Source organism: Microtus oregoni, unplaced genomic scaffold, assembly GCF_018167655.1.
Source record: "Microtus oregoni isolate MIOR12 unplaced genomic scaffold, Mior012 000004F_ref0000308, whole genome shotgun sequence".
In the NCBI taxonomy this organism is placed as follows: domain Eukaryota; kingdom Metazoa; phylum Chordata; class Mammalia; order Rodentia; family Cricetidae; genus Microtus; species Microtus oregoni.
The window spans coordinates 22,561,636-22,622,583 of NW_024543063.1; the positions used below are offsets into that span (position 1 = coordinate 22,561,636).

The window sequence follows — 60,948 nt, forward strand, 5'->3', positions numbered from 1 at the left end:
TTATACTGTGTATGTGTATTTTTGATTTTGATTAAGGTATCATGCTTGTCAAGCTCATTTTAAAATGTAATGTATAATTAAGAAATACAGGTTAATAGATGATCATCTATAATAGTCAAACTTGTAGTCATGTTAGTCAGATTTTCTAGATGTATAGAGATATATTTCAGATAAATAGGCATTATTCAAACCTTTCAAAAACTACAGAATATGGCATTTAAAATGTTCAAGAACTTAAGACTTTTCATGATGGTGAGACACATCTGCTCCTGGGAGCACCAAGCTACTTCAAAAGGATAATGGGCATAAAGAGCCTCCTTATGGAGTTGGTTAGCCTTTTGGGCAAGAAACTGCTCTTGCCTGGACTGCTTCATGGTATGCTGTAAAAACTGGACATGCAGAACCCACAGAGAAATGACTTCTGAACTTGCCTAAAGGTGAGATGATCCTTTGGGGTTCCTGCTTCATGAAAGAGTCTGCGAGACATTCTGCAGGACACAGAAGAAAGTGACTGACAAACTGCCAATATAGGTGGGACTGTCTTTGAAATTTCCTGTTTCATGGAAAAGTCTGCTGGATACTATGGGCCTTTAGGCTGAAGATGAATGCCCCAACAGTACAGAAGAACTTTGGTTGACTGTCCAGGCAGAAATATGTCTCTGTCAATTCTAGAGTTTTGGAAATTGCTTATAATGTACTTCCTGTTAACTTAGGTAATACATCCTTCTGGAGTCTTCGATGGAGTTGAAGAATTTATAGTTATAGCTTTCCTTAGTTATGATAAAAGATAAAGTAAACAGAAATATTGTAACTGTAGTTCTTGCTTGATACCTGTTTTGTTTTATCTAGTTCTGCTATGTTAAAGTTAAAGCCTTCTTTTTTCTTTAAACAGAAAAGGGGAAATGGTGTAGGAGGTCCTTTGGTCTATGTGCTACTTTCATTGGTTAATAAAGGAACTACTTTGGGCCTATAGCAGAGCTGTAGGGGAACAGAGATTGGCAGGGAAAACTAAACGAAATGCTGGGAGGAGGAAGGCACAGAGAGACGCTATGAGCCACTGTTAGAGTCAGACATGCTGGAACTTTGCTGATAGGCCACAACCTCGTGGTGATATAAAGATTAATGGAAATGGGTTAATTAAGATGTAAGAGTTAGCCAATGAGAAGCTAGAGCTAATGGGCCAAGCAGTGATTTAATTAATATAGTTTCTGTGTGCTTATTTTGGAGCTAAACTAGCCAGTTGGCTAGGACGAATAAGCAGGCCCTCCTCCTACATGGGATGAAGCCAACTTGATCATGGTGGATGATTTTTCTGAAATGTTCTTGGATTCGATTTGTCAGTATTTTATTGAGTATTTTTACAGCAATGCTCATAAGGGAGATTAGTCTGTAATTATCTTTCTTAGTAATGTCTTTATGTGGTTTGGGTAACAGGGTAATTGTAGCTTTATAAAGTTGGTTGGATGTTCCTTCTGTTTCTATTTTGTGGAACAATTTGAGGAATTGGTATTAGTTCTTTGAAAATCTTGTAGAATTCTGAGCTGAAACCATCTGGTCCTGAGGTTTTTTTGGTTGGGAGACTTGTGATGACTGTTTCTACTTCTTTAGCAGTTATAGGTCTATTTAATTTGCTTATCTGGTCTTGATTTAATTTTGGTAAGTGATAATTATCCAGAAAATTGTCCATTTCCTTTAAGTTTTCCAATTTTGTGGAGTATAGGTTTTTCAAAATATGACCTAATGATTCTCTGGATTTCCTCTGTGTCTATTGTTATGTCCCCCTTTTCATTCTGATTTTATTAATTTGGTTATTCTCTCTCTCTGCATTTTGGTTAGTTTGTATAAAGGTTTGTCTATTTTGTTGATTTTCTCGAAGTACCAACTCATTGTCTCATTGATTCTGTGAATTGTTTTCTTGGTTCCTCTTTTGTTGATTTCAGGTCTCAATTTGATTATTTCCTATTGTCTATTCCTCCTGGGTGAGTTTGCTCCTTTATGTTGAGAGTTTTCAGGTGTTCTATTAACTCATTAGAGTGGGATTTTTCCAACTTTTTTATGTACACATTTAGTGCTATGAACTTTCCTCTTAATACTGTTTTCATTGTGTCCCATACATAAATTTGGATATGCTGTGTAATCATTTTCATTGAATTTTAGGAAGTCTTTATTTTCTTCCTTTAGTTCTTCCTTGACCCATTGATGATTCAGGTGAGCACTGTTTAATTTCCATGTGTTTGTGGGCTTTCTGTAATTAGTGTTGCTGATGAATTCTAATTTTGTGTCATGGATATCTGATAAGATACATGGAGTTATTTTAATTTTTTTATCTGTTGAAGTTTGTTTTGTTACCTAGTATGTGGTCAATTTTTGAGAAGTTTTCATAAGGTGCTGAGAAGAAAGTATATTCTATTATGTTAGGATGGATTATTCTGTAGATGTCTGTTAAGTCTATTTGATTCATAACATCTCTTAGTTCCCTTATTTCTCTGTTATGTTTCTGTCTGGCAGACCTGTGCAGTGGTGAGAGTGGGGTGGTGAAGTCTCCCACTATTAGTGTGTGGGATTTAATGTGTGATTTAAGCGTTAGTAGTGTTTCTTTTACATATGAGGGTGCCCTTGTATTAGGGCATAGACATCTAATTCAGTATTGAGATTTCCTCCTAATGAATTTTTCCTGTGACAAATGCAAAATATCCTTCTTTATCTCTTTTGTTTGATTTTAGTTTGAAGCCTACTTTTTTAGTTATTAGGATAGCTACACCTGCTTGTTTCTTAGATCTATTTCATTGGAACATTTTTTCTCAACCCTTTACTCTGAAGCGATATCTGTCTTTGAGGTTGAGGTGTGTTTCTTATATGCAGCAGAAGATGGATTCTGTTTTTGTATCCAATCTGTTAGCCTGTGTCTTTTTATAGGTAAGTTTAGTCTATAAATATTAAAGGATATTAATGACCAATGATTGCTAGTTTCTGTTATTTTAGTTTTCGTTGTTGGTAACGTTATTGTGTGTGTTTGGGATTTTCTGCTGTGAGATTACCTATTGTCTGTGTTTTGTGCATGTAGCTAACTTCCCTAAGTTGGAGTTTTCCTTCTAATACTTTGTGTAGGGCTGGATTTGTGGCTAGGTATTGGTTAAATCTGGTTCTGTCATGGAATATCTTGTTTTGTCTGTCTATGGTGATTGAAGTTTTGGTGGGTCTAGTAGTCTGGGCTGCCATCCATGGTCTCCTAGTGTCTGTATAACGCTTGTCCAAGACCTTCTGTCTTTCATTGCTTCCATTGAGAAGTCAGGTGTAATTCTGATAGGTCTATCTTTATATCTTCACCTTTTTTTGTAGCTCTTAATATTCTTTCTTTATTCTGTATGTTTAGTATTTTTATTATTATGTGGTGAGGGGACTTTTTTTTTTATCCAATCTGTTTGGTGTTGTGTAAGCTTCTTATATTTTTTTTTCCTGTAAGCTTCTTGTATCTTTATATGCATTTGCTTCTTTAGGTTGGGAAAGTTTTCTTCTATGATTTGTTGGCTATAATCTTTTGAGTTGGATTTCTTCACCTTATTTTATCCCTATTATTCATGGTGTCCAATATTTCCTGGATATTTTGTGTTAAGTTTTTGTTAGATTTAATGTTTTCTTTGATTGATGAGTCTTATTTTCCCCTATTGTGTTTTCAGTACTTGAGATTCTCTCTTCCATCTCTTGTATGTTTCTGCTTGCATTTGTGGTTCCTGAATATTTTCTCATATTTTCCATTTCCAGAATTCCCTCGGTTTGTGTTTTCTTTATTGTCTCTATTTTGGTTTTCAAGTCTTAAACCCTTTTTTCCATCTATTTGATAGCTTTTTCTTGGTTTTCTTTAAGGAATTTGTTGATTTTTTTTCCAATTTTTGTTTGTCTTTTTCCCCATTTCTTTGAAGGAATTTTTGTTTCCACTTAAACAGCCTCAAACATTCTCCTAAAGTTATTTTTTAGGTCATTTTCTTCTTCTTTATCTATATTTAGGTGTTCAAGTTTTGCTGTTGTAGAACCAGTAGTTTTTGTAGGTGTTATGTTTCTCTGTGTGGTGTTAGGTGTGTTCTTACCTCATCTACCCATCTTCTCCTCTTATTGGTGTAGTCAGTGCTGTGTCTCTGGTGATCCATCTTCCAGGTGCCAGTGGCTTTAATGTTCAGATGTTTGCTTCTCGTGGTGCAGTCAGGGCCATGGTTCCAGTCACCCAATGTCACTCAGTGTTCCCACTTGGAGGTTGCTTGGCACTCCCGGGATTAGCTCTACAATCATGGAGGTCATTTGGGCCTGCTCCTATGGAGGTTGCTTGCTTGAGGCTGTTCCTGCTGAGGCCCCTGACTTGCACCTGGCCCTGCAGAGGTCTTTAGCTCAGGCCTGCTTTCTCAGCAGTGACTCCCTTGTACCCAATCTTGTGGAGGTCACTGCCTTGTGCCTGCTCTGGTGGAGGTCACTGGCACAGGTCTGCTCCTGTGAAGGTCGCTGCCTCGGGCCTTTGTTTTTCATTTTCTGTTCTCTAATTATCTTTCTAATTTGTCATCTTTTTTCTTTGTTCGCTTTTGGTCTTTCACGCCTCATTCTCCATTAATCTCATTGCCATTACCCATTAATATATGGATAACATTAACACATTTGTTGAACAAAATCTATTGTGTAGATAAAAAACATTTCTAAGATCATCATTTCCATATTCTTGGTTGCAGAGAAAATATAACTTTAGTAAGTGTGAAAATGTATTAAGTGTCACACATGACTTTCTTTTGGATTCCTGACTGACATATTTCAATAAAAGAAAGAATAAGTTCTTTGTGTCTTCCAAATCAATTCTCAAAGGAAGAACATTCTCCCTCCACCATGGGCATGCTAAGTACTCAGATGTTTATGCTAGCATCTGGATCACTTGGTGCATGTTTCGTGACTGGATAATCAACAGCCCTCTTGTTCTGCCCAGGGTGCTCAGGTGTGAGACCTTTCTGAAGCAACAGTCTTGGCAGTATGGTTCCCTTCACTTCATTGTTTCAAAAGAGGTACTTTCCATGGGTAAACAAATTATTTTATTTCTTTTCCCTGTCTAGAAGTTAAAATCCTGGGTTAGTTTTAAAAGCGAGCATTCAAATGGTTTATTCAGAGACTGGAGGGTATGTAACGGCAGCTTTCAGGAACTTTAACATGTGGAAAGTACTGAAAGGGGTCACTGTGGGAAATTTTGGTGTATTAAATAGCACTTCCTGCTCCCAGTGGGAAAGATAGCAAGACAGTAGCTGATACGGGGGTGTACAGGATGTATTTCTGTCCCATATCCCTGAAAGTCATGAGCCAGTTCAGTTTTACTGTGACGTTGAGAGGCTTTGTCTAAGTAACTCACATCTAGAAAAGAAATCAGACTCCAGCTGGACTATGATTTTCCCCGGCTTCATGCCAGGGAGATAATATCGCAAATTCTCTCATCCTTCCTGTAACACAACACGGTTTCTACTCTAGTTACTGCTACACAAGGCACGACCAGCTGTCACACAGTCAAATTCATCTGTCCGTTGTTGAGTGGATGGGTCCTCTGTGCTTTGTGCCTGACACTATGCCAGGTGGGTTACATGTTGTTTTCTTTAACTCTTCCGGGCATAGGTCTTCACTTATTTTCCCATACAGGATAGTAAAGCTTGGAGCTCTTTTATAAAGTTCATAAGTAGCCCACATTGTTATAGAACTCAGTAACCAAAGAAGGGTTCAAATTTCCATTTTTTCTGACCTTTTTCTTATCTTTCTGGAAATTCAGTTTGAAAAAAAATAGCCCAAATATAGGCTTGAACAGTCTGCCTTTTCTTTGGTACAGCTCACAGGCAGCTTGTGTGGTCTGGTCCCAGTGGAAACGTGAGCAAGGGTAACGAGGGAATCTAGTCTGGATTTTTGATTTTAGCTTTCAGTAAAGGCCAGAGACAGAGTGGTTGATAGGGACTTCACAGAGCCAATGGCTATGTCTTGCTTCCCACCACACCATCAGTTACTAGACATCCAGATTCACTCTTCTTCCCACTGTAGATTTCAAACCACAGCATGAGGAGTGAAAAACCCTCTCATGATTGTGATGAAACCACCTCTCATGAAACACACAATGTTTTTCCCAATCAGAGACCCCAGCTGTGATCAGAGACAGCTCTAGTCTCTGGGCATCATGCTTTCTTCTTATCACGGCTGTTACTTTAGCTTGTGGATAACATCATGAACTCACGTGCCATCAAGAACTCCCCATGTAAGAGAGGGTAAAACGATGGAAGGAATAAATTGACATACAAGGAAATACATTAACTATAACAACGAACAATGTTCCCTTGCAACTAGTATGTATTCTTTGGATGTTTCTCATTCCACTGCCAATTCTACATCAGCTATCTGTCTACTGGGTTAGGGTCTATAGCCATGAGACAATTCAAATCTTAGTTAGTGGAGGGTATGAAGCTTAGCAAGAACTTTGCTGCACTAATACCCCATGGCTTTGTTGTAAGAGGAGCGGCGGGGCTGCGTCCCACCACCCGGCTAGCTTTACACCCGAAATAATTACACGGAAACTATATTCTTTTGAACACTGCCTGGCCTATTAGTTCCAGCCTCTTATTGGCTAGCTCTTACATATTTATCTAACCCATTTCTAATATTCTGTGTAGCACTACGAGCTGGATTATCAGGAAAGATCTTAACCTACGTCTGTCTGGAGAGGGAGAATTATGGCGACTCCTGATTTGGCTTTCTTTCTCCCATGGCTTCCTCCATCTCTTCCTGAAGAGCCGACTTATACATGGTTGTCCCAAATTCAAAATAGAGTTGATAGGGAAGAGATTGTCAGGTTCCTGCACCATGGGTCTCTTTTTATATTGATTCTTGATAATATTCATAGATCTTAGGCTATAGCTCAGTGGTATAATGTTTATTTGGGGGTATATGAGGTTATGAGGCCCACTCCTAATAAATAGACTGGAAAGACACCCCTCCACACACAAAAAAATTCTCATGGGACAGAGCCCTGGGACTGTAACTTTATAACCATCTACTCACCACTTGTGGGGACGTATTTAAAACATATTTGATTATATTTCCTATTGCAACCAATTGACCTCCCCATTGGGGGGAAAAGTTGTACATGGAAGAAAGGATGTTAGTGTCTCCAGATGGGTGTACCAGAGGTTTAAGTTTAACTGTGTTCACTCAGTGACTTGAGCACCAGCGTTGTCTTTGATCAGATTGTCACATGCTGCTTCCATCTAGATCGCCAAGGGCAGAGATATGCCTGAGTCATTGGTTGAACAGTGTCATAATTAATATAGTTTCTGTGTGATTGATTATTCGGGACTGAGCAGCCAGGAAATGAATAAATAGTCTCTGCCTACAAAATGGAGCCCAACATGGGGCTCAAATCCCTGACCCTGAGACTAAGAGTCTCACTCTCTACCTACTAATCCAGTATGGAATGTGCCTCTTTCTAGTGCTTTCCTTTTCAGAGGGCATAGGTGTCACTTCCTGCTGGGGGTCAAGTCATATATCCCAGCCAGGCTGTGAGGATGCATGCGCTCTGCACCAGGCCCTAGGCCATCTATGGTGGGAATGAAATAGGCCCCAGTGAGCCAACCCACAGAATGACTGTGTAAGTGTCATAGAAATGGAAGGTCTTGCAGGGTGATTAAATATGCAACAACAGAGACAGAGGAGTCCAGGAAGATGCTAAAGAGAGCTGGTGGGACATGTTATGAGTGTAGAGTTAGAGACAGAGACTAAATCTGAGAGGAAGGGAGATCAGAAAGAAACGGGACACAAGTGGAATCGGGGAAAGAGAGACAACACAGGAAACATCTGGAATCCTGGCTTTGACAGAGTCGAAGGATGTGCTCAGCCTATCTCCCACACCTAATCGGGACTAATACTATTCTATACGACTGCACAGTCCACGGGACATAAGGCTTGGTCTAAAACGTGACAGCTGCAGCAGCAAGGAGCACAGAGCCAGGTCCTAAAATGTCATCACTCTTTGTAAGTATTCCCATGGGAAACAAATGGAGGCTGATTTTCCCCATTTCTCATTGAAAATACTGCTTTTGAGTCACCAAGCATTTGGTTCAATTCCTGTACATCATTAAGATCCTGGCTGAGATATTACTGTCTTGGATTTTGTCATAAATCAGTGTAAGTACTACAGGAATCATGTGGCGTTGTATCTCTTTGAAATAAAGATTGTTGTCCCATTGTATAGGTGAAAACCTGGGGTCCTTAGAAATTCATTTTAAAAAATTGTGTTTGCATCTTCCTGTATTTATAACTTTTAAGTAGTTCTTTAATTTTGCCAACTTTCCTGCTTGTCTTTTAGTCTATTTTTTTAATTTAAAAAATGAAAAATCTTTTTGCTTATAATTTTGTTTCTTTTTTATTCATTTTTAGTGAGTTCTACATTTTTCTCCGCTCCCCTCCCCTTTAACCCTCTCCCAAGGTTGTTTTGGTTTCTTGAGACAAGGTTTCTCTGTAGTTTTGGAGCCTGTCCTGGAACCAGCTCTTGTAGACCAGGCTGGCCTTGAACTCACAGACATCTGCCTGCCTCTGCCTCCAACTGCTGGGATTAAAGGCATGGACTACCACTGCCTACCTCAATAACTTTGTATTGTTAGAATATTTGTCTTTTATGGGGATACTTAAACCATCACTTTTTTATATCTGTATTAATGCAACTATCACCATTTAATCATATTTTCAAGAATAGTGATAATTTTTGTCTTGCCCAAACATATTAAAATATGGCTAAGAACACAATAGTAATAGTTAAGGAAAGTTAAATGCAGTAGAAAATGACAGTTAAAACTAGTTCACAAATTTAAAAACTCTTTTAAATATACTTTAATTTTAATTGATACCTAACTATTGTAGATTTTTGTGGACTACAGTGACATTTCAACCTTATATGCAGCATGGCTTATTTAAGTTGAAATTTTTAAAAATGGACAGGGATACCTTCAGAGTAATTAACTATAGTAAATAAATGCATAATTTTTAAAATATATTCTTTTCTCATACAAGATATCCTGACCACAGTTTCCCCTTTCTCCACTCCCAGTCCCCTCGTCCATCCCAGATCCACTCCACCTTCGTTTCCCTTCAGAAAAGAGCAGGCCGCCCAGGGCTATCAAACGAACACGGCATAATAAGATGCCAGAAGACTAGGTACAAACTCTCTATCAGGGTGGAGCAAGGCACCCCGATAGGAGGAAAATGGTTCCAAGATCAGGTGAAGCAGTCAGAGACACCCCACTCCTACTGTTAGGAGTTCCACAAAAATACCAAGCTAAACAACTACAACATATACGCAGGAAAGGGAAGTAGTGTCACGTTTTTATACTGCTTTGTTATATCCACGGAGTTACCTTTAAAGATAGGATTCATGAAGTTAAAAGGAATGGGTTTGCTCCACTAAGTACCTAATGTTACCCTTAGGTCTGATCTACCCAAGGATTTCCTAAGGAAAGCAGCAGCATAAAAATAGAACCATGTACGCTGCTGCCCCCTACTGTCATGAAACTATTTATCACACGCAGAACTTTCCCGGGATAGAAAGATTCCCTCAATAATTTATTTTGAATGGACTTTAGATGTACTCTGCATGCCAAAACATAAATGAGAGTTAAAGAATTCGGCTATAGGGGGGATGGCTGAAGTAAGACTTTCTAGAATAATGTTCTAAATGTCTAGAACTTTGGTACAGTGTGCTTCTTGTACGTCATCGACTCTTACAGTCCCACGAAGTTGGAAGGATTATTATGGTCACTTTAAGTAAATGTGTTAACACACGACAGAATTGAAACTCAGATACCAAATTCCTCCGATTCGTAATTGTGCTGTCTGGCGTGACGTGCGTGCTGCATCCCGAAGGAGGATGCTTCCTAATAGCAGAGGTCTGGCTCTCGGCAGTTCTAGCCCAGTCCCAGGCCACAGCATTTCCCACGCGTGCCCTTTCCTGAAAACCAGGTTGAAAGAATGCAGAGATGCGTTTCTCACTTACAAGGAAGTGGTACCCTAACGAATGCACCCACCGAGCCCTGCAGCTTAACAATATAGTGTCCTGTTGAGTTCTGGTGCTTGCTCTGTGTGGTTCATTGATTCCAGCAGAGAAAGCCTTCAATATTAAAATGCAAGTCTATGGTTTCTACTTAGTATGTATTGCTTCTGCACCATCCAAAGCCAAACAATTGAAAAATTTTAAGTCGATCTATCCTAAGTGAGAGACCACTGCACACTAGAGTGGTGTGGTATATGGCCCAAATAAGGCAATATGCAGGGGCCTCATTGCTAGCAGTGTTTGCCTAGGAAGAACTCCTAAGGACCAGTACCTCAGCTCCCTGCTAGACATATTTGCCTGGGAGCTCAGATTAGCTTAGAGAACCCTGCCAGGGAGGATGGACAGGGTAACAGTGGGCCGCTGCCCTTGCTGATCTCCCTGCTCTGCAGATCTCCCTTTTGGTCTCACCCTGGAGGCCCTGGAAATGTGAAGGCTTACCCTTACCACAAGGGGGCATCATTCACAACCATAGCAAAGGCTCTTTCCCCCAACAAGACAAAGGGCACCCAAGAACTGGTTCCTATCCTCTTCCAATCATACCATCGCCAGTAGCCCACTAGCATGCTTAGATGCTGATCAATTATCCGGCTGTGGCAGAGGAAGGGAGGAAGACACCTTGTCCCAGTTACATGTAGGAAGGCAAGACTACAGAACTTGGATGAAATTTTGGGATTCCAGATGGGGAAAGAAAGAATAACATGTAAAGTCTCTAAGGTGATAGTAGACTTCCCATAGTCCCACAAAGAAACGGCCGCGTCCAGCCAACACGGGCCAACATTGGACAGAAGTGGCGACCTGTCACAGGCTCAAGTGGGGTTCCTATTTTTTTCTATTGAGCTGGAAACGATGAATTTGAAAGCCCACTGGACATTGGAGTGCAGTGTGAGATGACTACACATTGAGGAACTACATGAAGGATCACACGGTGAGGTTCCAGTCCACAGTGTGAATATTTGGCTGATGGCGTAGACAACAGAAAAAGTTGGTGGAGGGAGGCAAACCGTTTCATCTGGACCATCTGTAAGTTCACCCAGTTAAATGAGGAGTTCCTCTAACCACCTGGCAATAATGTGCGTGGATTTGCTAAGACTGACCACAGGGCCTGGTCACTCCACAGGGTAGAATAGAAAGAAGTGGAGGAATGCCGGTAAGTACCACGAGTGACTCCCGGTACAACATGTGGTCAACCCTGCCCATACATGGCCTACCAAAAAGATTTATGACCAGTAGTTCAGGTCCTATTTAGTGTTCCTTGATGTCCTGGTGCAAAAGCCCTTGGCAACCTTTTGGGGCTGGATTTCTATGCTGAAGTTGAAACCTGGAGTATGTTTTTATAAATCTTTTGGATCTTCTAGTGCCCAAAAAACTTGAATTCAAAGTAGGAGAACAATTAAGGCAAGAAAAGAAGGAAGTCATCATTGTGACCAGAGTTGTGATAAGTGTTCATTAGATGAGCTAGATGACAGAATTCAGTCCCATTAGCAGGAGATAGCAGGAATCATGGTGTGTGCATGTGTACACACACACACACACACACACACACACACACACACACACACGGGGTAGGGGCAAACAAAAGAATGCAATAATATTGGTTGGAAGAAAGAAAATAAAGAAATTTAAATGTAATAGAGCTTTCAGTATGAAGTGACTGAGGCATCATGGGTCATACCTGAAAGCATCCAGCTGTGATTATCTACTTGAGCGCTTGGGAAGGGCATGGCAGAGCAGGGATGTTGTGGAGTATGTGATGTGCAAACCACAACCACAGTCCTCTGGGAATGAAATTGAACAGAGCATGTCAAGAAGATGACGCTAGTCTGGTAATGCTTTAAGCAGCTGGAGTAGGAGGAGGCTGATCAGGGGTCAGGAATGAGGAGGATAGAATCCCAGGGCAGGAACCAGCAGGCTGTGGGATGTGGCTGCTGAGTGGAATGGAAGAAAGTCATTCAGAGTTGAGCAACCAAAAGTGAGCAGGGTCAAGGATCTGCCTTGTTGAGGTCAGGGTGAGGGGCCAGGCTCTGGAATTGTGAGTTTCTAACGAGCAACCAACATTCAGATTTTTTTTCTTGATCTCTTATGAAACACGCCAATACATTGAGAACACAGAATCATAGGACTGCGAAGGGAATTTCATCTGGTTCTGTCTCTGAGCCAATTTGGCACTGAGTTCTCTAACTTGGCAGCGGGTCCCAGCACGCCAGCTAGAACATTTCTGGTGCTGGAAATCCTCTGAGCTTCAGAGATGGTCCAAACTAGTCAGCTTACCATCATTGTAACAATAACCCGAGATAAAGCAAGCAACATTTTATTAGTTCTTTGAGAATTTTGATCATAGTTACTCATCTCCCCCAGCTCGTTCCCAGATTCACCCCCTCCCTATCCACATAACTTTGTACCCTCTTTTTTTTTTTTCATCCACCATTTCCAGTTTGTCTGCCTATGTGTTATTCTTGGATGTGCAGACTTCCCCTGGAGCGTGTTGACTTACTAAGGGCAGCACTCTTAAAGAAAACTGATTTTCCCTTTGCCAGAAGCTGTCTATTGCAAATGGTTCCTTGACTAGAATGGGGCTTCTCCTCTGCCCCCCCCCCCTTCTCCATGAGATTTGGTCTGGCTTGAGCTTGTATGGGGCTTGCACATGCTGTCACATACCTCTGAGTTCTGAAGTGTTCATTTCTACATTGTCAGCGGAAGGCACTATTTTCTTGTATTTACCCACTGTTTCTGGGTCTCAAAATCTCTCTGCCCCATCCTCTGCAATGATCCCATGAGCCCTGAGAGGAAGGGCTGTGATATAGGTATCCCTTTTAGGGAGGTGTGTTCTGAAGTCGCTTATTCTCTTCACCTTGGACAATTTTGATTTTCTATGTTACTAACCATGCACTACAAATGGAAGCTTCTCTGGTGAGGGCAAAGAGATACATTAATGTGTGGGTATAATTAATTGTAAGTCATTAGGAGTCCATTTAAATCTATATCTACTAATCAGAAGAATAGGAGTAGATTCTTCCACAGGGCCTATGCCATGTGGTGTAGTCACAGGGTCTGGGCCTGGTGATTGCTGAATCTAGGCTGTTGTTGCCTAGCCTGACATCTCTCTGTCTGCTTTTCTGTGCCTCAATCACTTCTAGGGGGTACCCTTTCCCCTACTTTTACCTTCCTTGTGTCCTTTTTTCTCTCACAGTTGTGTTCACTGAACTTCGTCAATTACTGGGATATCTGGAGCAAAGTAATGTAAAGAATTCCAATTTCCTACCATATATTGTTTTGACCTCATTCATATTTGAGAATATGAATATAAATTCCCTGTCTGCGGTGGTTTGAAGAAGAGAAACTCTATTGCCTATGGCATTTGAATGCTTGGTTCCTAGTTCGTGGTTCTGTTTGGCAAGGCTTTGGAGGAAATGTGGCACTGGGGGCTGGGTTTGAGAGTTTAAAGAATCCTGAAATTTCTAGTCTCTCTCTGTCTCTCTCTGTCCCTCTCTGTCCCTCTCTTTCTCTCTCTGTCTCTCTCTGTCTCTCTCTGTCCCTCTCTGTCTCTCTCTTTCTTTCTCTGTCTCTCTGTCTCTCTCTGTCTCTCTCTGTCCCTCTTTGTCCCTCTCTGTCTCTCTCTTTCTCTCTCTGTCTCTCTCTTTCTCTTTCTCTCTCTGTCTCTCCCTTTCTCTCTCTGTCTCTCTCTGTCCCTCTCTGTCCCTCTCTGTCTCTCTCTGTCTCTCTCTGTCTCCCTCTGTCTCTCTGTCTCTCTCTGTCTCTCTCTGTCTCCCTCTGTCTCTCTCTCTCTCTCTCTGTCTCTCTCTGTCTCTCTCTGTCCCTCTCTGTCCCTCTCTGTCTCTCTGTCTCTCTCTGTCCCTCTCTCTCTCTGTCTCTCTCTGTCTCTCTCTGTCCCTCTCTGTCCCTCTCTGTCTCTCTCTTTCTCTCTCTGTCTCTCTCTGTCTCTCTCTTTCTCTCTCTGTTTCTCTCTGTCCCTCTCTGTCCCTCTCTGTCTCTCTCTGTCTCTCTCTGTCTCCCTCTGTCTCTCTCTCTCTCTCTGTCTCTCTCTGTCTCTCTCTGTCCCTCTCTGTCCCTCTCTGTCTCTCTCTGTCTCTCTCTGTCCCTCTCTCTCTCTCTGTCTCTCTCTGTCTCTCTCTGTCCCTCTCTGTCTCTCTCTCTCTCTTTCCATGCTTGTGATTTAAAGCGTGAGCTCCCAGCTTGCTGCTCCAGCTACCATACCTGCCTAGTGCCACACTTTGCTTGCCATGACAGGATGAACTCCTTCTGGAATTATAAGCTTAAATTCTCTACCTTCTATAAGCTGCCTTGGTCACAGCAACAGAAACGTAAGCAACTAACACACTGACAATCAGAGAAACCCGCTATGACATAGTGCACAAGGGATCTGATCCTGGAAAACAGGGCCCAGCTTGAATCACTCAGTTTTGACCACATTGGGAAAACTTATTAAAACCAGTACTGTAGGTCTCATATTTTATAACTGTCATCAGAAAATATGTTTCAATTGGGGTTGTAGAGTTTCCTTGCTGATTTTCTTCTGCTTCAGCAAGTCTAGAGAGATATGAAATGAACCTGGAACAAACAGTTCTGAGGGATTCCATGATAATGTTGTTGCTTCCATTCCCTGGACCACATTGTGACACCCGAAGGCCCCAGTAACGTCACTTGACTAGCTGGGTTGGTTTAGAGAAATGAAATTAAGGCCCCTACATGTGTAACTTTTGACTACTCAAGGTTGATCCTCACAAGATCCTCTCAGTTCAAGCTGCTGCGTTCGAGTGTTATTGACCAGATGGACTGAGCTCAGGGTGACAGTCTACTTGATTGTCTCTCTCATGGGTTTTAGGTTGTTAACAGCCCACTATATCCTTAGTAAGAGCGTCACCCTCAGGACTCAAGAAGTTCCCCAAACCCTATTTCTTATACCATTCCGTTTGTGTAGGAATTTGAACATATTAAATTTGGGGGGAATGGAAGGAGGGGCATGGAAGTGATTGTCGGTCCACTGCAGGAAAGCGACCCAGAATCAAATACTACATTTGTGTAAGTACCTGTGAATATCAACTGGTCATCCAGTGAGGAACTGTGCAAAACCACTGAGGGCTCCATTCATGAAGGGCAGTAATGTAGCTCTGTGAGGAAGTTATGCTAAGCCTCACACTGTGGTGGGATCCATCACCTGGGCAATGTGTCAATGTGTGCATTTCTTCTTCTTCTTCTTCTTCTTCTTCTTCTTCTTCTTCTTCTTCTTTTTCTTCTTCTTCTTCTTCTTCTTCCTCCTCTTCCTCTTCCTCTTCTTCTTCTTCTTCTTCTTCTTCTTCTTCTTCTTCTTCTTTCTCCTTTTTTTCTTTTGTGAATTGTTCACAACACTTGAATGGGAGGTGAAAGAACTCCACTCACAGGCTGAGAGGATAGTGCTGTGGTTTCTGGCAATGAATAAGCAATGAGTCAACTTTAACTTCAAGCGATGCCAAAGCCAAGAGAGATTTTAGTCTACTCAACCCTCCCCTTGTTCATTTCTGGATCATCTTTCTGTTTGTACACAGTTCTATTGTTTTCTAGGAAAATTGCTTGGGTATTTGGCCAAGGTTCTGGGCTGTTCAATTAGGACCCTAGTGTCCTTCTGGGTCTAAGAGGCCCTTGAAGGAACTACTAGGCCCTTGGAAACTGAATGAAAGTCAGTGTACACACTTCTGAAAAATTGTTCTCACACAAAGACCAACACAAGGCCTCCTACCCTCCTGAGAGGTATTCACTCGTGGGAGACTGTGATTCAACCCTAAGGGAGGTGACTGGTAACTCTTATTTTATCATTAGATTGGGCATTGATAGAGTCATAGCTTAATTGTCTATTGGGAATTAGTGGCATCTTAAGAAATCTTAGAAGAAGTACAGCATTTAGGGGTTCCCTTTATTAGTCTCTTCCCCTCCCCTGGCTTGCTTCCTGGCTACCATGAGGTGAGTAGCCTCCCTCAGCACATGCCATGATTTTCCAAGGTTAGACCCCAAAGTGACAGAGCCAACCATACACCCAAACCCCAAAAGTGAAAATTCCAAACCAGCCCTTCAGCGTTTGGGTTGAGTTGTTTCAGGTGTCTTCTTAGGCAGAAAGCTGCCTAAGAGAGAATGCGTGAAACTTCCTCTTGGCTTGGGTCAAGTATGCATTTCAGGCAGGGCTTTCAGAACTGGGTTCTCTTTGGTGCACTGTAATAGCAAGCACACAATGTTAATGTGTCAGTTGGTGACAGCAACTTTGATGACATGATTGAGACGCTGTCCACCAGCTTTTTTCACAATGAAGTTGCTTTTCCAAAAGCCATGTTTGCAAATGGCTGGTGCAGACGGAGTAACCTTTGTGAACACAGTCTACCACAGACTTCGGTTTTAGAAAGGGAAATTTTCATAGCGTTCTTCTCATCCCCTCTTCAGGCTTCAGGCTTGTAATGATTAGTAGATCTGTTGAGCAAAAAGAGACAGAGGGTCACATATGCGTCTCCTTGTCAATTGTGGGACACTTCCAGCTGAAGCTGCGTGACTCACTTCTACCAGGTTACTTCTATGTATCAGCAAACAGCTTTCCAGTCTTCTGAGAAAGTGAGAACGTAAACTTGGTTGGTTTGTCTTTTTAAAATCCTCAAGAGTTATTGAACAACAATAACAAAGAAAGGAAGGGAAAGCGTCGGTTTAGAGGCTTTGGCAGGCAATAGAATACTAATCCAATAGTTCCTTTAAATTGCGTAATTTTATTTGCTTTTTATTGGAAACTGATGAACATTTTCTTTTCCACAATAGCATTTTTTTTCCTTTCACTTGAAAAGAAGCTAAAATTAAACGAGTCGATTCAGGAAAAATTTAAACAGTTAAAGGACATGGGACGGACTAGCGTCTCCCCTGGGAACACTGGTTGCTCGCTCCTCTGACTGCCAGCTGCCTGCTGAGCGTACCCAGCTCCGGACCTGCTGCGGTTGGGCTCGCCAAAGTCCACAAAGAAACACTTGGCGCACGCGCCTCAGCGACCTTCTGCTGTTTGTCCGTTTCCATGGCTACGAAGCCCATCAGCGTGGAAGCCTAAGAAAATGAAGCTCAAGAGCCTCTTGCTTCGGTATTACCCACCAGGTACGGAGTTCCCACCTGCGGGCTCTGGGTTCCCAGCCTGGGATAGTCTAGGACAAAGAAGGGGACAGGAACCTGGGGAGGAACGTCGCGCCCCCTTGCTGTGTTGAGTGGGACAGGAAGCCAGAGCTCTCCTGTCTGGGCCCCCTACCCTTTCACAAACTGACTGTTGTTCCCTCAAATCCTTTAAGTGACTCTTTGAGGAAGTCTTTAAACTTCTAAAAGTTTTCTGGTAACTCACAAGTCGGAGTTGGGTGGGACTGGAAGAGAAATGAATAGTGACGTCCTGGGATAGTGTTTTCTGGAACTTTCTGTCATTTTAAACTCTTAATGACCAAGTCTAAGTGAAGGAAGCTTGAAAAAAAAAATGCACAGCCAGCCAAATACATTCCCCTTGCCACACACTCCAGTCTGCTGCATTGAGAAACCACGCCCTGAACCTGTAACTTACATTCTTTGTGCCCCTTGCCACAGGAGTTTAAACAAGGTCAGAGCTCTTGATTCTGATGAAGTGATTATGAAATAAGCCCACATAATGCTGCTGTCTTAGAGTCATGCGGTACAGACTGGGGAAGGGGCATGATAACCATCAGAGAGTAAATGAAATACAACTTGGTGTGGACAAAAGAGAAGGAAGCCAGGCATGATGGCTCAGGCCTTTAATTCCAAGCCTTGGGAGGCAGAAACAGGTGTGTCACTGTGAGTTCGAGGCCAGCCTGGTCTACAAAACAAGTTCCAGAACAGCTAGGGTCCTTACACAGAGAAACCCTGACTCAAAAATCAAAACAAAACAAAACAAAGCATCTCCCCCCCCAAAGCAATGACAACAACAACAACAAAAAAAAAATAGGAGGAAAACTCCCAAATTTTATCTAGGAACTCAATTAATAAAAGAGTCAGGGAGAAGGCTCAGTGTGGGTCAAGATACTTGTGGCTAAGCTGATGGTGTGAGTTCAGTCTAAAGAGGTGGAAGGGGGACCTGCCTCCCCGAAGTTCTCTCGTGACCTCTGCATGTATACGGTGGAATATGTGCTCACCTGTAACATAAATAATAAGTGTAGCTGAAATAGCAAATAAAATGAAATATGTTAAAGAAAGCTCTCAAAACTTGGTTCGGAACTCCTGCTCAATGCCACATTTGGGTAAAGAGCCTGCAGAAATTTCAGAGGCGAGTTAACTCACTTTGTAACAGTTTAACAGAGACAGTTTTATGGAAGTGGACTTCAAGAATTTCAAGACATAATGTAATGGTCTGTTCTGTCACCTGGGTATCCTGTTCCTTTAAGGGACAAAGCCCCACCCACTCCCCCACTCCAACCCCCAGTCCCAGTGGTGGGGTGGGGATGGGGGGATAGGGATGGGGGGGGATGGGGGTGGGAGGAGGACAGCAAGAGGGTTTTCCTAGGCAATGCAGCAACATTTTAGTTCATAATTCTATCCAATATATCTAACAGACAAGGATATCAGTATTCCTCTTTGATGCCATCCTGATTTTGTTGTTTTTGCAGGTTGTTCCCTGCCAGCAGGTATCATTGCCTATCTCTCTCTCTTTTTTTCTTGCCCAGTGGTTCTTTTCTTTTCCTGCAGAAGCCACATGGCCGTCCTCTATTTTCCTTGCTTCCTCTTACTGCTCCTTTCTGCTCACTCTTTTCCATTTGTCCACAAATTGTATCACCTCTACTTCCAAAATGTTGTGAATGCGTTAGCTCACCCCTCTTTGCGTCGCCCAGTGTTCTTGGCTCAGCATCCCTTCCCTCTACCAACCCGATTCAGGCATCTGCCATCCCTTGTTGGGCTGGCAGTGTCTTGTCAACCGGCTTCCTGTTTTTCACTCTCGCCTCCTGTTTGCTGGTAGAATCTAAACCAATCGTCTCCAATCGTCTTCTCTCGTGCTCCTGTTAGGCGTAGAATCAAATACGCAGTCTGGAAGAATTGGCTCAGCCTCTTCTGTCAGCTTCTAGAACCTTACTCTCTGTCCTCTCTATACTTTAGAACTTTGAAGCAATCTTCCAAAACTTACAAGAAGGCCCTGTTGCTCACCATCCCCTCCCTGGACAAAGTTCCTCTAGACCTCACAAGAGCTAAGCTCTTTCCTTTACTTCCCTTCAGTTAATGTCACTGACCCAACAAGACCTTCCTTTTCCATGTCAAAGGTACCTTTTACTTACTTCCTCTACATCATTTTTATTCTTGTTTTATTTCTCATCAAATGAGACTGCTGGTCGGTTGACACAAGCTAGAGGCATCTGGGAAGAGGGAACTTCAGTTGAATAACTGATCCCACCATATTGGCCTAGAAGCAGTCTATGAAGCTTTTTCTAGTTAATTAGGGGTGGTGCCCTCCCTGGGCAGGTGATCCTGGGTTGTATAAGAAAGCAGGCTGAGTAAGCCATGGGAAGCAAGCCAGTAGGCTGTGTTCCTCTATGGTTCTTGCCTCTGTTCTTGCCCTGACTTCCCTCATTGATAGACTTTAATGGGGATGTGTAAGTCAAATAAATTCTCTCCGCCTCTGGAGTTGCTTCTGGTCGTACTGTTCTGCACAGCAGCAGGAATCAAACTAGAACAGAGTCTGATAAACGTTGGCCCCCTTGAACCCTTCTCTGTGGAGCTCAGGTTATGGACGTGGGCTGCGATGCCTGTACAGTCCATTATCAGCACGTGAGGTATTTTCTGTGGGACAAGTTGATTGGCTATGTCAAGTTGTCAGTCAGTAGCACTGAGTTCACACTTCAGGTGACTCCCCAGTTGCCGGCATGGCTGTCCTCTCCCTTCGGTATAAGCCTATTTTGAGCCACATGTTCTCCAAACTCCCTCTTTTCTCTCTTTAGTTCATTTCTTGTTTTCACTGTTACTACACTCTGAAACCTGTCTTTTTCAGGATTCTACTGACCTCTGTGTATCTGAATCCACTGCTTATGTCACACTCCTGAGCAGCCAGCAACAATGACCTCACATGGCTACTCCATCTGGCTTCTAAGACGAATTCTCTGCCTTTCTTTCATCTCACTACTGCTCCTTTCTCTGTCCTGCTGGCTCCTCTGCCGTCCTAGTTTGGAATGCCCCAGACCTCTGACCTCAAACTTCTCTCATCTATCCGCACTCATTTGAGGGGCAAGTTCAACTATTCCCAAGGCTGAGGAAACTACCCTGAGTAGTCCAGAGCAAGCTGTCTGACATCTTCACCGACGCATCCAATGTACACCTCAGATGGGCTAAGTTTCCCGTGGTCTTTCCCATCTCAGCTGTAGCTTTGGGTCTATATTAGCTCGTGACAAAGATTGGTCTCACTCGTAATTCTCGCTTCATACCTTGTCCAATGAGTAATTCTATCAGTTTCCTCTTTCTTTTTTCTTTTTGGTTTTTCAAGACAGGGTTTCTCTGTGTATCTCTGGCTATCCTGAAACTCATTCTGTAGACTAGGCCAGCCTGGAACTCACAGAGATCTGCCTGCCATTACCTCCCTGAGTGCTGGGATAAAAGGTGTGCTTCACCACTGCCCTGCTCCAGTTTACTCTTTCCTCTTCATCCATTCATCCACCAATCCATCAATCTCTGTCTGTCTATCTATCTATCTATCTATCTATCTATCTATCTTTCTATCATCTTTCTGATACAACATTATATTAATATTATACCAATATTACCAGACATCAGAAGCCTCATTCCACCATCACATCCATTTTCTCTATGACTATAACCTCTCCCTTGCCCCATGTCGACAGAACAACCCAATGGCTCGGCTGACGTGTCCATTTGAGGAAGTGCCTCTGCTTCCCAAGCTCGCCACACTTTAGTTCATTTTAAATCTCAGAGCCAAATGGCCATGCTGTCCAGCCTCCTGCAGGACCGCACCCTTCTGCCTCTCTGACCCTGATCTTTTCTCAATCTGCCTTTGGCAGCAACACTCTTTTCCTTATGCTTTGGCCCAGCTGGGTGTGGTCCTACTCAGAGTCCACAAGGCTAATCCTACTTCTAACTGGAATAGTTTTTCTGTGTTCATTTGCATAGCAGGTGTTCCCAGACTGCTAGCAGTTCCTCAAAGGTGTATCAAATAGGTGGCTTCTCTTTCTAAAATTTCCGTCCCTCTCAAGGTAGTGCCAAGATAACTTTCCTGATTTCATTCCCCACCCCACCTTGGGGTTGTGTCGATCTGACTCACTGTCCCCTGACTAATTTTTCTTGCTTGATTTTCCTCACAAGATAAGAGTTCTATGTGGTACATTGTGTGGTTGTTTATCACCTATTTTCAGCAGGTGCATAGAGCTTGGTGGATATTTTACCATCCACTGACATGTGTTGAATAAGCGAGCTTGATGAGACAATGTGCAAGGATGATTCTGGAACTTCAGCTGAAACAAGAATAGATCAGAGAAACCCTGTCTCTGCTTGATCCAACTCTGACAGCCAGTATGCTGACAGGAGTCTCATACTTCAGACAGGCTGCAGACTCTGGCTTGCCACTCTTGACTTAATGATTATTTTTATAGTGAGGCCTTATTACTTACTACAGTTAGACATTTGATTTCTAAATTCCAGTCCTCGGGGTGCTATTTAATATGCAAGTTTCCCAGACACTACTGAATAGCAAGTGGGTGTTTTACTAACATTATCATATGGGAAAAAATGCTTGACATGGAATGTTTCCTGTACTCTATATTGGGTCTATATAGAAATAATTTTGTTTTCTCTTCTAAGGCTTTCTTTTTAATCCTCCCACTTAATGTCTGAAACATTCTTCTGTTTCATCTACTAAGTCAATCCTGTCCCTAAATACCTGGTAACTAAACGCACATAGCAGGATGTGGCTGACCCTACCTAGATCATTCATTTCCTTTCTATGTTGGGTGCGTTCATAGTTTATTAACTGAAAGGTCTTGACTTTTTGAAGCATGGGTGGTGCTGACTGAGCTTTCCCACCAGGTCAGTTATGACAGCCTTTGTCACTTTTGTTGTTTTGGGTTCAGTTCCTTGCTCTTTGGTTAGGAAATAAATACACATCAATTAAGCTGGCTAAGATTCCCAGCACATCAAAAGTTTCTACTGTTCAGAGTAAAGAATACTAATATTTCTTGATAGAGGTTTCTTTCCATAATGTTTTCACAATTAGGCCTATTGCATAGTAACTGATGGCCAATAGAAGGTGAGGAATGTTGAAAGGCAGAAACACATCACGGGGGTGTGATTGACACTGTTAGCACCTTTGTCTGTTGGTTTATATTTGCTGTAGCTCATGCCACAACCTTGGGCTCCAGTTGCAGCCCGGTAGCTGTGGTTCTCAACCTTCCAAATGCTGCGACTTTAACACAATTCCTCACGTTGTGGTAACCCCCAAGCATAAAATTATTTTTGCTGTTTGCTGCTAGAGGACATTCTGCTCCGCAGCACAGTGGGCTCGTACTTCAGCGGCTATTGGCTGAAGGAGCAGAAGGTTCTCCCGCAGCACCTCCCCCTTTTGTCCTACAGCAGCTGTTACTTCATGACTGTAATTTTGCTACTGAAGCATGATTAATAAAAATTCAGGGTCAGAAATTGGGGTTCAACCTAAAGATCTGAAAAGTAAAACAACCAGCCACTGGCTCTTACCTCGACCTCAGTTTGAAATGGCGATCCTTCCTCCAGGAATCTCAGAAGGTGACTGTGCCTGAGAGCTGTCTCACCCCATCTTATATTTCTCTTTAGGGCTGTGATTAAAGACATGCACCACTGGGATTAAAGGCATGCAACACCCAGTGTCTATGGCAACTAGGGTGACTACTGGGGTTAAAGGTGTGTGTTAACATAATCTAGTCTGTAAGGCTGATCAGTGGGACTATTTTACTCTCATATCTTCAGGCAGTCTTTATTTATTAAATATATATTTGAAATGCCACTACATGCTACTGTTATGAATCATAATGTAGATATCTGATATGCAGGATATCTGATACGCAACCTCTGTGTAAAGGTTGCTTGAACCCCCAAAGTGTTGTGGCCTATTAGCAATCCTAGAAAACAGTTTTGAGTGCTTGCTTTCCTCAATAACACTACACAAGTCCATTTATCTATGTTGTAAAATCCTGCAGTTAAAGAAAAGGAAAGTCATTTTAATGATAGCACTGCCTCACATATAGGTCAGCTTTATATAGTTTAAAATATGGAATCTTATTTATTTTTTTAAAGATTTATTTATTATGTATTCAACATTCTGTCTCCATGTATGCCCATATGCCAGAAGAGGGCGCCAGATCTCATTACAGATGGTTGTGAGCCATCATGTGGTTGCTGGGAATTGAACTCACGACCTCTGGAAGAGCAGTCAAGTGCTCTTAACCACTGAGCCATCTCTCCAGCCCCTGGAATCTTATTTGGGTCAGTTAGTCTGGTGGGGGGCCCCCATTCCTTAAGAGTTTATGTTCCATCAGTATTAACCCCTACCATTTCTCTTCTCCTTTCACCTCTTATTAAAGTTTTATTATAGTTTTAAAAATATTTAATTAGGCATAAATCTTATGGAAAAATTAAAGAAATTAAAGAAAAGAACTAAGATTGCCCATGTCTTCACACAGTTGTGTGAGCATGGCATGTTACTAGCACCCCCAATCTTCGGTACTCTATGAAAATCATATTGTTAATTTTCTTTTATTAGTGAGGCAGAGACTCTTTAATTTTGTATATGTACTCATCATTGCCTGCCCCCACCCCAAGTTAGCCCCTCATGTCTTTTGTTCAGTTTTCTTTTCTAAAATCAGGGTTACAGTTCTTCACATTGAACTTCCTGAGTTGAGATGTTTTCACTGATCATAGTTTGTTTTTAATGTCATCAACTCTTTACTGTGTAGGAGCTTAAAATTAGCAGCAGGAGGCTTTTTAAAACACCATCCTTAGCTGTTAAAAGGCTGATTGCTGACCCTGAACTATAAATATGTTCTAGTACTCAAACTACTTCATGTTTTATTGCAAATATTATCTTTAATCTGCTTGTATGTTTTTGTATGTGTGGAAGATACGTTAATTTTTAAAACCAACTGATTTTATGCATCATTCCTTGCTAAATAGTTCATTATTTGCCCATTAATTCCATATGCTCCCTTAACCTTGCTTTGAAATGTCAATGTGTAGATAATTCTGTCGCAATGATTTATTTTGTATCAGAACTATACTTTATTGTCTTATACTTATTGGTGTGCATAGTAGAACAAACAATATTTCAAGTTCCAAATATGAAGTTTTTATGGTATCAATTTCACACATTTATTTGACATCTTTACAGTATTGCCTTTTGTCTTCCAAAACTGTACCTCTCCTTTTGTCACATTTTTGGGGCTGTTGTTTGATGATTCAGATGTATCTTGTCTATCGCTCATTGATTTCCTATTCAGGCATCCAGAAGTTCGCTTTGCAGTTGTAAATGGGATCTTTCTATTAATTGCATCTTTCTTCATTTGTTAAAATATCTATCTATCTATCTATCTATCTATCTATCTATCTATAGATATATACATATAATTTATCCAGTTCAACCTTAGATCTTTACGTTGTTCCTTTAATGTCCCTCACACTATTATTTCTGGATCACAGTGCGTTTAACTATGCTCTTAAAGGATTTTAAAAATGTGATGGGTTTAAATAAAAACTAAGGATGCAAAGGTAGGAGGGTAGGGAAGCAAGGCGTGCTTCTGGGAGAAGCTGGAGAACGGTGGGAATATGTCAAAGCATTTTGTATGAAATTCTCAAAGGACTAATAAAATAATAAAATGTAATATCCACATTTTGCTGAAAACTTCAATGTCACAAAGGCTGTCTGTTTTCATCCTAAATAAAAAAGAATTTTCTTCAGAACCTTTTCTGTTTATAAGTTTATTTTACAACTATAGAGCCAGAGTCTTACTCCAAATCTTTACTACAACTCTCTCCTATGAAGACAAACTGTCAAGACAAACCATGGCAAATAGTTCATAAGTCCAGTCATCCTCCTGTGCTAGAGGTTCAGGGCAGTTTTAGCGGTCATTAAAAGTATTCTGAATGCTTTTTCTATTCTAAGGTAGTAAACTTCATTCCTTACCAGATACATGGGTGATATGCACAGTTTTGCCAAGTAAAGTGTTGCAAGACAGTATTGAGATGCATTCCTTCCAAGACTGTGACACCAGGAAAGGGACCTTAGAGGAGGAACAGGGCTGGGAGAAGAGCCTTGCTTGTTTAACGTGAGGGTAGATCATCGGCATGTCTGGAATTCAAGAAGCCTACATTAGGGAGCTATAATTAATGTTTATAATTATAATTAATAGTTAGCATATTGATGACAAAGCCGTGAACACCAACGCAAGATAGATAAATGGATAGATAGATACATAGATAGATGACAGAGAGATAAAGTGAGAAGAATACTTGGGTATAGATTCAGATTAAAAGGAAAAAAGCCATTGGAGAAGAAAGATAGCGTGCATTCAGAAAAGCCCAAGGAAGATTTATTGGAGGTAGAAGGGAGTATGAACTTTGGAATTGGCTACCTCTGGGAGGTCATGGGTACAAAGGCAGGGAACGCTAATCTAAGTAAGCAGTCTGAGGACGCCTATCCAACCACATATCATGTTCATGTGTTCAGCGAGCACCATGGTGGTCCTTAGGAAAATATCTGTGGTTGTGGTTGTGTGAGTTATAGAATTAGTTGTCCCTTCCTGTACAACTCCTAACCCTTGCAGATCATTTTTACTTGAGATTGACAGATAACTGACGCTCTTCAGATTTGGGGCATTTGCCAGACAATCAGTATTTCTTGCCAGTGATAAAATTTGGGCTTTCAAAGAAAACAAGAAGTTAAGAAAACCTATATCTTCCACACTGCCATGACAGTTTGCCATCAGTGAGAGCTTTCTGATGAGATTGGAAGTACCACTAACAGATGTGGTCACTGGAAGCTGTGTGAACAGCAGAAGCTATGCACAACTCAGAGGGAATGTTTTCCAGTTATGCCTGGATAAAAATCCACAGAAAAATCTAGATTTTATTCTATCCAGGTATCACAGAACTCCCTTAAGTGGTTGTAGTTTCACAGTATATGAAAAAAAACCTTGTAATTGTTAAGTTTTATTATCATACTAATGAAGAACCATCACCATTTGAAAAGGCTGTTTCATCTGTGTACGGTTATTTTTTCCTTGTATTTCGTCTGAAACAGAGTAGGAATGGCAAGAATTTGAACGCAGAAGCTGGCAGTTAGGCTGTTGAAGATCAGTGTAAAGTTACTGTGCCGTTGTCCTGACGCTTTTCTTTGGGGAACACACGGGCTCTTTTTTAAATCGCATGTACTGTTAGGATAGCAATTTATGGATCTGTTATAAAACCACTTAACACATGCTTAAAAGTTCTGAACTTTAACATGGAAACCATTGCACAATGAAAGCATGTTTGCTGACCTAGACGTCTGAAAATTGTGAGATGCTCTTGTGGCCCACACTGGAGTTTGGAGGTGACTAGCATCCAGAGAAAGTACAATGAGGCAGGCAAAGCGTGTGATTAGGACATGATCAGTTCCTTGTCCTAGTCTCTTCTCTCTCTTGTGCGGGTTGAGTATATTTCATCCCTCAGTTTTTGCAGACACAGATTATACCTCTAGTCATTTTTAGGATTGAGCCAATCTACAAAAGCATTGTCCTTCTTGGCTTTTCATTTGTTTGTTTTTGCCCCCCCCCCCCCTTTTTTTTTTCTCAATTCAGGGTTTTTCTGTGTAGCTCTGACTATCCTGGAACTCACTCTGCAGAACAGGTTGGCCTCAAACTCACTGAGATCCATCTGCCTCAACCTTACTGAGTGCCAGGGTTAAAGGTGCCACCACCACCTGGTACCCTTTTCGTTATTTAAAAAATTCTCAATTCATTCATTTTAATAAATTCTGTTTATTGCCAGAATTTTCATTCTTAAAACCTACTGCAAGTGGCTTTGTGATTGTGTGCTGGAAGCAAAGACCTGTATTTTGAGATCTGCATTTTGTTTACTGTCATCTTAAACTCACAAGTTAAGTAAAATATTCGCCTCTATCCCCTCTGCAGGATTAATTCTGCAGGCCCTAGGAAATCAACCTGGCATCTTATCTCCTAGTGAGATTGGCAGGCTCTAGGCTTTTAGAAACAATTAGCATTTCCTTTGTTAGCCAACAATCACAGACCCTCTGTATTTCCTTATCAGCTGGGGAATTGCTGAATTCCAGCAGACCTGACCTTTTCCTCTCCCCCTTGCCTGTTTGCTATATAACAGCTTCTGAGAAATAATAAAACGCGGTTTGATCAGAAATCCTGTCTTGCCGTGTTTCTCGTGTCTCTTGCTCTTCCATTACTCGCCTCCAGGTTTATCAGGGACCCCCGTTCGTATCCCGTTGGCCTGCATAATTGTGGAATTATGAAAACACATAGGATTTTCATTAATTCTTTTAAGATTTCATCCATGTATATAATGCATTTTGATGATATTCACTTTCGACTTCTCCTCCAACCCCCCTCCCCCGCGCCCGCCACTCTTCAATGTTATGCTGGTCCTATATTCCTGAGTGTGGGAGAAGTAAAGCTGACTCTCCAAGGCCAGCATTCCACTACCCATAGCGCCTCAGCTAGTGGTAGGGACTTGTGAGCCTGTTTTCCCTCTCAGTGTTAGGCTGGTTCCACCTTGTATAGTCTCACTCCAGCAAACAAGCTGCTGTGACTCTGTTGAAACATTGATTATTGTTAAGGTTTGCTTTTTTTAAAAATTATGTGTATGTGTCTGTATATGAGTACATGCTTGTGAGTTCTAGGTGTCTTATTCCTCTGAAGCCGGAGTCATGGCTGAGTTTTGGTGCTGGGAACAGAATTAGGGGCCTCTGCAAAAGCAGTACGCATGCGTGGCAGCTGTTCCATCTTTCCAGCCCATGCTGAGACACCTTTTAATGATACTTCCTTCAATGTGTATACCAGGTAATTAAAAGGTCTCATTCATCTCAGCATTGGTGTTGGTTATGGGTGATTCTTTTGAAAATGTATCCTGGATATTGGTGTTTGTTGACTGTCTCTTCCTGGTTTTAGCACCATGACATTATGATTAAAATTCTATCTGGAGCATTTGTTTGAATGGCTCATCACCTTGCTACATTTGATAAACATGTCGTGTCCCTTTCTGTGGGCTTTGGTTCGTTTTCCTGATCCCCAAGAACATTATTGTGCTCTGTTTTGTGTTTTGGTGCTTCTGTGACTTCAGTGAGGGGTTGTCTGCTGGTTGTGAGTGACCCCATAGGTCACCCCGTGAGACTGATGACGCCGTGGGCTGGAGGACAAGGAGACACAAGGCTTCTCTAGCGTTGCTTCAATGTGTGGTTGTGGACAGGTCTGGCACATCCAGGACTTCACTGTTTCTCTGATGGGTGGAATGGGCTGTTCCCCCAATGATCAGCCTTAGAGAAAAGCATGAGGTGTTGTTTCTAAAATGCTGGCGGGTCCCGGGCGGGCTCATGGAGCAGCCGCCAGCCCAGGACCAGGCCAAGCGGGCGGGTGTGAGCCGGATGGGTCCGGAGCTGCTAGCAGGTCCCCGGTGCAGAACCGCAGAGCATCCTAGCGGCAAGCAGCGGACACATGGCAGGCGGGCAGGAAACCGGGAAGAGCCCAGCGGCTGCTCTAACTGGCGGGCCGCGCAGAGGCGCTGGCGGCTGCCGGTCCCCGTCCCCAAGCGGCTGTAGATTCCCAGCAGCAGGGGGCCGCGTGGTGCGTCGCGTGTAAGCAGACCCATAGACACAGAAAATAGCCATAAGCATTTATTAAATGAGAGAGAGAGGGAGGGAGGGCGGGAGGAAGGGAGAGAGAGAGAGAGAGAGAGAGAGAGAGAGAGAGAGAGAGAGAGAAAAGGAGAAAAAAAAAGAGGAAAAGGGAGAGGCAAAGATCCATGTGCACCCTAAGAGAACAGAAAGAAAAGAGACCAAGAGACCAAGATGGCTACAGAAGGTCAGAGGTAGTGGGAGTGGGCGTGGCTTGTCTCTTAAAGAGACAGGAAACCATAACACGAAGGGGGGGTGGGGTTCTAGCTGCTGCTGTGCCCCTGTTCCACCGGCAATGGAACTGCTGAGGGACACAAGTTGAGGAAGTCTGGAACTGTGTTTTGCGCTTCTACCTGCCAGGACCAAGTGCAGGTGTTAGGATAAAGAGCTCAGGGCTTCCACTGTGATTCTGCTGTGGGCTGGTCACATTTCATCAACCCTCAGGAAGTGGAGCGTGAACAGGAAGTGGGTCTGGCTAGAACCTCCTCTGCCCTGCAGTGGCCCACTCCCACCAAGGAGGTTCTATCTCCTAAAGGTTCCTTGAGCTTTCTAAACAGCATCACAGCTGGGGACCTGTGAGCTGATGGTGAAAGACCCTACAGACCCCCTCCCCAAAACCCACAGCTAGCATGCTCCCGGGGGAATGTCCTGTTTGTTTTAAACAAATCTCCGGATCAGCAGCCAGCCTGCTCCCATTAGAACATCCCAGGTGCCTGAGAGAACAGGAGATAGAGATAGGAAGACTGCAAGGCAAGATGTCAATAAGACAGGATGTCAACAAAGCAGGTTAGCTATAAGATAGGAACAGGATGATTGTTGCCAGGCATCCATACTGAGAGAGAAAACCTTTCATGCCCCCCGCCGCATTCTGATAACCACGCTTTTGCTTCTGTAAACTTGCTTTTTGCTCTTCCCTATAAAAAGCCCGCCCTCCAGTTGGCAGGTGCGCAGATCTTCCGAGAGATCTTGCTGCCCACAGGTACCTGTGTCTACTCAATATTCCTGTTGCGATTTGCATCCTTGCGGTCTCGGCCTGTTCCTTGGCGTTGGGGAGGTCTCCTCCCGAAAAGAGGTCCTCATCGAGGGTCTTTCAATGGAAGATAGTCCACATTCAAACCACAGTACCACAGAAGCTTGAGGACCAGATTTCATATCTTTTGACAAACCCTGAATGCTCATTGGCAAGCCAGCCTAGCCAAACTGATGAGCTTGAGAGACCCTGCCTTGAAAAATAGAGAATGATAGATGAAGAGACCTGGTGCCGACCTCCGGCTTCTACATATGAGCTCATGCAGGTGTGTGCATGCCCTCTTTTGCGTGCCACATGAATGTATGCATGTACCACACACAAACATAGATAGAAAACAATGCTTGAAAATCTTCAAAGTTTTTTTTTTTTTTTTGTTTTTCGAGACAGGGTTACTCTGTATCTTTGAAGCCTATTCTGGAACTCACCCTGTAGTCCAGGCTGGCCTTGAACTCACAGAGATCCACCTACCTCTGCCTCCTGAGTGCTGGGATTTAAGGCGTGCACCAACACCGCTCAGCTTTGAAAAGTAAAAGTTATAAAAGACCTCAAAGTGCATAAACTTTTTCCTAGGTTTTCTTATATCACACTTGTGTATTTTACAGGAATTATGCTGGAATATGAAAAAGGTGGAGAACTAAAGACCAAATCTATAGATTTGCTTGAGCTCAATCCTAGGTAAGTTAGCGTTAGCCATGTGATGCAGCGTGTGCCTCACAGCAGAACCTTAGATGACCACTCCAGAGAGTATGTGGGTTTGGCTGGGCTGAATAATGTTATTATTAAAAACACAAAGGCCATCACTCTTCTCTTCCTTTTTTTCTGAGAAGGATTATTATAAAGTATGAACTGGTTAGTCTAGAATAGTGATAGAAAAGTATTTAAGACAGAGTGGCCAGCTTTCCCTGTTTAGTGTCTTAGGTTGGCTTGGTCGAATTGTCTCAGCCAGCATGCTAGTATTGACACATTATCATTAATCCAGCCAGGTCCATACTATACTCAGACTCTCTGAGGTTTATCCCATTTCCCTTCTGTGCACCAGGACCCTGGCCAGGATCCCATAGGTCATCCTGTCTCCCTAAGTTCTTCTTGGCTATACAGGTTGTTGGTAGTCTTAACACTTCTGAGGAGTACTGGTTACTGGGTTTGAAGAATACAATTGGGCCTGTGGTTTCTTCAGTAGAGAAGTATTGCAGAAGGCTGATGGGCTGTCAGGGAGTGGGTGGAGGTTTAAGACCAGGGGTTCCCCAGTGAAACCCAGAGGAATTCTCCATAGGTTAGAGTACCCAAGATTCACCATGTAGGAAACCCCACGCAGAGCCGGCTTGTAACATGGACCAGTAACGTACGATTCAAAAAAAGTCACAAGCTTTGGTCTTCAACTACCTTCTATCAGCTCTCCCAGCTCAAAATAACGTATTTCTTCATGTTGTGAGCATAGATGCAAATTTGACATGCAAGTATTTTTGGGTGAATTTCAGTACTGATGTCAACAACCTAGTAGAAGAGATCCAGAAAGTGGAGCCTCTGATCACGGTGTCTCGGACGCAGCAAATCAGACTCCTGGTCCAGCGGCTGCAGGAGAAGCTCAGACAGCATTGTGACCACAGCTTCTACCTGTTCAAGGTAAGGAGTGCTTGGGGACACGAGGATCACAGCTGCTGCTACCTGCTAAAGGCATGAATTAGGACACTAGAAAGGACAACTTGGATGCATTATTGATTTCTCTTACAAGTAATATCTTGCCTTAAGACATGTTTTTGTTTGTTTGTTTTGAGAGAGTTTCTCTGTGAAACAGTCCTGGCTCTCCTGGAACTCATTCTGTGGACCAGGCTGGCCTTGAGCTCAGAGAGATCCACCTGCCTCCAGTTCCCAAGTGCTGGGATTAAAGGTGGGCACCACCACCGCCTAGGTAATTTTTTTTCCCTAGAAAAATACTTGCTTATGGTTTCAGTATTTCACCTGCATTTAACCGAGATTAACCTTCAGTAGGTATTTGTTTAAAGAATTAATGAAGTTCAAAACCCTAACTTCTTGAGATATTCAATAATGATTTGCAGTGAATTTATTTCCCTTTTTAATCAAATTATTAAAATTATTTTCTAGTTACAGTACTTCTAAGAAGTTGTATTTCATGATATCAACATTTTCTATTTTCACTTTATTGTGAATTAAAATACAAACTAGAGACTTGTTGAGCAAATGTTGTATAAATATGTGATTTTTCTCCATAGGTTTCTGACTAAATTAAAAATATAACAAATGTGTCTGTGTAATTACTTCAGAGCAGTTTTTAAAATGAAATAAAAAAACTTGTCCTAAGACTCTTCATGTTACATGGACTTAACATTTTATAGTATTATTACTATAATAAATACTCTTTTATTTTGCATTAATTGGTTCTATCTGAAGTAAATGCCCAGGTTCTCCTTTGTTCTCATCTTTCAAGGTCCCAGAAGATAAGGTTCCTCAGGCTTTATTTTTCCTCCAGCAGGTGGCACTGTTTAATTACAAATAAAAGCTGCATAACTGCCTAGACCCTGTGAGTGTTTGTGGAAGGGAACATACGTGGTAGCAAAAAAAGGAAGCTATTAATAGCTGTACCCTGCAAGCAGGCATATCTGAAGCTGACTCACTTTAGCTAATCACTCAACCAATAGGTTATTCAATTACTATATTTGGTCAGTGAGTATTCATTAAGCACCCACGAGCTGATAAAGGTAAATGAGGCATTCAACTTGAAGAGAGTTTTAGGATTAAAAAAGTAGCAATGCATTGCAAAATGTATTTGAAACATGTTTAAGGCTTTTTTCTTATGTAAATTGCTCAAATATCTATAGAAAGCCATATGTAGCCTGTAGAGGACAGTGCTACAGTCTGGCTTCTTCTTCAGTAGCCATAATTTATCTCAACAGTAAATTGGTATTGATGGGCAGTGAAGAATTAATTACTTTTTGCCATTATCTATGGCTACTGAGACTACAGTTTGTTTTTATCAGAGGCAAACTGCTATTTTATTCCTAGTTTGCTTGGCTATTGGATCTTGTCCTTTACTACATATCTGCTATTTTATTCCTAGTTTGCTTGGCTATTGGATCTTGTCCATTACTACATATGTCTAAGAACACATCAAATGCCACCATTTGTTTGAAGTTAGAATGTATATGTTTTATTCTGTGTGAGTCCAAAATAAATGGTGTTTCCTTCTGTTGAAGGTTCTCAGAGCACACATCCTGCCGTTGACCAATGTGGCACTCAACAAGGCAGGCTCGTGGTAAGGTCTCCTTGTTCTTTTTAACTTTCAGCAATAAAAAAATTAAAGATTTCTGAGAAATTCTCAAGTAGTGCAGTTAGTTACAGACTGAATGCGCCCATCTCTTGGATTTCCGGATTCTGATGGCTACAGAGGAGTGAAGCCAGCTCTCACTCCCACAGGGAAGCCCGAGTTTCCTTTGTGTGTGTGTAATTTTGTGTGAGAGGCACTAGGAGGTGTCATCGAGTACCACAGCTGAGAAGAAGAAGATTCAGAACAGTCCCTGGGTGTCTGAGTCTTTGCCCGGGCTGTAGGAGCTGTCAATCAGGGGCAGGCAGTGCCGTGATTGGTTGGTATGTGTAGGTTCAAAAAGAGCACTTTCTGTCTAGCTCTGTTTTGATGTATGATGTATGAACCACCAAGGCCATATTCAGAAAATGCTTTGATCAGCTTGGGATCTGAGGGTCTGGTTAAGAAAGGATCATTTTGGTATACAGACATGCAAATATGCCTTATCAGTCTGCTAGGATTGCTGTTATTAAAATAGCACAAGCTAAATGGCTCTTGAACAGAAATATATGCACTTTGATATTGTAGAATGTAATGACAGAGTGTGTGTAGAGTGTAGGGAAAGAGAGGGCCAATGATAATGTCAAAAATTATGGGGGCTGGAGAGATGACTCAGTGGTTAAAGCACTGTCTGCTCTTCAAGAGGTCCCGAGTTCAATTCCCAGCAACCACATAGTGGCTCCAAACCATCTGTAAAGAGATCTGGCGCCCTCCTCTGGCATGTGGGTATAAATGGAGGCAGAAAGTTGTATACATAATAAATAAATCTTTAAAAAGAATTATGATCTGAACACCTGGGATCAAAATTCTACTCACAATGAAGTATTTGCAGTTGCACAAAAGGCATGAAAGTCATTGTAGCCTGCACTTTGATTGTATAAGAATATACATTATTAGAATAGAGCTGGAAGATTTACTTTTTCATTGAGTAAGTTTTTAAGTCAAAGGATTTGGGAACTGTTCTTTGTTTTGAATGTATGATTTCCAACACTAAAAGGCATAGCAAAGGATAACGAAGGGGTTATTATCCAGCAGAGTTGGGGGAACACAGAAAACATCAAGGCATCTATGAGCACAATGCCTGTCATTTTCACTGTGCAATGCGGTCACGTTCTCTGTGTTAGCTTTATCACAGGAAGCTATGATCGGACGTGCAAGGTGTGGGACACTGCATCCGGGGAGGAGCTGCACACACTGGAGGGCCACAGAAACGTGGTTTATGCCATAGCCTTCAACAATCCTTACGGGTATGCTTATTTCATTCCCTTACTCCTTCATTGGTCGTGTATCCATCCCACCAGGAGGAAGACAGGATTTACATTTATTGAGATTCTGATATATTCCTTGGGAGTCTTTTCAAGTCTCTTTTATACTGCCTTTGGGATAAGCATCAGTTTTATGAAGAATTGGAAGCTGGGGTACCCTTCTCGGGATCACTGTGTAGAGAGTTAGCTGGAATGGTCAGCGATGCTGACTCCTGCCCTTTGAGGTTCTGGAGAAGCGATTCTTACTAATGTACAGGATTGTACTCATGGCTCTGGAGAGTGTGGCATACGTCTACTGTGCAGTGTGGTTTCTTTCATTTTCAAGTGAGCATTCAGCCTTGTGTGGCAGAGAAAAATCTGCATATAGTAATATGCTAAGTAACAGTGCCACAAAGAGCTGAGGTCCCCTTTCAGGCCAACCTTTGGGTGGCTGACTCAGCACATTAGGAGCCATCTCTGATTTTTCCCATTGTATGTTTCCAATGCCCCGGACACTGTGGGGGTTTGTAGCCACAAAGCTACCCATCACTGTATTTGACTCTTCTGTGGTGAGAGTCTAAGCTTCTCAAGGGGTAGTTATATTTCCACAAACCTGTGCTTTCAACCATATATGTGGAAATTACACAGGAATTTAATTGCACAAGTTATCAAAGCAATTAAAACACATTAGCTCAACTTCTGAAATGCAAAGACGAAAAGAGAGATGCTGTCGTCTGTGAAAGCAGGAAGGGAAATGTTTGATGACGTTCTTCCTAATGATGTTGTAAGAGCCAATGGATTTTGTCCTCCCACTGTATTTAAATTCTTTAAATTTCTCATCCTATTTAAAATCCAAAAATTTATTCTTTAAATTTCAATTTTTAAATATATATTTAAAATTGAAGATTTATATATGTAATTGTATATAAATTATACACACACACACACAGATGCCAAGGTGCAGATGTTGTGGTCAGAGTATATTTCCCAAGGTCCACTTCTCTTCTCTCACCACAGAGGGGCCAAGAGATGAAGCTCATCTCAGGGTGGGTGGCAGGGACCTTACTCACTGAACCGTCTCGCCAGCTCCTCATTCCATTTCAAAGAAAACAAGGAAAAAAAAAAAGAAAAAAAAAAAAAGAAAACAAGGCTGGGAATTGTGGGAATCCAGTCAGATTTCTGCAACCCAGGTGACTAATTTGCTGACCCTGGAACCATTTAGTGAGTTCAGAGACCTTGGCTTTCTGTCATAAGAGTGCCACATGACTGTATATATTTGAGTAAAATTTCAAAAAGCCTTTTTTTTTTCTTTCACAACCGATCCCCTACAATGACTTTTTCCATTAATGAAGACAGTTTATTTACAATCTCACCGTGATGGTGGAACAAAACATAAGGGCCAAGAGGAGGGAACTAGGGTGACTGTTCCTGGTTTGGGTGTCTTAGGGTGGCTCACATAAAGCCTAAGCCTGAAGGTGGAAGGAAGCCTGGTGACAAATACCAGGGTGAGGGGTGGGAGCAGCTTGAACTTTTAGTCACCAGCTTTCTAGCAAGCCAGGCTGTTCTGAAGTGACTGTTTCCCACAGAGGGACGCAGTGCTGAGGTCAGCACGTGCTGTGGAGGGCACAGGCAATCCTGCAGGACTGGACTGCTCACAGAGGCTTGTGAGCACAGGAGGGGAACTGTGGAAGTCTTTTTGACAAGGATTGTTCTGGCAGGCAGAAAGGGTCAAAGGGGCATGGGAGGAGGCAGGGGACCAGCCCTCTCAAGGCCTGGAGCCTGCTTTCACGGCGTGGCAGATGGAGACAATGGAGTTTGTAAGATTGTTTGCACTTAAACTAGCGATCTTGCCTCACAGTTAAAACAGTCAGTATGTGGGCTTCTCCTGTCATTATATCTTTTAAAATACACTCCCAAAATACATTAATTATGATGGCACAATCAACTTAAATTGGTTAACTGTGCAGAAAAATTAACACGAGCATACATTTTTACATTACAGAGAATGATAATTTTTATAGTACCTTATTAAACTAATCTGTAGCAACAAAAAGCTTTTATTGAAATTACAAATGATATTGTTTTAATACTGGTGTAATCTTTAATTTTAGAAAATGCCTTTTCGTAGTTTATTTAACAGGCATGATATTCTGAGTGTGATCAAATGTCAAGCTGCCAATGCCCCTTAGTCTGGAGTCCAAGTGCCCTAGAATGCCAGGAAGCTTTTGGACATTCTGTGGGTGTTCACCAGGATGAGCTACCCTGGAGCATCCATAGAAAGGTCCTTGCTTCATTTAGTGAGAACAATTGCAGATGCACTGGGTGGGGGTAGACTGGGACCATCAGTGTTTGTCTGGACAGATGTACGTTCTGTGCTTGTTGTGGGCAATTACAACGTTCTTTTAGTGTATGTGACTTGAGCCTTGTGGCCCCGGTCCTTTTTGGTCCACTCCTTATGCTTTTGAAAAATGAATTTTCAGTAGGTTACTGTGATAATGTGATAATAATGATGATGATGATAATGTAGGGACTGTGGAGACCAGACGAGGGCATTGGATCCCCTGGAACTGGAGTTGTAGGTAGTTATGAGACTTGGGTCCTCTTCAAGAATAGTGCAGACTCTTAACTCCTGAACTGTCTCTCCTGCCCCCATATGTGGCTCTCTCTTGTGGGTTCTGTGCCTTGAACTCATGACTCATGCTTGTGAGGCTAGTACTTGGTCAACTGAACCCACTCTTCTACCCACAGTATTCCACCCTGTGAGTCTATCCCCTATAAATAATGCTTCTGCAACAGGAATAATTTGGTACTATTTTCTCAAAGAATCATTGAGGTGGAACTTCTCAATATCTTATTGGTCATGTGCTTTCCTAGATTTTTCTCTGTGACTTCCCCCTTTTAATTTAGTATTTCCCTTTTGTAGACCTGTAATAAAGGTTTTCTATGTCCACACAGCTAAGACATCATTGATACCCATGGATATCCATGTAGTTAATTTTTTTTTCTTTATATTTGTGGAAATCACAACATGCATTCCAATCCCACTCACCTCCCTCATATCTGTCTTCTGCCCTTGCAACTTTCTACCCAGATCAAAGCCAAATTGAAAGGGAAACCCCCAAACAAAACAAAATAAAGAAACTAGACAAAACAACACAAAAACAAAAATAGAAAAAGAAAAAGAAGAATCTTGTCGTGGAAGCTGTAGTGTGGCCGGCCTGTTGGGACTCACAGTTTACCCTTTAGTCTGTTCATCCTTACTTGCAAGTGTTCATTGCCATGAGTCCTTGGTCTGGTTCAAGGCCTCTGGTTTCTGCTACACCTCTGACAATGGGCTCTCACTGGGGCTCTCTTGGATATCTTTCTGTTGTCTTGTGTCATGAAGATCCTGCTGCTTTGGATCTGTAGGTTTGTTCGCTTCACGTGTTCCAGCAGTTCATAGATTTGGTGGATATTGAGGTGGGTCAACTCATAGCCCTTGCTCTGGGCCACGGTAGTAGCTGGATTGGCGAGCTTGCTAGCTTTCCCTCATCTTCACTACTCTGGAGAGCTCTCCAGCACTGCCTTGGCTACCCAATGCAGCCTGCAGACAAGAGTGGGGCCAGTTCTCCTGCTCTAGGGCCCCCCTCACTCTTATCACCAGGACCAGCTCTACTGTTTTTCCCAGGCAAGGTGCAGGACTCCCCCCACTGCTTCAGGGAGCAGCTCTCCTACTCTCTACTCTCTCATTTCTTCTTGAATAGCTCACCTGTGGCTTCTGACAACAGGGTCAGCTCCTGTGTACTGCCTAGGTGGGGTGCAAAAATTGTTTAATTACAAAAATATATTCATACCTTTAATACTACATCTTTAACATTCATATGTATGACTGATACCATTAAAAATCAGACCTTGATTTTGTTATTCACTGGAGCAAACATGAAATTGCTTCTTATTTTAACGGTGTAGTTTATGCCTAAGTAGGATGCTAGTCACGTGCCAGCACCTCTAGTCTTAGTCCAGTGTATCATGCAATGTGGCTGACTTTGATTCTAAAATCCAGACTTTTAAAATTCGCAGTGACAAAATTGCCACTGGGTCATTTGACAAGACCTGTAAACTTTGGAGTGCTGAGTCGGGAAAGTGTTACCACACCTTCAGGGGCCACACAGCTGAGATCGTGAGTACAGTTGACTTTCTGAAGACTCCCTCATGCTGCTCTTCCCCTTAGGACTCAGTGGTGAGAGTGGAAGTTGCTTCTATATTACATTTTCAAACTTTGATCCAGCTTTTTTTTTGAGAGTACATGGATTGTTCTTGTACTTCTCACCACCTAAGATTTAACCACTCACAGATACAGGTAGGGTAGCCTGCAAAGACTATTAGTAGCCATGCAATGTGATTGGCATCTGAGCGAGGAACAGCCCCCCCCCCCCCCCCGTTTTCACTTAGCTATCTCTAGAGAATTGACTTTATCAGAGCTGATGAGGTTATCACAGTAGCTGTAACTTCTGTAACCACGTTGAATGTGCAGGCTGATTACTTCATGCATTTCAATAGGGTTCAGTCTTGAGTAAGTCATCTAAAACTCTAAATATATGACTTTCGCTGCTGGGAGGCCCTTGTCATCTTTATCCTGCCTTATGGCAATTCATAAGAAAACTGGCACCCCGTGGAACACGGGATGGCTCTTGAGAACAAGCAGGCTGCTTGAACCAGGAGCAAACTTGGTTTTCATCCACCTTCAGATTCATGGTGTATTCATTCAAGAGGAGCCCATGGTGGGTTTAAGGTACTGTGTAGACAGGAGGTGTGGCAGTTACTCTTTGGGGGCACATACTGTTCTCATGACATTGATGTGTAATAGCTTAATTTTGCCCCTTAAAAGCCCCATTTTGAGGCACAGTTAAGGAAACCGAGGCACTGACAGTAGCTTGGTCAAAGGTGAAGAAAGTCAAAATCTTTGTCTTTAGAAAGCGGTTGTGTCTCCAAAGTCCCTTAGAATTTTGAAAACACTTTTATTTTCATAGAGTTCCTATTAAGACAGTCATATAATTTCATGGCCCACAACATCTGTCAAATAAACACTAAATGCTAACCATGTGTGAAGAGCAGTGAAGTAGCTCAGTTGGTAGTGTTTGCTTGGCCACATCACATGGCCTTGGGTTTGGGTCTGAGCACTGCATAAGCTAGAGGTGGTCAGGGCTGCCTGTAATCCCAGCACATACGAGATGGAGGAAGGAGAACCGGACCAAAGCCATTCTTGGCTACATAGGGAGTTCTAGACCAACTGAAAAGAAACAAAACAGACGTCCAAAGCTCTCTGTACATGTAATCTGGACAGTCGTTGTGGCATGCCTGATGGAATTGGATGCAGGCTTTTGTCACTCAGGACTTTTCAGTTCAGCAGAAGGAGTAGAAAGATCACTGGATAGGTTCAAAGAGTTTTCTTTATTGTGCAAGAAGTGTGTGGCAACCTCCATGAGGCCATTGGAGGGGGAGAAGTCAAGTGTCATTGACCAGGGAAGATGTTCAGAAGGAATGACAGAGAAGGGTACATGCTTTCCAGATGCAGGGATCAGCACTTCTCTGTGTCCAAAGCTACACACATAGTTGTTACTGAGAATTCAGATATCTCTTTGTGATCAGAGAACTCAACCTTCTCCTGATATGGCATGCATAGAATATTGTTGACAGAAAGGTTTATTTAGCCAGGCTAAAAAAGATATACCATGTAAATGCCTTTAAGGGATAGACACATAGGAACCTTGCCAGTAAGCCACAGCCACATGACAATACACAGATCCATAAAAATGGGTTAATTTATGATATAAGAGTTAGCAAAAAATACACACTTAATTAATAAAGATTTCAGTGTAATTATTTCAGGAGTCTGGGTGGCCAGGAAATGAACAAGAAGCCACTCCAACAGAATATGCCTTCTACTCTTGGCTCAGAGTGACAGGCAAGGGACTATGTAATATCCAGCTTGTCATGGATGTCATGTTAATCCATGACATCCATGTCTCTGTATGTTTATATCTAGCCAAAGAAAACATTTAGTGAAAGTGAATGAGTGGAAGAGGCAAGGAAAAGTTACGTGGTAGATCTAATGACATACTAATAAATCTGGGCATCGTATTGTAAGTAATGAATGCAATTCCTTTGAGGCTTTCTAGCTGGAAGTACCTGACTTGGTTCTTTAAGATTATATTTTTAGCCCTGTGAAGGAGAAATAGGAGGCCTGTGAGATCAGATATCTCTGCTAGTTTGGGGTCTTAGTGCTATTCATGCTTTAGGGAGGCTGCCCTAACACAGATGAGAAGGTGAGAAGTGTTAATGGAGCAGAGACAGAGGAACTTGCTTACCACATAGATTTGAATAATGAGGAAAGGGGAATCCACGATGATTCCTTGTTTGGAAGTTTATGTTATTGGTAGTACCCTTCCCTAATTCCATGCATAAGAGGAGACCACATAACTTTTGATCATCAGACAGATTGGAAAAATGCCTATACCATCTAACAAGCATCTTCTATCATTGGCTTACTATATTCCACAACATCACATCCAAGAACAAGAAGATGATGCACTAATAGTATGGATCCCCGGACTGAAGGAAGAAAAGCTCTCAGAATTACTTCACCAGTCACTAATATTTTGGCTTTAGCTTCCATGTTCAGATGATAAGTCAGGGAATGTACACAATTTCAAGCTCTTGGTGGATAGAGTTAATGTTAGGAGTCTGCATGGAGAGTGCACTTGGTAGGTCAACGGCACCATTGTTGAGCATTCTAGAGGTAGTGATGTTCCCAGTGTCATCAGTTGAGTGGTAATGATAGACCGGCCAGGAGAGGAGAAATGAAAGGGATCCTGGGACATGAACGGGATGGCAAGCGAGGAAGAAAGTGGTAAGTGTTCGGGAATTTTAACCAGAGATGGACTAGCTGGTGGTGAAGATATAGTCAGAGGCACAGTTGCTAATGGAAAGACCAAAGGCATGGGTATGGGGTTACCAGAAAGACTGCTGGAAGGCCATCCAGAACATGGAATTGACACAGTGTGACAGAATCAGAGTTAATCGCTAGAGAGCATGCTCAATGGGACTGTGATCATAGCTACAAGAACCCAGAAAGCCCCTAGCATGAAACTCATAAGAGCTGGGCTGTGATTTGGCTCTCATTGTTCTGTGTTCTGGAGGCTGTAAAGGGAACCTGTGACAGAGCAGGCCACATGAGAAGAACAAGGTCTCTCTTTAGGAGATTGTTCAGGATTCTGCCTGGAGATAACAGGTTTCTCACTCTGATGGCTTGGTGTGGTCTTATCCAAACTATTAAACCTAAATCTGCTGAGGTAATTGCAAGAATTTCAGTGCATAATTACTTGTCCAAGACATAATATTCCTAAAGTTCCCTTCATTTCATGTGTTGTAGGTATGTTTGTCATTCAACCCACAAAGTACATTGGTTGCTACTGGAAGTATGGATACAACGGCTAAATTATGGGACATTCGGAATGGAGAGGAAGTGGTCACTCTCACAGTATGTCTATATTGTTAACAAGGCTATCATCTGTGTTAATTATAGTTATATTTTGTTATGAAGCGAAGGCTATATTAAAAGAAGTTTTTGAGCCACTGGCATTTAAACTGCGGAAGATGCTACAGTTGGTTTGCTGACTGCTGGGACAGACTCAGGTGAAGATGCTAGAGAAACCAAACTGGCTTTTGGTTTTTATTATGTAAACCACATAATCTTAGAATCCCTTGTCTATCTGGCTGAAAAAGAATTGGCAGGGCTGTTACTGCTTGGAAGATGCCCAACTGAAGTGCCAGGCCAGTAGATTCTTTTGAAAGTATGGTTCATGCACTCCCTTGCCTTTCATGCCCACCTTCAAATTCTTCCAGGTTATGTAGAATGACAAGGGACTGCAAGCACCAAGACCAAAGGGCAGACCCGCAGAGAGGATGCCTATGACTTTTTGTCTTGCCTGTTCCCGCCACATGTTTGACACCTTCCCAGGACCTGTCACCCTCCACTTCATCCCACCCAGCCCAAATGGCCACAAGTGAAATAAAGTAACTCCCTATGTCATGAGCAGGAACCATCAGATTGTGGGCCTGGCTTCCTCGTTCATTTACATCTGTAAGTGAATTTTCAAAACCCAAACCAGACAAACACAAACAAGATACTTTGTCTAAGAAAATTAAAAGTAGCTGGGCGATGGTGGCGCATGCCTTTAATCCCAGCACTCGGGAGGCAGAGGCAGGCGGATCTCTGTGAGTTCGAGACCAGCCTGGTCTACAGAGCTAGTTACAGGACAGGCTCCAAAGCCACAGAGAAACCCTGTCTTGAAAAACCAAAAAAAAAAAAAAAGAAAGAAAGAAAAAAAAAGAAAATTAAAAGTAGACTAAGGCAAGAGGAAATGGTATCATTATTTTAAAGCTTAATCCTACACTTCTGTTTTTTTTACGTCTGTGGACCTAGCATTAGTAACATCAGCATGGCACAGAATTTCTTGACTGTCTTTTCCTTCAGGAACATGTGGAGGGAAATTTTCATTTTAGTTGGTGTCTGTGGTTTCCTCCTTCTGACTCGGCTGTGCCTGTTTGGCAACACCGAGTCCTGCTCTGCGCATGTGGAAAGCAACCTGTGTGTATGCCCCAGATTCGGACACTCAGATATGCTTCACCTTGTCAGCAAATCAATTTGTCAATGGGATTTTAGATTATATTATCTACAGATGTCATCAAGGGCTGAACAGATATCTCAGTGGGTAAAATCCCTCTGTATAAGCATGAGACACTGAATTTGGATTTCTTGTACTCATATAAGTCTGGTGTGATGACGCAGATGTGTAGCCCTGGAACCTGGGATGGTAGAGACAGCCAGCTCTAGTTCTGGTGAGACACTTAGTCTTAAGAATACTAAAATGAATTGAAATGGAGAAAGATATGAAGTTGATCTCTGGCCTACACAAATTCCTCCACAGGCAAGTGCACCAACAAACGTGTTCACATATACATACACCACACACACACACACACACACACACACACACACACACACACAGTTCCTAGAGAGATCCTTAGAAGTTCAGAGGTTGAGACATGAGGGTTGTGTGTTCAAGGCTATAGTGCAGAAGCGAAATAAACAATAAACAAAATGAATAGAAATAAAGGTATTTAATTGTATTTATTTACTGAAACAGTTAGGAAACTGATGTTCATATCGCAAACAAGATCCTCTTTCCAGATTCTCAGAATCTGTTGCAGGAGGAACTTCATATTGTCTCATACACTGGGCTCCTCAGGTCTAGCCTGTGAGGAGGGAAAGTCAGGTCACAGGCAGCTACCTATCCTTGACCAGTGATGTGGAATTGGTTCTCCACATCACATTATCCTAGGAGTTTCCTCCATTTTGAAGTTACTAGATTAGCCCATCTACCGTTTTCTTTTGCCCACTCATTATTTTCATGACTACCCCAAAACAACCCTTCTAGTCTTTCCAGGATAATGGGAAAGATCCCTTCTAGTTCCTCCAAACATATTATTTCATTTCTAAATAACCCAACCCTGTCCTACAACATTTTCATTGTCCTGCAATTGTACTGCTTGCAATGTGCAAGGCAATGAACTTTGCTGATTTACTGTGCACGTTGTTAAATTCTGGTCTCTCAATCTTGTCACCTTGCAGAGGAAACTATGCCACATGCAGTTCTTCCTACCCCAGCCCAGCCCAGCCCAGCCCAGCCCAACCCAGCCCAGCCCAGCCCAGCCCAGCCCAGCTCAGCCCAGCAGCCCAGCCCAGCCCAGCCCAGCCCAGCCCAGCCCAGCAGCACAGCCCAGCACAGCCCAGCTCAGCCCAGCAGCACAGCACAGCCCAGCCCAGCCCAGCCCAGCCCAGCCCAGCACAGCCAAGCACAGCACAGCCCAGCACAGCCCAGCACAGCCCAGCCCAGCACAGCCCAGCAGAGCCCAGCCCAGCCCAGTAGGATTTCTTGCTTCTCGCTGCACCTCTCTTCTCTTTACCATCTTTTGGATGGTAATGTACTCTTATCTACATATTACTGTCATTGATGTGCTTTCATATACACATGTATATGACTGTATCTGTTCTTTTCCCAGGGTCATTTGGCAGAAATCATTTCCTTGTCATTTGACACCTCAGGAGACAGAATCATCACAGGGTCCTTTGATCACACAGTTGTAGTATGGGATACCAGTACTGGAAGGTAATTTTCTAGATATTTTTTACCTGAGTCAGAGATTAAGACAATTCTGTGATAGATGTTAGCTTAACCTTGCCTAAGTTGTTTGTGATTTAAATTCTGCAAGAGTATGACTCAAGCTGGGCAGTAGTGGCACACACCTTTAATCCCAGCACTCGAGAGGCAGAGGCAGGCAGATCTCTGTGAGTTTAAAGCCAGCCTGGTTTACAGAGTTAGTTCCAGGAGAGGCTCCAAAGCAACCCTGTCTTGAAAAACAAAACAAACAAACAAAAAACAAAAAAAAGTAAAGAAAAAAGAAAGCAACAAACAAAAACAAAACAAAATATACTGAAAAACAAGAGTATGACTCATAACTTGGTTATTTTTATGTGTTTTAGTAATTTGCCTGCATGTATATATGAGCACCACAAATGTGTCTGGCACTTTCATGGTTGAAAGCCACCATGTAGGTGCTAAGAACTAAACCTGGGTCCTCTACAAGCACAGCAAATGCCCTTAACCATGAGCTATCTCCCACTCTCCACTATGCAAATGATAGCAAACGGCAACATGGAAGAGGAATGTTATGAATAGCTTGGTTACGTAGCTGTTATTTGTCCTGTATAATCAAGTTTCAGTGATAACTTATTGTGGTAAAACTGAATATCCTGAATTAAAGCTTGTGTTTAATTCTCAAACTTAATTTAGACCAGGAACTTCTGTAAAAAGACCTTGCACCTTGATTCCCAACTGCTCAGACCTGAATAATCACACAAAAATTATATTAATTACAACACTGTTTGGCTAATGCCTTAGATGTATTTCTAGCTAGCTCTTACATCTTAAATTAACCTATTTCTACTAATTATGTATGACCATGAGGCTGTGGCCTACTGGTAAGTTTCCAGCATCTTTCTCTTTCAGCAGTGACAAGGCATCTCCCTGACTCTGCCGTCTGTCTCCCTGCATTCAATTTAGTTTTCCCCGTCTAGCTCTGTTCTGCCCTGCCACAGGCCAAAGCATCTTCTTTATTAATCAATGGTAATAAAACATATTTATAGCATACAGAGGGGAATCCCACATCAAACTTCAATTTCCTTTCCAATGGTTGTCAAGAAATTCACTAAATTAACATATTTGTGTTGGAAAACTCCACTTTTGGACTCCAAATTTGGATAAAGGGATTCATTACCAGTGCTGGTATTCAAGAGCATGAGTCAAGAAAGGGCCTTGCAGCCATCTGATGCTCTGCTCCTGAACACCCATGCATCTGTGGGTCCCAGTGCTATGTTGCTTTTGTTCATGAATTAGGTAGCTAATTAATCACTTTTTGAAGCCAAAGTCCCACATAGCTCAGGCTGGCCTTGAACTCTCTTTGATGCTGTGGATGACCTTGAACTTTTGGTCTCCAATCCTCCATCTTCTGAATGCTGATATTATAGTCATGTGCCACCACACTTGTTTCATGTAACACTGGGGATTAACCTGGAGTGTTCTTCATGATATGAAAGCAAGCATCTTGCCATCTGAGCTACTTTCCTAGCTGTACTCATTGATTTTAAGGCCATTTCTAGAGTTTTAGACTACCTTGTGAATAATTACCCATTCCTTTTTGAAATGTTACTTTAAGTAAAGTTATAGTTTTCAAATTTTATTTTAGTTGCACATATTTATATGTACAATATGATAATTCAATACATGTATAAATTATTGAATAATGAACACAGGGTACTTAATATCTCCATCTCCTTAAATATGCTTTTTTCAAATTTATGCCAATATATAATAGTTATACATCTTTATGGGGTAGTGTGTGATATGTGAACACATGATACCATATGTTGCTGATCAAATCAGAAACTTTCTGGGGCTGGAATAAATCAGACACAATCATATTACCTTTTTAAACAAAGATTTATTTTTATTTTATGTATATGAGTGTGTTTGCATTCATGCAGGCATGTGCACCACATACCTGCCTGGTGCCCAGAGATGCTGGGCGAGGACATTGGATGCCCTGGAGCTTCTTATAGATGATCGTGAGTTGCCATATGGGTGCTGGGAACCGGACAGGGGGCCTCTGGGTACAGTGAATGCTCTTCACTGTTGAGTCATCTCTCCAGACTCAGCCATACTATCTTTGACTGCTTAGAACTTACATGTATTTTTACTGAAGTTAATGTCCTCTTTTTGAGTAACAGCAAAACTATTTTTGCTTCATTATAAAAAATGTAATTTTGTAGATATTAAAATTTAGTTCACACGTATGGGTTTGACCGTGTGTGTGTGTGCTGGAGCAAAACACCTGTGGTTTTATTGTTTACCTGACATAATCTAGAGTAGTGCTTCTCAACCTTCCTAATGCTGCGACCTTCTAGTACATTCCTCACATTGTGGTGACTCCCAACCATAAAAATAATTTCATTGCTACTTCATGACTATAATTTTGTTCCTGTTCTGAATGGAAATGTAAATATGTTTGGAGATAGAAGTTTGTCAAAGGGGTTGTGACCCACAGGTTGAAAACTGCTGGTCTACGTGCTGGCAAAACTGGATGTCAACCTGTAGAAGAATGAAAATAGATCCATATCTATCACCATGCACAAAACTCAAGTCCAAATGGATTAAAGACCTCAATATCAGTCCAAACACACTGAACCTGATAGAAGAGAAAGTGGGAAGTACTCTACAACACATGGGCACAGGAGACCACTTCCCACGTATAACCCAAGCAGCACAGACACTAAGGGCATCATTGAATAAATGGGACCTCCTAAGACTGAGAAGCTTCTGTAAAGCAAAGGACACTGTCACTAAGACAAAAAGGCAACCTACTGACTGGGAGAATATCTTCACCAACCCCGCATCTGACAAAGGTCTGATCTCCAAAATATATAAAGAACTCAAGAAACTAGACCGTAAAAGGCTAATCAACCTGTTTAGCACTGAGCTAAAAAGAGAATTCTCAACGGAAGAAGTTTAAATGGCCAAAAGACACTTAAGATCATGCTCAACTTCCTTAGCGATCAGGGAAATACAAATCAAGACAACTTTAAGATACCATCTTACACCTGTCAGAATGGCTAAAATAAAAAACACCAATGATAGCCTTTGCTGGAAAGGTTGTGGAGAAAGGGGTACACTCATCCATTCCTGGTGGGAATGCAAACTTGTACAACCACTTTGGAAAGCAGTGTGGTGGTTTCTCAGGAAATTTGGGATCAACCTACCCCTGGACCCAGCAATACCACTCTTGGGAATATACCCAAGAGATGCCCTATCATACAACAAAAGTATATGCTCAACTATGTTCATAGCAGCACTGTTTGTAATAGCCAGAACCTGGAAACAACCTAGATGCCCTTCAATGGAAGAATGGATGAACTAAGTATGGAATATATACATGTTAGAGTACTACTCAGCAGTAAAAAACAATGACTTCTTGAATTTTGCATGCAAATGGACGGAAATAGAAAACACTATCCTGAGTGAGATAAGCCAGACCCAAAAAGAGGAACATGGGATGTACTCACTCATATTTGGTTTCTAGACATAAATATAGGACATTGAACCTATAATTCGTGATTCTAGAGAAGTTAAATAAGAAGGTGAACCCAAAGAAAAACATATAGGCACCCTCCTGAATATTAACCTTCATCAGGCAATGAAAGGAGACAGAGACAGAGACCCACATTGGAGCACTGGACTGAAATCTCAAGGTCCAAATCAGGAGCAGATGGAGAGAGAGCACGAGCAAGGAACTCATGACCGCGAGGGGTGCACCCACACACTGAGACAATGGGGATGTTCTATTGGGAACTCACCAAGGCCAGCTGGCCCAGGTCTGAAAAAGCATGGGATAAAACCAGACTCACTGAACATAGCGGACAATGAGGACTACTGAGAACTCATGAACAATGGCAATGGGTTTTTGATCCTACTGCACATATTGGCTTTGTGGGAGCCTAGGCAGTTTGGATGCTCACCTTACTAGACCTGGATGGAGGTGGGTGGTCCTTGGACTTCCCACAGGGCAGGGAACCCTGATTGCTCTTTGGGCTGACGAGGGAGGGGGACTTGATCGGGGGAGGGGGAGGGAAATGGGAGGCAGTGGCAGGGAGGAGGCAGAAATCTCTAATAAATAAATAAATTTAAAAAATTAAAAAAAAAAGAAAACTGCTGGTCTAGAGTCACCTGGGAAGAGAGACTCCTGGTGAGGAATCATTTTGATAAAGATGGCCTCTGGACATGACTGTGGGTTACGACTAACATGTCTTGTTAATTGAGGTAGGAGGACACACTGTAGACAGGGGCAACACCATTCATGGGCTGGGCCCTAACCTGAGTCCAGTAAAGAAAGCTGGCTGAGCCGAAGCAGAACCAAGCAGGCAGCATGGGGTGTGGGGTGTACTTGCTTCCCTGTGATAAGTGACCAATTGTCTGAGTCCATGCCTTGGTCTTAACCTGGAAAGATGAGCTGAATAATCCCTTCCTCCCCTGCACCACTTTCTTCATGACAGTTTGTCACAACAACAGAATAAAGCCAGGGCAATCTCTTTTACCGGCTGTGATTATCTCTGTCTTGTAGGAAGGTGCACACTCTAATCGGCCACTGTGCTGAGATCAGCAGCGCCTTGTTCAACTGGGATTGCTCTCTCATATTAACAGGCTCCATGGACAAGACCTGCATGGTGAGCTCAGAGTCAGCCTTGCTTTGTACTGTGTCTCTCTCCTTTATACCCTATCAGGTGTTCATCATAACACTAACAGACTTCCAAGAGGGCATGCAGTTGTAGGAGGCTGCTTGGCTGCCTGTTTGTTTCCCGGCCGCCCAGACCCCCTAAATAACCACACAGAAACTGTCATCACAGTTTGGGTTGATCCCTAGAAATCTGAAGTCTTTGTCACAGAAAAAAAATCCCTTCATACCAATTCCCAAAGCACACCACTCAGGATGTTTTTCATTTCCTTAGTAGAAAATTCTAAGTGTCTCTGCTTTGATTTCTCTGTGATCAAATGTTTGGCTGTGGTCTTTGGTTATAAATCAAAGGAAAATTAACTGATCAGGGAGAATTCTGTGTATCCTTTCTGCACAGGTATTTAGTAAGTCACACTCATATCATGAGATCACTGGGCATCAGCCCACTTTGGGGAGGAATTTGGTTACTTAGTTGATGGTTTCTGTCTCTCTCAATTTCAGTTGTGGGACGCTACAAGTGGAAAATGTGTAGCAACCTTAACAGGCCACGATGATGAAATACTAGACAGCTGCTTTGATTACACAGGGAAACTTATTGCAACGGCTTCTGCTGATGGTAAGTCATCTGTTCACATCTACATTATGGAGGAATTTATGTTTTCCTTGGAAATGGTGCCTGACTCTATACCATGCTTCATCCCCCCAAGAACTTGCTGTGATAGAAACATATGTCTTATCTCCATGATGACATGTATGTCATCAGTGTGTCCATGTCACATTCCTTTTGTGTGTTATGTGTTATTGAGGGTTTGAATCTACAGTTTTAGTATGAGCTCAGCAACACTTTTCCACTAAGTCATTCCCTTGAGTTTTATTTTGAGGTAGGATATCTCTAAGTTGTCCATGTTGGACTTGAATTTACTCTGTAGCCCATGCTGGCCTGAACTTGTGATTTTGCTAACTCAGCCTCTGAATAGTGGACATTACTGACTGTTTCAAAGATCATGGGTCCATGCTGCCTTTTTAATAATCACATGTGACGTTCTTACATTGCCTGTGTCACCTTGATAGAGCCCCACATGTCTCTACAGGTCTTAATATCTTCTGTATGTATGTGCAATGTTAACAGTCATCTCTTTGATGATTATGTACAATGTTCCTTTTTTGGGGGGATTATCAACTTGGTTACTATTGATGTTACTGGAATAAACTGCATTAACTCAGTCAGTAATGTACTGTCCCACCATGTCTGTCAAATCCCTGTGAGAAGCATATCCTATAGTATGATTCCATTACCTTGCTCATAGGCAAATACAATATCATATTATGTCATCATCTGATGACCATGTATGTTTTTCAAACTCCCTCATTCTGATTTTATATCATTGGCCTGTTTGTCATATATGATGCTGCCTGCTAACTACAAATGGTGCTATAATATTATGTGTCCCAATCCTTGATTACTGTACAATATCCATAAAGTCCCCTTCATGTTTATTTTCCCACCTTGTGCGCTTGGTCATCGCTTTGATGATCAGTTATGGTACTACACTGAACAGTCAAATAAATGCCTATTTATGGTATCAGTCTATGTTTCATATTCTGAAATACCAGTTATGATGCTATGCACTGTGTGAATGACATCTGAAAATGTTAAATGTGAAGCTGTATCAAGCCATGCTACCTCCTTTCTATCTACAAATGATAGTACATTTTCATCTCACTGGTAATCACACATGAGAATCTACAATGTCAACCAACCTCTATGGATGAGCATGTTTTATACCAGAGTCATAAGTAAAAAACACCTTTGACACCATGGTAAATTTATGTTGGTTACTTGTCCCTTTTACTTTGATGCTTGACTGGTAGCTTCTTACTCTATATGATGCAAAATATATCTTCTATATATATATATATTACTATATAGCTGTATATATTACTTCTATATGATACAATATGTATCTTTATGATTTTGCTGACAGAATCTTATTTTATATGATGCTGTAATACATATATGTATATGTATGTGTGTACACATGATGTCTATTAACAATATCTTACTCTATATAATCCTGTAGTGTGTGATCTTTACTGACAATATCTTACTCAATACAATACTATATATATATATACACATATTATCAATATTGACAATATTTTACTCTATACTCTCTACAGATAATATTAGTGTGACTTAATCCATTGAATAATTGCAATATACTATGTATGTATTATCTCTATTACAACTGGGTTTATTATCTCACTGACTGTATCAGTTATGCATAATGCTTGTGTAATCTTAAATATCATACATGATGCTTCATTAATATGTCATCTCTTTGCTAATAATTATATGACATTGTATGTCTGCACAATTTCTGATATTATGCATGATTCTATTCTGTAGGCAATGTACATGACAACTATGCATCATATTACACTGTATGCTTACCCTTTAGATATACTGCTTATGGAGCTGTAGTTTGACGACCTCACCTCCTTGATAGCCATGTGTATCCCTGCTACCGTATGGGTGAAACACTCTGATGGTACAGAATGATGTTTCAGACGTCTTCTCCAGCTCTATGACAAAAACACTCTGTGCTCATATTTAAATTTTGTGTAATGGTATGGTCTTAACTGTGATATATTGTGACAACTATGTGATGTCCTGCCATTATTCATATCTCAGATAGCATTGTAGGCATGAAAACTATTTTCATCCCCTTTTTAAGTAATGATATTATATGATTTATGATATCCATAATTTTCTCAAGTAACATTTTATTGTTGTTCATCTGCTTGATGACATATGAAGTCATCCTATGCATTAATCATGACCTTAAGCATCATGTGTGCTATCACTATATACTTCTTTTGGGCAGCCATAAAAATTGACATTTAAGCTGGGCATGATGACACTCCCCCCCTTTAATTACAGCAAGGAGATCCTTAGCTATCAAAGCCCTTTCTGAATTCTTCACACAGTAACTCTCAGGTAATAAATAACCTACTAAGTCTTGGGAAACTTGTTGCATGCAGCAAGATATAGAGATCTTATAGCTTTTGCTTTTACATTTTACTGTAGTAGTTTCTGTATATGGAGTAAACAGAAGTATGAGCTGATTGCTTCCCATATCCGCAGTCATAAAATATTTTATTTCTTCCATTAGACTGGACTGGGTAATGGGGTGGGGACCATATGTGTGAGCTTCTTCTGAGATCTGTATTTGTGATCTGTATCTATTCTTTAAGCAAGACCACATGGTCCTATTTACTGTGGCAAAAAGAAAATATTTGTATCATGAAATAAAAGTTCTCCAAATGCTGTCCTTTTAAAAATGATTTTAGTTCTTGTTAGTCCTTACTTGCTTCCTTCATTCTTTCATGTTACTTAATTTATAATAAACAGTCTAAATATGTCTCATAGGCTCCTTCTTGACTAAAGGCTACTGTGCTGTGTAAATTTAGGAGTTTGTACGCATGAAATCAATATTATAAAGCCAATCATGGAAATACCATCTCTTATAACAAAGGTCTGTAACTTTTGGACAAGGGTTGCTATGGGTAGGGGATAGAGAAAGGGCTAAGAGACAGGCAGATCTCTGTGAGTCCCAGGCCAGCCAGAACTACACAATGAGACCCCATCTCAAAAACAAACAAACAAACAAACAAACACAAATGGTATTTAGTGGGTCTATGCCATCATTCAGATATAAATGCATGATACACTAATACAATCATCTCTTATGCTGCTACACATGTTTTTGATGTTGTTTTTAATAGCTAGGTCCCATACTATATTATGTTATACTCTTGATCAGCACACAAAAATCTTCTCTGACTGCCTCATCTCCAGAAAGATCACAGATGGTGGCAGGTACTGTCACTATTATCTTCCCTATGACCACATTATGTCTCCACGTCCCCAAAAATTATGTCTGGTGATCTCTGTGTCTGTCTGGTCTTCCTGAGTCCCATGTATCATGATATGATCCAAGGCCTTGAAAATGACCTTAGATACTATCTCATCATCTCTTTGAAAACCACATTTGGCAAAATGTTATCTGTCATATCTGTTTGATATCCAATTATGATGTAAGAGTATGCTATAGGTTTATCTTTGATGACAGTTTATTAAATTGTAGCATATATACACCATCTTTTGATTACTCAGTGACAATTTAAAGCATGCATGTATCATTACGGTGCCTTGCTATGCATGCTTACAATGTATAATACACACTATGAGTTTCTGGTCTTCTTGGATAAATATAATGTGATACTACATATGTTTCAGTTTTTTAGCCAGGTACCTTGTTTTCTCTTTTCTATATCATAACTTTAATATTCTATAAATACCATATTCATAGTGATCCCATATTATGTTATACTGTTTCATCTTACCTCCTAAAGCCCTTTTATGATATTACACCATATTTATGCAGTCTTCCTTGACTGTACTGATTTCTATAGTTTGAGCTTTGACAGTCGTGAGACAAAACATCATACAACTTTATACAGAGTTTATTTTGAGTATCCATATGCTGATACTGTATATGTCTGTATCATTTCATAAAGATGATGTTTGAACTCCACATCCAACTTTGGTTCTAGAAAATGTCATGACATTTTCTTTTTTTAAAATTTTTTATTTATTTTTTTATATATTTTTACTTAAAAATTTTCCACTTCCTCCCCTCCTCCCATTTCCCTCTCTCTCCCCCCATACCTCTCCCCGCATCCCCTTCTTCCTCCCTCTCCAATCCAGAGAGCAGTCAGGGTTCCCTGCCCTGTGGGAAGTCCAAGGTCCTCCCCCCTCCATCCAGGTCTAGGAAGGTGAGCATCCTAACAGAGTAGGCTCCCACAAAGCCAGTACATGCAATAGGATCAAAACCCTGTGCCATTGTCCTTGGCTTCTCAGTCAGCCCTCCTTGTCAGCCACGTTCAGAGAGTCCGGTTTGCTCATACGCTCCATCAGTCCCAGTCCAGCTTGCTTTGATGAGCTCCCATTAGATCAGCCCCACCATCTCAGTGGGTGGGTGCATCCCTTGCGGTCCTGTCTTCCTTGCTCATGTTCTCCCTCCTTCTGCTCCTCATTTGGACCTTGGGAGCTCAATCCAGTGCTCCAATGTGAGCTGGTTGTGGTGGCGCACGCCGGTAGGATTTGCTGAAGGAGGTCGAGGCAGGAGGATCACGAGTTCGAAGCCAGCCTGGACATTTTCTTTACTTATATGTGATACCATGGATCTGAATACATATTTCCTTCATGTGTTCTGTCACACAAAACAATGTATAATCATATATGGGGATATGTTCTTTCTATGACAGTTTTCTGGTACCATATATTATACCACAGACTGACTGTTTTTCCTTCCTAGTGATCCTTCATAAGGCTACACTAACTGTCATGTCCTTGAAGATAGTAGTGATGCTATGGTTTTTATGTGTAATATGAATGACATCTTGCAAGCTTCCCACTATGTTCCCATTATATAGTGATGTACCGTGTGGCTTTGTATCATGTTTGTCCTGTCACTTTAAAATATGCATAAGAGGGGCTGGAGAGATGTCTTGATGGTAAAAAGTGCTTGCTGCTCTTGAGGGGGACCAGGGTGTGGTTCTCAACACTCAAGTTGGGGAACTCACAACTGCCTGTCAGTTCTGTTGGTTACAGCTTTTCTTCTAGTCTCCACCAGTGCCTGAACTCTTCTATAATACCTACATGCAGGCACAAACAAATAAATTTAAAAATTATTTTAAAAATAAATTTTTAAAAAATCTGCACAGGCTATCATACTAAGTGCACAGCATATCCTTGAGAATAATGTGTGATTCTACACAATATTGCATAACCACAGCAAACACCTGTGGGCTTTAGGCTGGGCCTAGTCCTTGATAACACTGCATGAAGTTGTGTGATGATTCTCCTCACTACTCTCTTAGTTCATATTTCAGTGCAACCACCTCTGTCTTTCGTGTATGATGCAAGCTATATTCTGTGTCATGCTTATTTTTTTAGAGTAATGTGGAAAGCTATATAGTCTCTCCTCTTTGTCGATAAGCACATATAATATGCACTGGCTTCTACATCATGCCCTTGAAAACTTTCATGATTTTATGTTATGGTTTTATAACTGTGGATAATTCAACAAGTTTGTCATGAATTTATGTTATGGAAAGCAAGAGAGCACATAATCATCCATACATATTTATTACATGAACTGTTAGGTCGCATAGAATATTGGAAGTTGCTCAGCAGCACTGGTTGGGGAAAGGGTGGGAGGACTAGAAATCTGAGGAATGAAGAGTTTGCTACAGTATAAGTTCACATCTAGTTTTTATTTCCTCGTTATCTGCTGCTCATTCTAGTAGCAATTGTCTTCTTTCCTTGTTCTACAAACCATTTCTTCAAAAACAATTTCTTTTTCTTTTGTGGCATTCTATAAATCTCTCCTGATTCTGTGATTCCTAAGAAGCGTTGAGATTTAGAACACTCTTGTTTTTCTCCAAAATGACAAACGTTTATTGTTTGAAGTTCAGAAATTTGGATTAGTTGGTTGCACCGAAAATGATAACACCAGCTGGTTTAATTGCCGTTCCCCTTTGGCAGCTGAGGGAGTTAAGTGGACATAAAGTAGCTCAAGACGCTTATGTCAGGACACAGTTAGGAAACTGTGAAGTGGGATGTGGCCCAGCAGTCTGCTTCTGACTTTCTCATCCTGTCTCATAACTGTGCTGTCACAGGGGTGTGCGTGCATCACAATATTTGTTTCAAGTCCCTCATCTTCTTTTTTAAGTCGCCCCACATTCCTGTGTTACTAGATTGTGAAGCGGCTCAACTGTAAGCCTTGGGTTTGTAAACATACCAATTCTAAAATAACACTAAAAAATCATTTTATCTATTTCGTTTTTTCTTATTGCACATATCACACCTTCTTCTACTTGGGAGCCCAGGATCTCTTCCGACAATTTCAGAGTCAGAGAGCGAGTCCTGTCTGTCCAGCCTCCTCTGCAGTGGGACAGCTGCATTTAGAAGGTTGAGCATGGGTATTGTCACAGGAAGGACAAGCTCAGGGCAGAGCTCATTTGTCGGAAGACAGACTTTAGGTAACGTGAAGTCCTGCATTTCAGGTGGATTAATGTCTATTCCAATCCCTCCCCAAAAGGGACAGCAAGAGTTTACAATGCGACCACAAGGCAATGCATGACCAAACTGGAAGGCCATGAAGGAGAAATCTCAAAGGTGAGCTGTTGTCGCATTTGGAGCTGTGTGTTTGCTGTAAAAAAAAAAAATATCGTAGGATATCAGAGGTTACAAGTTAACCCCCTGAGTTAATTGGCCAGAGCTTCCCTTTTAAGATAACCAACATATTTATTAATTTTTGCAGTCAGGGAAGTAATATTCCTGATATTAAGTAGCTTGAAATAGAGAGAACCCAGATAAAACAAAGTTAAGTGAATGTAATGATTTATTCCTGAGCCCTCACTGAGTCTAAAATGGTGTCTAATGTTGCTGGAGCTACTGGAGTTGAGTGGCCGAGGAGTCACCTCATTGGACTGGCTCATGTCATATCTGCATTTGATCATTATTTTAAGATGAATTTCCATGCAAAGTGACTGAAAACACCACTAAAGCAACTGATAACACCTCTCTTGAAATTGTCTACCATTTCTATTTCAGTCAAATAGATTCCTTCCTATTCACTATCTTTCCTGCATCCTTTACCAACAGTAAGTTTCCTGTTGGACAGCAGAGAGAAGGGAATGAATCAGACTGAACTTGGCCTACACATAGCTGATGTATTAGGAATCCAGGAATTTCAGTTAATTTTCCCTTCAATATACCAGCAAGCTTATTTACTTCATAGGGAGTAGAGCTGCATTTAGTTTTGGTTATGTAAAATTAATATTTTATAGATCTTACGGTGGCTAGCTAGGCATAGTGACACATGCTTGTAATTGCAGCAGGTTGGAGAGAGATACAGGATAGCAGGAATTCAAGGCCAGCCTGGGCTACATGGCACCTTGTCTCAAGCAATCAATAAAATAAAATAAACACTCCTTACCCCTTCCTGCCAATAAACACGGGTGTACTGTGACTAAAGTACTAATGTCTCTTTGGTTACATCACCCTGCCCTAAAACTCAACTACCTAAGCCTTTAATTTTAAGCTTATCCTCTCTGATTCAGCAAAAAGAAATGATATCCTAAACACTTTAAAAGCATAAACAGCATTCTTTTCAAACATCAGCAAATATTTAATTAGGTGAAAATACCCAACTCAGCAGTTTAAGGAGCTTGCCAAGTGCTTTCTTCCCAGTTCCAGTAAACATGCAAGTTTGTATTATGCAAAAAAAGCATGTGGAGCCTCAAGGGTTCTGGAAATCAGTTGTGATGGAAGGAGTGATGTTTCGGAACATTTAACAAAGTATGAACCTATCCAGGACTGCATCTCAGGGTTTTATCGGCCACTTTTTAGAAGCGTCACAGAGCAGAGTCACTCAGTGGCAGAGCTTGCTGGGACCGAGTGAAGGCTCTTGCCTCCCAGCTCAGCCCCAGTTCTTGGTTTTGTATGTGAAATCTTATCTGCTCCTTCCTTATGAAGTGATAGCTTGATGGCTTCAGAACCCTAATGGTTATAGCGAGATTCCAGCATTGTCCCTGTGTATATTCCTGTCCCTCCATCCTCTGCCCCTGTTCTTGATGGCCATTGCCTTGTGGTTGGTAAGTGCCCTGGTATCCAGACAATGGATGCTGCTGACCACTTCCTGGACTGAGAGGTAACAGAGTGGCAGGAAGGTACGGGAAAGTAGGGCATGCAAGGGCAGCCCGGGCCATGTTCCTGAGTATAGCTACCACCATGTTTGATATTTTCCCTCAATGATTGTGCATTTGTCTTTGTGAACATCTGACTGTAAGAAAATTTTGAATTCTATAATCGGTAAATTGTATGCACGTTAAGCAAATATATTGCTCACGAAGTTATTATCTGATGATAATATTTATATGGAGTACGGAGCTTAAACATTCAGTATATATTCATTCACCAACACTTAGAACGTTACAATATATTCAGTATGAACAATAATGGATTTATTATTACATTTTCATACATGTGCATAATGTATTGAATTCATAGCTATTCCCATCACCTTCCCTTGTGCCCCTTCCTCTTCTGTAGATCGCCTTCCTAGTTCCATGTGTTTGTGTGTATGACCCAGTGAGTTTCATTAACAGCTTAGAGGAGTGATGGTAATCACCTTTTGAGACTGTCCCCTGTCGTAGGCATTGTTTAGACACTGGTGAGACAGTGATGAGAAACAGACATGCCTTGTCCTCCCCACATCTTCAGTCCTAGTGGAAGTGGCCCAAATCATTGTCTTGTGATCACAGGGACTATCAGAGGAAGGCAAGAGCCAGCAGCAGGTGCCTCTGCCACTCAGATCCTGAAGGAGAACACCTCACCCAGGGGAAACATCCAAACATGCTATCTGTAATTGATGCATTTTGGGTGGCAATAGAAAAACATCCTCTTGTGGTCCTGGGTGTCTGTTCTTTCTGCGGCACAGATGTAAGGGGGTTCTGTGTGGTTTCGGTGGCAGAAGCTTGTGTGACAGGGCTGACATTGGACTTTGCAGACAGAGTAGGCTTTGTTTTTACAACCCAGCTCTGCTTCTCTTTAGGGTGAGGAAGAAACCATGAGTCTTTGGGAAGAAACTTTTGGGGTATACTCAAAGTATACAGGCACTTTGGTCTTTCAGGATTAGAGTTGTGAGAATGTAAGCAGCTAAACATTAGCATCTACATTTTTGTTTTCAGATACTAGTGCCTATATTTTTCCCATTGGGAAGAAATTGTTCTAAAAATAAATACTAGGCCAGAGAGAAGATGGGTGCTCAGTCCTCTGTTTGCCTTTGGAAATCTATTTAACCCAAACTTCAACTTGCTATTATTGCTCTTCTGTTTTGCAGATCTCTTTCAATCCCCAAGGAAACAGACTCTTGACGGGCAGCTCCGATAAGACAGCCAGAATCTGGGATGTTCAGACTGGTCAGTGCCTCCAGGTCTTGGAGGGGCACACTGATGAAATATTTTCGTGTGCTTTCAACTATAAAGGAAATATAGTTATCACAGGTATGGGAGAGATGCACACCATAGTGCTAGTTTCCATTTTAAATCTCCTACTAGACTTCTGAAATGGATCCGAGAAGAGTTCATGCTCAACCTCTGTTCAGTTTTCCAAGGGCCTCGGCTTTTTCTGGAATTTCATTTTACTCAATTATTGAATTTTTTGTTATTATTATTTTTTAAATATTTTGAGACAGGGTCTTGCTATGCATCCCAGCAATCCCCCTGCCATAGCCTCCCCAGTGCTCGGGTTGGTAGTATTAGACACCCATGCCATGTTGTCCCAGGACTCATAGGAGTGTGCTCTGCCATCGATGGTAACTGTTTGTGACTTCACATTCTGTTCCTCTAGGTCAGATAGCCAGTTAAGAACTTGTCGACCTGGATGCTCTACTTTTCTAGTGGTTACTGCTCAGCTGATGGGAGTAGACACCAATAATGTAAACAAGTCAGGACATTTGTTTTCCAATTAGAGATGTGAAATTTAAATGTCTTTTTCTTGGCTCTTCCCTACAAACATGCTAGAGTGTGGGGAAAACAATATGCACTGGACGCTTTACAACCACCAGCAGTTGTGTGACTTCCTGGTGCACTGTCCTTTGGAAAGCCTCCCATTTCACCCATGGCTGAGTAGCAGTGACCCAGGAGAAAGTCCACCTGTTCAAAGAGCAGGCATCCGAAATAAGATAACGGGAAAGTGATAGTGCGATTTGTTTCATCAGGCAGCAAGGACAATTCCTGCAGGATATGGCGTTGACCCAAGGGCTTTGCTTTGGAGCAGGGCTGTTGGCAACAGTGATCAAGAACTTGAACTCCCAGAGAACAAGTGAGCCTATTTCCTCACCCATGGAGCGGCCTGTCCTTCACTTACATGCATGACCATGAAAACTGATGGACTTATATAATTTCTTAGTATTATCATAAGTGATGTCAAGAGCAAGCATAATATATGGTAAATGTCACTAATTGTTTTAGTTGTGCTTTGTGTTTTAATAGCATCAGGATACTGATAAATAAAATCAGAGTGCCTTTACAGTACTTCTTCCAGATTCTAGAATCTTCTAGATTCTACCTGAAGGTTGATGTTAGTTTATCTTCAATAAATATTTAGACAAAATTTCCTATGAAGAGTGTTTTATTATATGTTTGAATGGTAAGATAATAAATATAAAATGATTCTCACCAGAAAATATATTCTGCATTAAAAGTGGCATAAAATACATGTAGGTAGCTTTATCTCTAAGGATGTATTAACAGAATTGTTATTCAGATTAGAAAATTAAAAAACCCAGAATGAAAACATAGAAGTATAAGAGAAAACAACCAAAGTGTTGCTAAAATATTGAAAACATCTTGGGGTGCTGGAGAGATGGCTCA

At 41.6% G+C, this 60,948-nt stretch overlaps 1 protein-coding gene across 1 annotated transcript; it reads left to right on the top strand.

The window, feature by feature from the left end:
• Positions 1 to 17,135: 17,135 nt before the first annotated feature.
• Positions 17,136 to 60,557, top strand: Daw1 (dynein assembly factor with WD repeats 1). The gene is made up of 13 exons (XM_041650816.1): positions 17,136 to 17,206; positions 30,591 to 30,663; positions 31,467 to 31,611; positions 33,201 to 33,259; positions 34,432 to 34,554; positions 38,611 to 38,710; positions 41,963 to 42,070; positions 44,656 to 44,762; positions 49,327 to 49,429; positions 49,939 to 50,053; positions 56,610 to 56,686; positions 59,415 to 59,577; positions 60,294 to 60,557. The coding sequence occupies exons 1-13, from the start codon at positions 17,167 to 17,169 to the stop codon at positions 60,326 to 60,328; spliced, it is 1,248 nt and encodes a 415-aa protein (XP_041506750.1). The 5' UTR covers positions 17,136 to 17,166; the 3' UTR covers positions 60,329 to 60,557.
• The last annotated feature ends 391 nt before the right edge of the window (positions 60,558 to 60,948 follow it).

What these genes read in the sequence shown, in the direction of transcription:
- Daw1 (XM_041650816.1), top strand. Translation starts at nt 17,167, where the DNA reads ATGAAGCTCAAGAGCCTCTTGCTTCGGTATTACCCACCAG. An exon ending in GGGGCCACACAGCTGAGATC is followed by an intron (nt 38,711 to 41,962) that starts GTGAGTACAGTT and finishes CATGTGTTGTAG; the next exon opens with GTATGTTTGTCATTCAACCC. An exon ending in CCATGGACAAGACCTGCATG is followed by an intron (nt 49,430 to 49,938) that starts GTGAGCTCAGAG and finishes TCTCAATTTCAG; the next exon opens with TTGTGGGACGCTACAAGTGG.